This window comes from Nicotiana sylvestris, chromosome 2 (assembly GCF_000393655.2).
Source record: "Nicotiana sylvestris chromosome 2, ASM39365v2, whole genome shotgun sequence".
NCBI classification, from domain to species: domain Eukaryota; kingdom Viridiplantae; phylum Streptophyta; class Magnoliopsida; order Solanales; family Solanaceae; genus Nicotiana; species Nicotiana sylvestris.
This window is the reverse complement of record NC_091058.1, coordinates 161,261,685-161,333,773: the sequence shown is the minus strand read 5'-3', so window position 1 is coordinate 161,333,773 and position 72,089 is coordinate 161,261,685. Positions and strand designations below refer to the sequence as shown.

Sequence of the window (72,089 nt, the reverse complement as noted above, 5' to 3'; positions counted from 1 at the left end):
TCACGTGCATTTGACTTTGGGAACTCAACACAAGGGTTGGGCCCATTTAGGACAGGTGTACCCGAAAATAAAAGACCATCCTGATGCATCCTGCGTGCTACTTGTGCATTTTGTTTGATCTGGTTTGCATGTTGACTAGTTTCTAGAATAAGTATAAAAATTTAAGAAAAAGCAGGAGTGAGAGGTAGGAGAGAGAAATTCATCCGGTTTCCAAAAAATTCAGGTATTTGAAAAATCCCAAAACTCTGACGAATTTTTGGATAAAAAAAGAGAAAGAAAGGTCATTTCAAAATGAGATAAAATTTTCAAGTGTCATGTTTTCCCTGTTCTATCAAAATTGACCAAACTATGCAGTTCTGATTCTCACCGAATGTGAGATACGTAGGCAAACCTTATCGATTCCGGCTAGCAATTTTTAAAAATTCAAAAATATTTTTCTTTAATTCCTTCTTTAGAAGTCTTTTCTTAGAATATCCCATATAAAAAAGGATTTTAAACCAAAAAATATTTTTTTCCTTTTTTAGAAGTTTTTCATTCGAAAAAAACAAATCAAATCAAAATCCAAAATATATTTTTTTGCTTCTTTAGAAGTCTATCCCCAAAATTTAAAAATAATCGAAGTCCAAAATATTTTCCTTGTTAGGAGCATTTTGTGGTATGATTTTAAAAAAAAAGAATAAAAGATTGATGAATAAATTAAAAAAAGAGTTAGTTTATTTACTTTGTTTCTGGTATTCCTGAACTACGTAATGATCTGATTCATGCAACGTCATGATACATAGAAAATCCCTATCAGATTCCATCTTAGTCATAAACAAATTGAATGAAAAATAAACCCAAAAAAAGAGAAAGAGAAAAATTGAGTGAAAAAAAAGAAAAGAAGAAAGAATATAAAGAGTGACAAAAACAAAAAGAGAAAAAGATAGAGTGACAAAAATAAAAGAGCGACAAAAACAAAACGAGAAAATCAAGAGTGATTAAAGAGAGGCAGAAATAAAATAAAAAAAGAGGTACATAGTGAAAAATAGTTAGTTAAAGCCGGGATGAAACACACAACCGTTCAAACACATGGTAAAAGTGTTTAACTGTCTAGGTGCATTGCATCCTAACGTGCGATTCCCTATCTGTTAAATGTCTCAAAACTAACAAGATTGTTGTGTGTGCAAATTAGCTAGGTTCTGTTCAGGTGGTTGGTTTTGTTGGTAATATGGCTTCCCATCCTTACTTCATAAGATCCAAAGGCACGGTTCATATGGCCTCCGAAAGTTATCTACCAATTATCAATCCTGAGGATAGCCCGGCACCGGCTATTCCCCAAGCAGAATCAGCAACAGCTGAAGAGAATAGGATTATGCTTCTCCGCATGTTGTATATGTGGGACACCTGGTCTAATGGTAGGGAACCGCCGTGTGCAATCCCTAGGTTCCTTGAGTTGATCCCAAGGTCAGGTAAGGCTACCAATGTCCCTGTGTCCAATTCGTTCATCTCGTGCGGGTACCCTCCAATGCCATTTAACGGTCTTAGCATACCTTCTGTGGTTTTCCCCCAGAGGCTGGTTTCCAGGGCACCTCCAGCATTGTTCTCCACAGCACAAGTTTTCACCATGGCGCAACCAACCATGCCCAGGTTGTGTTTTGAATCTCCAATTTTTACATTTTAGGGCCCTCAATTTCAGCAAGATATGACCCATGTCACTTCGGACTCGTACACTCAACCTCCACAGTATGAGTTTCTGGCTAAACCGGAAAGAATAGTCAAAAATTCTGAGCAAGAAGAAATGGCTCGAAAAATAAAAAGCCTGGAGTAGAGTTTAAAGAACATGCAGGGCTTAAGTGGCCAAAAGAATGTCTCCTACTCCGACTTGTGCATGTTTCCCCATGTCCATTTTCCGGCTGGTTTCAAAATGCCAAAATTTGAAAAGTACGACGAGCACGAAGACCCGATTGCTTATTTGAAAAGGTATTGTAACTAGCTGAGGGGTGCTGGTGGAAAAGAGGAGATGTTAATAGACTATTTTGGAGAAAGCCTCACCGGAATCGCTTCTGAGTGGTACATGGATCAAGATATTACCCATTGGCATGTGTGGGATGATCTGTCCCGAGATTTTATCCGCTAGTTCCAGTATAATGTGGACATTGCTCCCGATAGAAATTCTATGTCCAATTTGAAAAATAAAACCGCGGAAAGTTTCCGTGAATATGATGTCAAATGGCATGAGCAAGCCGTCAGGGTAAATCCTTCAATGGACGAAGCAGAAATGGTTACGGTCTTCCTACAAAACTAAGAGGCAGATTACTTCCAGAACATGATGTACGCTATGGGTAAGCCGTTCGCTAAGGCTATCAAAAGTGGGGAGATGGTCAAAAATAGTTTTAAAACAGGATGAATCTTAAGTCAAGCTGCCTTCAAGGCAAAATCATAGGACGTTCAGAATGGCTCAGGGGGTTCGGTGAACACAAACATGAGAGAAGAAAAATCCATCAAGGCTTCGAGCTCAAGGGGGACCCGCAGGCCATTCAACCAATCATATATGCCACCTGGAACCCTGCAATATTATTACCCTTACCTTGATGCTGCATACGCCAAGGCACCACCTCACTATGAGGTGATGAATGTGTAATCTTACCCAAGGCCACAACATTATTCACTAAATCTAGCTCCATCTCCCAGAAATACCCGTCCCTACCAAGCTTCATATAATCCCCAACAAAATATTTTCCAATACAATCCTCACCTAAGAGAGCCTCCCAAAGGACTGTTGACCCTCAAGGGGGCTGTTGAAGACTTGATTGAAGCTAAAAGAATTGTTCTTAGGGATGAAGAGAGCCCAATGTGACCAACAATCCTTTGCCTAATCACAACAACGGGCCAGTCGTTGGAATCATCTATGACAATTCGGGAATTTGATCCATCATTGAAAGTCATAGTAGCCATTGCCGTGGCAGAAGAGACACTAAAAACGACGCCAAACCTGAAAAATTCTCTGTTAGACGGGAATATCGGTAGCTGGTCTTGCCTTCTTTTCTGCTTTCGGATATTTTCAGGGTATAATCCGAATGTTTTGCTTTATTGTCTTAATTTCTAATGTAAACCCTTCTATCTTAAATTTTTTTTAAAAAAATCAAATGAAATTAATATTTCATTGTCCAGGAATGTCTATTTTCTTAATCTTGTCACTTCTCTTATTCTCTTTTCAGTTCTATTAATGCAGATTTTAATGACATGATATGACTTGCTTGCGGACTTCATGCCTAGATCCTAAAACGTTGTCAGACTTCGAAATAATGAATCAAGAATCAGAATAGAATGAAGATAAGTTTAAGGAAATAAAACAAAGAATCGGAACAGCTAAAGGAAAATTGGCTCCAGATTGGAAAGGTCCATACATTATAACGAGAGTACTGCCAAAGGAGAGCGTTGTACCTGGGAAACATCAAAGGACATATCCTTGAAATAATTGTCAATGCAGGTGCAGTCAAAAGGTACTATGTTTGATCCTCTATATAGCATTAATGTTCTTCGATTGGGATGAAGAAGGCCTTCATTCTCGCTACTCAAATACCATTTTAACCCTTTTGCGAACCCTTTGAGTTGGTTCCCTTTCCTTGATTATCCTCTTTGGAATCCCATATGATTAGAAATAAAGAAGGTAAGAAAGTAAGTAAGAAAGAAAAAGATAAAGAAAAAAAAGAGACAAACAAAAAGAAAAAGAAGAAAAACAAATAAAGAAAGAAAAAAAATGTAAGAAGAAAGAAAAAAACAAAAAAATCAAAAAAAAACAAAAAAATCAAAAACAAACTTTATTGAACTATGTTCGACTTGATTCCGAAAAGGCTACATAGGAGGTCTCACTATAGGGTTCAGTCACGCGAAAACAAAAATCCACGTTCCCCCAAAAGTGAAAACTGAGGCAGATGTTATAATGGTTCGGTGATGGTTTCACCTGAAATGTTCCAAAGTTGAAATTCAATCCAAGTTCTTTTTGCCCATATCCTTTTCAAGTCCTTCCGATCAATCGGCGAGAATGTTCAAAAATTGGAGGATACAGTCACTTGGATATGATACAACCAAATGAGAGCAATAAAATGAGAGAGTCTTGTTAGTGAGAACTCGTAAAGAAGAGAAATGAGAGAGGTCAACTTGTGAAAACCCTTAAAAGGCACCACAGATCGAAAAGAGGAGCCTCACAACTATTGACATCGACACAATCTTGGGTAAGGTTTCTCAGTTTTGAGGCAGAAGTTGTAATGAAATTTTGAGAGTCGAACGGTTCACAAATATCATGAATCCAGTCCAAAAGGCATGTCAAATTCATTGAAGTATGCATGTACTCCAGATAAGTCCTTCTTTTCTTTCTCTGAAAGGGATACCTCTTGTTTTAAAATCATTTTATAATGACCCTACTAGTCGTTTAAGCATTTGCATTTCCCTCGATGGTTTGAGAGCATGAGTAGCTTCGTATTATGTATTATGACTTGTGAGAATTGTCGGTTTTAGTTTTCAGATTATTCAGAATTAGTTTGGAAGAATGATTCTCAACTAGGAAACTTTAAGTTGAAAGTATTAGCAAAGTTTTACTTTTGAGTATTTGACCTCGGATCGGAGTTTTGATAGTTCTGTTAGGTATGGATGGTGATTTGGACTTGGGCATATGCCCGGATTTGCAATTAGATATTCCTAGAAGGTTTCGGCACTCATTGACGAAAGTTGGAAATTTGAAGGTTTGAAATATTTATAAGTTTGACCGTGAGTTGAATTCGATGTTATTGGGCTTGGATTGTTGTTTCGGGAGTTAGAATAGGTTCGATTTATCATTTGGAAGTTGTACGCAAAATTTGGGTTCATTCTGGATTAGTTAGGCTTGAATCGAACGCTTGGTTCGAAGTTTAAAGTTTATGAGCTTATGAGAATGATCTTGATCGATGATTCATGATTTTGGTGTTGTTATACGTGATTTGAGGCCTCAAGTAGGTCTGTATTATGTTATAGGACTTGTTGGTATATTCGGACGGAGTCCCGAGGGGCTGGGGTGAGTTTCGGGGTGGTTTTGGACTATTTCTAGGCCATTTTTAGTTGCTGGCTTATGCTACAGGGGTCTACATTGCGATCGCGTGGATTTGGTCGCGATGGAGAAGAGCAAAATAGGAAAAATGGAGTTGTGAATTGCGATCGCGGAAGCTTTCTCGTGATCGCATAGAAACAAAACTCTGTTGCACTAATCCAACTTTGAAATCTTATAACTTGCAATCTATAAGGAATTTAGAGATGATCCAATAAATAAAAGTTGTTGCCCTTTGTGTCTAGTTTTCAAAAAAATCAAACAGTTTGTCATTTGGAGTTTTGTACAAAAAGGTATGGCTAATAAACTACAAGCTGTCTGAGAAGGGTTGGGAAGGGTTAAAAGGAAGTTTGTTCATCGCGATCGCGGGGAAATGGTCGCAATCACATTGGGTAAAATTGTCTTGCAAAAATTTTATAATCGCGATCGCAAAGCTTACCCCTGGAACAGTGTATAAAGTAATCTATTTTGAAGGTTTCGGACATTTTTGCATATGTATAGTTATGGAGCTCGGATAGAGACGATATTTTGAAGCGACTTTTACCATATGGATTGGGGTAAGTGTTCTCCACTTATTTTTTATTATATTTCATGAATATACCTTTATTTTTGGCATTTGATTGAGGATTTCAAGAGAGAAATGGGGGGGGTTGTCTAAAGTTTCATAGAGCAAATTCTTTGGTTTTGAACATCGATTCGAAGTCGGATTTGAGTGAAACTAGTATGGTTGGACTCGTAATTGAATGGGTTGTCTGATTTTGTAAGTTTTCATCGGGTTTCGAGGCGCGGGTCCATATTTGACTTTTTGGTTAACTTTGGGATTTTGATCAAAGATTCAACCTTTATCATTTGGAATTATTTTCTTGGGTTTTATTTGATATATTTGATATGCTTTTGGCTAGTTTCGAGTCGTTCAGAGGTCGGTACGCGTGAGATGGTATTTTTGGAGCATTGTTTGGCTTGCTCGGTATTGGATTTAGCTTGTTCGAGGTAAATAACACTTCTAAACTTGGAGTTGTGTGTATGAACCCTGATTATACGTGTTATGTGATTTGTTTGGAGGTGACGCACATGCTAGGTGATGGGCGTGTAGGCGTGCACCGTAGTAATCGTGACTCAATCGATTCTGTTGAGTTGTGTAGTCAATTAACTTGTATTTTCCATGTGTTAGAGAAACTGAGCATTGACCCATGCTAGAAATCATGCTTAGGCATATGTTGGTATTATTGGGACCCACTGAGGTCATTTTTGTTGTTGAATTATATATTTAAATTGAATTTTCGTACTCAATCATATTTATTCATTTCATATTATATCTTAGTCTCTGTTGCTATTTATCGATACATCATATCATCATTTTTGGGCTAATTTCATGACATTGTGAGTCCGAGAGATTGGAGAGATTGATGGCTGAATGAGGCCGAGGGCCTGATTATGAGTGATATTTATGGGATCAGGCTGCACGCCGCAACATGTTTTATTGATTTATGCCTGGATCGTTCTTATTATAGAGCTTGGGTTATAGGAGCCCATCCGGAGTCTGTACACCCCCAACAAGTACAGTTGGCATTTATATTGAGGGATGGATCTTTCCTGGTCACAGATCTTGCCCGAATCATTTATGTTGGGGATGGATTTTCTTTGGGTTGGATCGGCCTTATACAATACTGAGTGACTGGCTTTCAGTTGATATATATATTTGGGATGGATCTTCCCTAGTCTGGATTGGCCATATACAGTACTGAGCATGAGGTTTTATTTATGTTTGGTGTGGTTGGATCTGCCATGTACAATGCTGAGCATCGAGCGTGATGAGTGAGAGAGTGAGACCATGAGATTGAGTACTCTGAGAGGGTGAGTACATGATTTCATCACTGAGATGCATTACATTTGGCACGTGTATTTTAGATACGGGCAGAGAGATGTATTTCCTCACACTACCCGATTTTGGTGACATTCATGATTTCACCTGCATAGTGACATGTAGGCATAGAGATGTATTTTTCCCAGGCAATCTGAAAAATAAAACATCTTATTTATTGTTGAAAACTTTGGGAAAATCACAGTTTTACAAACTTACTTATATTTTTGTGATTTCGGTAAAAGATTTAGGTTTTCACTGATATACTTGAAAAGCATGCCCATTATCCGGAACTGTGAAAGAGTTGAGCATTTTATCTCTGAGTTACTTCTTTTAGCATTGTTATTATGCTATGAACTGTTGTTGGCTATTGGTGTTGGACTCCGACCTATGTTTCAGCTCGTCACTACTTTCAATCTAATGTTAGGTTTGTTACTTATTGAGTACATGGGGTCGGTTTTACTCATACTACACTTCTGCACCTTGCATGCATATTTTGGATATTGATGTTGTTGTGTATGATGGAAGCTAGCATTGAAGAGGCACCAAGCTAGTATTCAAGAATGATTTACAGGACTTTTGTTTGCCACAAGCTGGTATTCAAGAGGCACCCAGCCTCCCGACTGGCCATAGTGGCTGATGTTTTGAAGTCGAAAACTCTCGAGAAAGAAAATCAAATTGAAGTGCCTACAAGGGCAAAATGAAGTTCAAAAGGTTAGGTCCCACGCAACTAACCATCTTGCGAAGTTTGAAAAACCAAAGTTTCCCCAATGCTCCGAAGTTAAAATTAGACAAAAAAAGTCAAATGCCCATAAAGGACAAAATAAAGTTGAAAAGGTTAAGCCCCACGCGACCAACCATCATGGTAGAGTTTCGGAAAAGCCAAAGGTTCTCTGGGGCCAGAAATGCAATCGATATCCAGGAAACAACCAGTTGTTATTGAAATCATCATCAAAGAAGTCGTCTACGATCAAGTGACTGAAACACTCAAGACCGCAGAACAAACCACCATTTCTAACTGACAAATTGTTCTTTGTTTGAAAAAATAAGAAACAGGTGCAATCAGAAGAAAACTTGAAAGAAGTAGGTGCAACCAAAAGGAAATCGCGCGGAGACTAGAATAGCTCTACAGTAGCAACAACTCCAAAAGGGAAGTCTTCTCCAAATTATTTCTCGTATTTTACTCATTATCTTAATAAAAAGAAAAAAGAAAATAAAGAAAGTTCAAAACCATGGTAGTATAGGTTACACCAATCCCTAGCTACATTTTCCAACATAGGTTCTCCACTCCCTAGTTGACATTTATTTTAGACATAGGGTTTATACTCCCTAGTCTCCTTTTCTCCAACATAGGGTCTCGACTCCCTAGTTGATGTTATTTTAGACATATAGTCTTCACTCCCTAGTATACTTTCCAACATAGGGTCTTCACTCCCTAATTGATGTTATTTTAGACATAGGGTCACCACTCCCTATTCTCCTTTCCAACGTAGGGTCTCCACTTCTTAGTTGATGTTATTTTAGACATAGGGTCTTCACTCCCTAGTTGATATTATTTGACATTGGGTCTTCACTCCCTAGTCTCCTTTTCCAACATAGCGTCTCCACTCCCTAGTTGATATTATTTTAGACAAAGGGTCTCCATTCCCTAATTTTCTTTTCCAACATAGGATCGCAACTCCCCAGTTGATGTTATTTTAGACATAGAGTCTCCACTCCTTAGTCTTCTTTTCCAACATAGGATCTTCACTCCCTAGTTGATATTATTTTAGACATGGAGTTTCCACTCCTTAGTCTTCTTTTCTAACATAGGGTCTCCACTCCCTAGTTGCTTTTATTTTACACATAGGGTCACCACTCCCTAGTCTCTTTTCCAATATAGGGTCTCCACTTCCTAGTTAATGTTATTTTAGACATATGGTCACCACTCCCTAGTTTCCTTACCAGTATAAGGTACACCAATCCCTAGCTGCATTTTCCAATATAGGGTCACCACTCCATAGTTGGTCAAATCTTAAATGTGAGGTACACAATTCCATCATATCATTGCTAATATAGGGAACACCATTCCCTAGCCGCACTCTCCCAACATAAGGTACATGATCCTTAGTTGAGCCACCATTTAGGCAATCAAGGTACACCAATCCCGACCTTTTATTGCTTGCAATAATGAAGTAGTATAGAGTGTTGTTACAAATAACTCACAAAATTTTTCTAGTGAAAACTGGTGCAGAAAATTCCGTTCATTTGTTTGGTTTGATATCTGAGAAGGTTTTATCTTAAGGCACTAGGTTCGAGATGATCAAAAAAAGTAGTCTCAACCAGAATAAAGAAAAGTGTGGGAAAAGAAGTGAGTCTAAAATGAAGAAGTGTTTGAAAAGATGTGAAACTGCTCACGACATGATTGAAGTCACGAACATTTGCAGTTCTTGTTCTTATCAGAAGAAGCCATAGAAGAATGGACTAGCACCTGCAGCTAGCAAGCATCAAGATTCAGATTAAAGTTTGCGTGAAGAACCAGCCAAGATTCAAGATCAAGCTTCCAAAGACTTATAGATAGGAATCTTGTAATTCATAGCTGATAAGCTTGTTTAGTTTCTTTTGATTTTGATGTAATAATAGGATCACATACCGGAGCCTCGACGGAATCTCACTCGACTCTGCAACTCACCATTCCTTTACTCTCTTTGAACTACACGCAACTTGATTCCTTTATAATCCGGGATATATAGACCGTCCAAAATCAGGACTCGGTTGTACTCTTTTCTCTTTTCTTTATTTCTTCTTCCTTTTGAATAATGATTTGGTCAAAAATCAGTCACATAGCTCACCTTCTTTGCCTGAAAACTCTTCATGTTTCCCAGCAAAGAGGGGCATGATGTGAGCACTTAATTTTTTACCATTTTTCGTATTTAAATAATTTTTAAGTTTAATCTCGATATTTTTTGTTTCACCTTTTTATAGGTTTTACTTAAGAAAAATGAAAATGATTAAAAAGAGTCACGTTTTTAGATATTAGTTGTGTTTCATTTGCAAAAACAAAATCACAAAAATATATTTTCGTGATTTTGTTTTTGCAAATGAAACACAACTAATATCTAAAAACGTGACTCTTTTTAATCATTTTCATTTTTCTTAAGTAAAACCTATAAAAAGGTGAAACAAAAAATATCGAGATTAAACTTAAAAATTATTTAAATACGAAAAATGGTAAAAAATTAAGTGCTCACATAGCTCACCTTCTTTGCCTGAAAACTCTTCATGTTTCCCAGCAAAGAGGGGCATGATGTGAGCACTTAATTTTTTACCATTTTTCGTATTTAAATAATTTTTAAGTTTAATCTCGATATTTTTTGTTTCACCTTTTTATAGGTTTTACTTAAGAAAAATGAAAATGATTAAAAAGAGTCACGTTTTTAGATATTAGTTGTGTTTCATTTGCAAAAACAAAATCACAAAAATATATTTTCGTTCTAATTTTAGTAAGGAGTGGTATTTTTATCTTTATCTATTCTTCATACACTTGAAAAAAAAAAGATGAAATAACAAAAATTATGAAGGGTAGACAAGCAAATCCACGTCACCTCACCACAAAGGAATAAAGCTTGTTACCAAACTTTAATTCAAAAGCTTCTTCCACCATTTTTGTAGCCACAGTACTAGTTTTACTATTCATCCATTCACACTTTTTTCTCTTTGGTCTTTATTCCAAAAATAAAAGTTGTACTCAAATATTTTCACTTACTCACATATATTAAGAAAGGCCACACATTCTTCTTGGATTCTCCCACGTCACAGTAAAATTTTAATCTCTATCCAATTTCACACACTCCTCACATGATCAAGCATTACTTGCTCCCTAATTTACCTCATCACCTAATATATAACACATATCAGAAGCCTAGAAACAAAGAAAAAAGAGAAAACGATCTGTAAAAGAGTACTAGGAGAGTCAATAAAAGAATAGAAGCTGCGCAACAGTCCCTTTTTTCCCCAAAAAAATTATAGTAGATGTCACCATTTTTATAGCCATGCAAAGCTCCCATTTCTTCACCAAAAACCCAGCTGCAAAAATCACCTAAAACCATCACTGTCCAGCCCTCAAACCCGGCAAATAATAGCCCAAAAACCAGCTCAAATCCCTCACCAAAACACAGCAAAGAAGTTTGAAAAATCAATTTCTAACATCACTAAAAGAGGTACAACTTAAGCTCCATTTTCAACCCATTAACGCCAAGTTTTAACCACTAAAAACGAGCAGAAATAACCCTGAAATCTAGCTCGAAAACAACCCCCAAAATACCCCAAAACGTCAACCAAACCAGCCCCAAAAACCTTTCGCAAGACAACTCCAAAGAGCAGCAAAACCAGCTACGAAAATTGCTGAAAACCAGTCCGAAAACCCCCAAAAAATCCCTCAAAAACAGCTCTATTTCCCAGCGAAAATCAGAGACAAAACCGGCTACAAAACAGCCCCAAACATTGGTTAAAATCTCCAGCAAAAATAGTCATGTAAAGCACCATGTTCTTCACCCAAAACCAGATCTAAAACACCTCTAGATCACCAAAATATGCAGCTAAAAACCAGCCCTGAAACCAGCTAAAAAATAGTCATGAAATCACTCTAAACCTCCATTTTTCCTCCGTTAAACCACCACGAAAGTTGTCGTCCTTCATCCAAAACCAGTAACTCGTTCCTACTCCGTCAATCATTGTAAAAGAGCCGAGTTAGAGTCAGGTTAGTCGAGATTCATTGAGGTTTCCCGGCAAGGTTCGTTGTTTCATGTCGAGCTCTCCATTTTGTCATTTGATTTCCTGAACTTTGGTTTGGAGTTTTCTTCAAATATAAGGTCCCTTTACCTTCTTAATATACTTCTTAGTTCCATGGTATTTTCTGCAATTTTATTTGCCTTTATGAAAGTTAGATGATACTCTGGTTAATACGTGATTACTTGCCTAAATCATGAATCCGCTTGAGAATATCTATATGGTTGATGTATATTTTAGCTTTATGAATTTGGAATCCATGTGTAACCAACTGAAATGTGTTAAGGAGAAAATGAATAACGTTTGCTAAGAGAGATTGGAAAGTAAGGTTTGGAACCACGGAAAAGGATTTGGGACTTTGGATTGATGATTGGAAGGGGGTCTTCGCATTTGCTATCATTTTGTCGCATTTGCGATCATTTTGTCGCATTTGCGACTTCTGTGGCTCTAAGGCAGGGTTCACAATTGTAATTCTTGTCTTGCATTTGTGGCATTCGCAATTGTGAACATGACTTCGCAATTGCGACACCTGCAGCTGGGTAAAAGAGGGGGGAAATAGGACTTAGCTCATTTCACACCATTTCTCAACCCCTAAACACCCTAGAGGCAATTTTTCAAGAGGCTTTTCTTCCCAAATTCATTGTTAAGTGACTTTATTCATTTTCTTTCAATTACCCGTTACATTTTATGAGATTTCAACATCAAATTTAGGATTTTCATAGTAGAAATTAGAAATTTGGGTAAATTTTAGGATTTTTGTAAAATTGAAATTTAGACCTCGCATTGAGGTCGAATTTCGAAACAAATCACATAACCAGGATCGGGGGTAAATGAGTGATTGGGTTTGGGTCCGAATCTCGGGTTTTGACCAAGCAAGCCCGGAGTTGACTTTTATTGATTTTTTAAAAAATAATCAAAATTGAACTTCTTTTATTTGTGGGTAGTTTCTAAAGCTTATTTGAATAATTTGGTCCATAATTTGCTATATTTGGTTGGTTTAGAGACTTGTTCAAAAGGCAAGGTTGTGGTTGATTGATTACTGAGTTGCAGAGTGAGATAAGTATTGGGTTTAACCTTGATTTCAGATAAATAGGAACCCTTGAACTACATGTTATGTGAATTACATGGAAAACGACGTATATGTATGGTGATGAATATATATACGCCATTATTATACTTTCTTCCATGTTTTCGTTACTTCATGATATATCTTGTTTCATACCTTAATTGCTACTTGCTTTATTGATTTCTATGTCATAATTGTTACATGTCATTTAGCTATTCTTGTATTAAACTGTCTATTCCTTCCATGATTCCATGCTTATTTGCTAATTGTTTTACTTGCATATTTAATTGTCATGTCTTACTTGCCTTATAGTTTTGTTGTTTTTGATGTCTTTTATATATGGTTTCACTTGTATGAGTTGTCTAACTGATAGATACCGATGAGTTGGTAAGGTCAAGTCATTCGAGTTGTTAAAGATTCTTTGATTATTATGTGATTCTTCATTGCTTCGTACATTTACTCTCTTGATGTATAAATTCATATAAATTTTGGTTATTGAATTACTATTATTGATTAAGATTGCTTGGGGAGCTGGTTACACGCCGCAACGGAAATTGAAAGGAAATGAATTGACATGGAACAATAAGGACGAATTTTGATAATGATAAATGATGACATGGTGGGATAGGGTTGCGCCACAATGGATTGTATATGTGGTATTTGGTATTGATAAATAATGATATGGTGGGATCGGGTTGCATGCCATAACGGTTTGTATATGTTGTACTTGTTGTTATTGTTGAGTTGGTCTCGCCATTTTTATATGAGATATGTTATTCTAGGCTTTCTAATAATGAGGTTGAGTTCAATTTCATGAGTTAATTGCTTTACTTCCACTTCCTGCTTCTTTTCTTGTATATTTATTATTACTGTGTACGGGTTATTGTAAGTGGCCCGCTTAGCCTCGTCACTACTTCGTCAAGGTTAGGCTCGGTTCATATAGAGTACATGGAGTCAGTTGTACTCATAATATACTCTGCGCTTCTTGTGCAGATATCGGAGATGGTCCTAGCGGCGCTCAATAGCTTTTGGCTCGGATTTAGTCGCTGATGGAGACTTGAGGTATAGCTGCACAGCGTCCGCAACCCTGAAGTCCCCTTCCCTACTATCTTTACTATTTTATTGAGTTTCAAAATAATGTATTTTATTCGGATCTTATATATAGCACTCTAGATGTTCATGACTCGTGACTCCAGGTTCTAGGTTACGTTTAGACTTTGTTGATCGGCATTATTTTACTTTATTTCAGACATATATCGTTATCATTGTTAATATTTTATTTTCAATTGTTAAAATCAATTAATTTTCTATTTCACGTTGGCTTGCCTAGCAAGTATATATTAGGTGTCATCATGACCCCGAGGTTGGGATTCCGAGTCGTGATATTTTTACGCGAAAAACACCCGACTCAAAAGGTGAAAAATTATGACCTACTATCTAGTAAGATTTTCCCAAACACTTAACTATACTCTGAGCCAAAATATAGTTTACAAAACTCTTTCAAACCAAAGAATTAAACTCAAGCCCTTGTGGCAACAAAACTGGAGGATATTGCGACTACTTAAAGTTAACTCTAACTTGAACAAATAACTCAAGTACCTAATAAAATTTCTTCTAAATAAAGCTGAAAAGTACAACTTAAAATACCTACTACGCTTTGAACTAGAAATAAAGATAGACTCATAAAATTCTTTATGGAACTAGTTCGTGTAGTTTTAGGTTCACACACTCAAGTCTCTCAGGAATTGTTCACAAAATATCTTTCTATTTTACTCTCAATTATTGCTTTTACTTCTGCATGTGTGTGTCACCTTTAAAAGAGAACAATATTGATATTTATAGAGTTAATAGAATAAAAAGTAAATAGTAGTCTAATACTTTACTCCTCCTTGGTGGAAGAGTTCTAGTTAACTTCAACCTCCAATACTTTTTTTTATATCTTGGATTGAGTTCTCTTCAAGTAAGGAGACCTACTACTTATCATACATGCAATCTTTTCGTTCAAGGTTTATCATAAATAACCATTTATACTTACCATTTGCACGTGCATGCTTTTTGCTTGTTTTCATCTGTGACATGTGTATAGTATCCATGAACATGATTCATGTATGTGTTCCTTTGTCAAATAATCAAAACCTATAATGCTCAAGTCAATAATTTCTCCCTTTTTTATGATGACAAATTGTGTACTTTTCAAAAGCATAGAAACTGTTTCAACTTAGATCAACATCAAATAAAATTCACAAATCATCAAGGACCAGGTTTATTAAGTTATAAATATTATAGTCCGAAGTAAACGCACAACATATCTTCCCTCTTTTGGCATCATCGAAAAATTTCATAATTAAGTTAAGTAACCAGATTTCAATAGATATTACTCATGGTAACTAGGCTACTTCAAATGCAACCATGGATTCGAATTTCTCTTTCTTTAATCTAAAGATATTAGCCATATAAGAAATATTAATATCAAATACTTAGAGAAAAATAGTAACTTTCAGTGATAGATAATATCCTACCATAAAGAATAAGAAAAAATAAGCAACAAAGAACCATGAGCAAAAAATAAAAGAAAAATTCCACTTGGGTCTAAGAAAAAGACCGGTTACAACTGGGCTAGGAAGGGTTTAAGACTGGGAAGCACCAAGTTCTTAACATGAAGCATCTTCACTATATCTTGGAGTATGACATCATTTTTCTTCTTCTCTTTTACCAACTCAGATGTGAGAGAATCTCTCTTAGCTTCCACTTCAACCAACATTTTCTGCAGCCTCTCAATCTCAGCATCTTTCACTCTACTTTCCTGTCCAATGCCCTAACTCTGTTGTTCTTAGGTACCATCTTGGATGAACCAGGTTCTTTTGCAATAGTTTGGATTTGATAGTCACAATTAGTTAAAGTTTCGGCCCAAAGTAGTGCTTGCTATTACAAACATCCAATTTCCTAGAGGGGCCTTGAAAGGTGCAAGAACAATAGTTAGGATGAAATCATAGGGAATGGTGTGAGTCCTGGTGCCATAGAAAATTCCATGAAGGAGGCTGATCATAAATCTTGGCCAATTAATCTACTTCCCACTGTCCAGACATTCCATAAGGACAAGGTCCAAGAAGGTAGCTTGATGTCCCCTTTCCTTCCTATGAAGAACCACCTTATTCATAAATTCAAAAAACACTTAGTAAAAGGGCTTCATCTCACTTTTATACACAACTCTAGGCTGTTCTTCCAAATTATGGTTTGCAAACTTCCTTATGATAGCCAAAGAAGTGGGAAGATCATCTACACTAAGTGATTTAAGCTTTATATAATCATTATACCACCATAGCAGGTATACACAAAATCTGCCCAAACTTTTTATCATCAAAGGTTATCTTAGCCCCCTTGATTTCATTGGTGACCCTTCCTTCGTTCACCTCACAAGTCACAAAGAACTCAAAAATTTCAATCCTAGCCAATCTACCCTCAATATGAAGGACCATTTCCTTCCAGCCTTGCAACTCCAACTTCTCCAGTAGTTGAACCATCCCTTCTTCCTCTATATCATGAAGAAGTCTCCCCTTCAAAATGGTTCTCTTCTAAAACGTTACACTCTTGTCCTCCTCCTCGTCAGTCTCTTCTTCGTTATCTTCTTCCATAACTTGAACTTTCTTGCCCTTTCTAGCAGACCTGGTTCTTTTGGACATAGCTGAGCCTTCTTCATCGGCCTCCTTTTCTTGAGACTTTTTCTGAGAAATCTTTTCTCGAGACTTGGCACTAGGTGTGGGTACCTCCATATCCTCAACCTCATCTTTGTCCTGAAGAACCAGGTTCATCTCCTCAATTTGAACAGCTTCACTCGGCTCACCAACTTTCTTCTTTGCTCTTGTACTAGCCTTCTTGGCACCTTCAGCTAAGGCATTATTCAAATTTGCCTCACTTTGCTTCTTCTGGCTCCTTATAGTTTTTCCTTTTGTAGGAGAAATTGCTACAAGGATAAAAGAAGCAATCTTTCTCTTAGTGCCACCCGTACCCTTCCCAGGGGTTTTTTCCCTGGCAATCTTCTTCTTTTTGGGATTGAAACTGTCAGACACCTCCTGTAGCTGATTATGAAGGGGCTCTTGTCTAGAAGGAACAGGTTCATGGAACCATTTCTTCAACCTAACCAGCCCTTCTGTTGCAATTGTATTGTCTTATCCACCGCCTCTCTCCTATGTCTTCATCCCTAAATTTCCTTCTTCATCTACACATTCTTCACTCTGTAGTACCACTGCACATGTTTTCTCATCTAACCTAATATGAATGGGTGAATTAGATCCAGCCACTTGTGCTTCTTCCCTTCCTCCTCACAACAGTCTCAACAACCTTACTCTTTTTTCCATTTTTTCCTTCTTTTGAACACAAATATCAACATTCTCACCAACATTTTCTATTTTAACACCACCAACAGGCCCAACCAGCAAAAGCGAGTTTTATAATTTTCTGTAATTTCAGAGCCAAAAGTAGAAGAAGGAAACTCGGAAGTTACCAGTTCAGTTTCAGATGAAAATTGTTCATCCCCCTCAGTCACAAACTGAAAGGAATTTTCAGATATTTGGGGTTCATCTTCTTGAATGGCTTGTAATTTTTCATTTACTATCTTAGATTATTCTTTGTTCGTTACTGTTTTACACGCGAGCACTTTGACATAAAATTTATTGGGGGTTTGAGTAGTTGAAGGTATGAGTGAAAGTGGAGATGACTGATTTTCCATCGGGAAGAAGGGTTTGTGAGGGTTTTGGGATTTTCAGAGATGTTGACCATTCGATCAATTCAAGAACTTAAGAGATGTTTGATAGTATTTTAAGGTGTTGCACTTTATTCTTTCGAATTTGGTAAAGAAATATGGTAAGGATCAGATTAATTTAAAGAGGGAATTTGATAGAGTTTGAGTGTCCAACGGCATTTTTTGAACTTAAAAGTCTTCTGTCATTGGGAGTGTCAATCTAAAAAGACGTTAGACTCTTCCCAAAAATCTAGCAATTATGGCATGTGGCAATTAGGTTGGTGGGAACTGGTTCATTTGTAAATTCTGAGTTTTAAAGAGTTTTAGGTAAAGTGGGATACATTTCTTAGACCATGATTCTTTAGCAGTAATTTTAAATTATGCGGAGAATTGGATACATACATTCTAAGATGGATGAACCAGGTTCTTCACTTAAAGTTGTCTTATGTAGGACTGAATTTTCTGAGAAAATAAGAGTAATATCATTAGACATCAGTGAGATATTTTAAAATACGGCACGTGAGTATACTACTAAAAGTATGAGACCTAGCAATATCTAATCTAATTATTTGTAAAATTTATGAATCATCTAACCAGTCATTGAGGTAGATACGGTTTCTTTTAGGTGATCTTAATCATCACTAATTCTGCCATGTTCTTTTTAAATTATTTATTACTTAGTGCTTTAGTGAAGATGTCAGCAATTTGCTTATTAGTAGCACAAAATTTTACATTGATCAAGCCTTTCTCAAATTTATCCCTTAAAAAATACCTAACATCTATATACTTAGTTATTTTATGATGAACCGGGTTCTTGGTCATGTTGATTGCAATTGTATTATCACAAAATATAGTAATACAACCTACATCAATTTTAAAGTCCGTTAATTGTTTCTTATTCCACAATAATTGAGCACAACATAAGGCAGCAACCACATACTTAGCTTCAACAGTAGATAAATCCATAGAATTTTACTTTTTAGTGTCCCAAGATACAAGACATGAGCAAAGAAAATATTTCATACCCAAAAAAATATCCACAAGAAAACCTGCATAATCAGCATTAGCATATCCTACTAGATCAAAAGTACTATCTTTTGGATACTGTAGGCAAAGATCATGTGTGTCTTTTTAGTATCTCAAGATCCTTTTGACTGCATTCAAGCAAGACTCTTTTGAATTTTCCTGGAACCTAGCACAAAGTCCTGCACTGAAATAATGCCAGATCTACTAGCAGTGAGATATAAAGAGAATCAGTCATTCCCCTATACATTTTCTTATCAACCGATAAACCAGGTTCATCGTGATCCAATTTTATAGTTGTTGCAATAGGAGGGTCAATTTCTTGGAAATCTTCCATTTTAAATATTTTGGGCAACTCTTTGACATACTTTTGTTGATGGATCATAGTTCTATTTGAAGTTTGTTTAATTTATAAGCCTAAAAAGAAATTAAGCTCATCCACCATACCCATTTCAAATTCATTTCCGATTAGCTTAGCAAATTCCTTACTTAACCTATATTTGTTGCTCCAAAGATTATGTCATCAGCATATACTAAACAACCAAAAGATATTTACCTTTTTCTTTCAGGAATAAAATATTATCAATATTAACTCTTTTATAGTCATGCTCAAGAAAGAATTTTGATAATCTTTTATACCATACTCTTGGAGCCTACTTAAGCCCACAAAGTACCTTATCAAGATTGTACATATGCTCAAGACATTCCTTGTTTTCAAAACCAGGAGGTTGCTTGACAAACACTTCTTCCTTTGAATATCCACTGAGTGAAGGCACTCTTGACATACATCTGATGGAGAATGAATTCCATGGAAGCAATAAAGGCTATAAGGAATCTAATTATTTCCAATTTTACAACTGAAGCAAAAGTCTCATTATAGTCTATTCCCTTCTCTTGACCTTATCCTTGAACTACAATCTTGCCTTGTTCCTTGTAACCATTTCTTCTTCATCAAGTTTGTTTCTGAAGACTCATTTTGTACCAATCATTGTTTGTCCTTAGATCTTGGTATCAGATGTCAAACTCGACTTCTTTCAAATTGGTTGAGTTTATTTTGCATTGCATTCACCCAGTCTGCATCATACTAAGTCTCAAAAATATTTTTAGGTTCAATTAGTAATAGGAAAGCATCAAAAGAATAGAGATTCTTTAAAGAGGATCTGGTCTTAATTCCAAAGGTTGGATAAGTGATTATGTTCCCAATGGGATGAGAACTTTGATACTTCTATGATTTCACAATCAATTGGTTTTCTTTGGATATTCCTTCCTTGTTTTGTTGCCGAGGAACAGGTTCATGGACAGGTTCCTTCGAGGTTTGAAGATCATTTCCTCTCATATCATTTCTCCATGTCAGGTTGTCCTAGGTGGAAGAACATGGTTCATCACCTGTTCCTTCACGTGATACAGCTTCTGGATGGATTGTTATTTCAGCATTTAAATATCTTGTCAGCCTAATCTCTTCACCATCTCGTTCCTGCCTTTCAAAGAGAATCTTGGATTCATCAAAGACAAAATGCACACTCTTTTCTACACACATAGTTCTTTTATTGTATATTTATGGGCTTTACTATGTGAAGCATATCCCAAGAACACTCCCTCTTCACTTCTGGGATCAAACTTTCCTTGGACATTCTTTTCATTATAATGAACTTGGAAAGGTTGATCGGATGTTGACTTATGTGTAAACGATCTTAAATTTGAATTCCTATGATTTCGTTAGCTCTGTTAGGTGATTTTGAACTTTGGAGCACGTCAGGAATATGAATTGGAGGTCCGTGGTAGAATTAGGCTTGAATTAGCAAACGTTGGAATTTTGGTGATTTTGGCCGGTAGTGAAAATTTTGATATCGTGATCGGAATGGAATTCCAAAAGTTGTAGTAGGTTCTTGGTGTCATTTTTGACTTGTGTGCAAAATTTGAGGTCATTCAGACGTGGTTTGGCGGGTTTTGGCATCCGAATCCGAATGTGATTTACTGTTTTGATGTTGTTTTGAGTGATTCAAATATTCAACTAAGTTCGTATGATGTTATAGGACGTGTTGGTATGTTTGGTTGGGGTCCCGAGGGCCTCAGGTTAGTTTCGGGTAGTTAACGGAGCATTTTGGTCTTGAAGAGATTGCTAATAGCTACTGGTATTTTTCTTCTGGTTTCCTTATACACGATCACATGAGTATATCCGCTACGCATAAGCTTATTTGGGGTAGAGGTGAGTTTGTTCTACATGATCGCAGAGCTAGGGACACGATCGCATATGTGTGTGAGGATGTGCTTCGGGAATGTGTGGTCAGTGCCGCGTTCGCGTAGGAGTAATTGACCTGAAGATGAGCTAAGGTAATTGCTCTACGCAATTGCGTGATGTAGGATGTGATCGGGTAGGTTTGTGTGGCAGTGATTCGCGAACCCGGGGAGTATTCCGTGTTCGCATAGAGTAAAAATGTAGGGCAGCCTGTTTGTGCTTCGAAATCGCGAGGCTATTTTCGCAATCGCGATGAAGGATATCTGGGCAGTAGTATTAAATTTCAAAATCGAGGGTTTGAACCTATTTTTCATATTTTGGTCTAGAGACCATGGAATTGGGCGATTTTTGTAGGGGGTTTTCAGAGAGGTAATTGGGGTAAGTGTTTCTCACTTGGTTTTGGTTAAATTCCATGATTGTATCTTGATTTTTATCATATAAATTGGGAATTGGGGTCAAATATTGGGGGGGAAATGGAAGAGTTCTTGATATGGGAATTTGGGGATTTGAGGGTGATCGCTACCAACTCCACACTACTAAAAGGTAGGAAGAGAGGGTCGCAATAGCTTTTACCCGATTTGAGGGTGGGGATCGATTTCCACAGGGAGATAGGAATGGAGTCGAGTATCTATCTACACTAGAGTTGTGTATTTGTTCCTAATGTCACTTTCATACATTTTTGGGTTTTCGATTATAAACTACTATTATCAAACTATTAATTGAAACTAGATTATGCTACGAGATAATTGCTAAGTTGTATCTAATGGGAAGAAAGGCACTAGGGTCGTGACATTACCTAGGTGGCTAATTGACGGGTGGATGTTACTAAGATTCGATTGACATAATTGGGAATTATGATATAACCATTGCACAATTTTACCCACTCTCACACCTCTCGGTAGAGAGAGTGATTTTGCCCAATTGACTCTCTCGAGACCAAATGGGTAGGCAAATTAGCTCAAGCAACTAGGGTTCAAGTTGGGTAATTACTCTCTCGAGGTTTAACCCTTTAATTGGGACTATCAATTCTCTTGAGTCCATCCCAATTCCTTGTTGGGTTAATTTTGGAGACTTAGGCTCTCTTTCTCAAGAAGAGCCAAGTCAACTTAGCACAAAATCAGTGTTTGCAATCATCAATTCATAGATTAAACCATAAAATTGACCCAAATAACAAACACCCATAGTAAATCTAACAATATATGGCAACACCCATCAACTATCCACACTAGGGGCTGAGCCACAGCCATAGCTAATGGGTTTAGCTACTCATGCTTGAAGGAGAAAATAGAGAAATGGATGAAGAACAAGGCATATTAATTAAATGCTAAATTAAAATACAAGAATCTATCGTTAATTTGAAGCTAAGATGCCAAAAATGGCTACAGATGAAGTTCCCACGAGCGCAGCTAAGTTCTGGATATATCTGATGACCTAAAAATGTTAAAATGTTCTATTTATACTAGGCTGGAAAAACTAGACAAAAATACCCTTGCGGGATCAGCACGGGCCGCATAAAATGGACTGCGGCCGCGCTAGGCTCTTGGACTTCAATTCTAGGCTCTCTGACTTGGGCTCCGCGAACCGCGTAGAATGGACCGCGACTGCGGAGGCAGCTGTCGCAATCCGCACAACCATGACCGCGGACCGTATTGGCATTTTCCATCTCTCTGAATATCTCTTCCCGCGGACCGCACAAAAAGGTAGTGCGGTCGCGGAACCTTTACCGCGGACCGCATAATGTGTACCGTGGCCGCATTTCCTGAAGCCTGGTTTTTTGTCATCTTTCTGAATCTCTTTTCCGCGGACCGCACAAAAAAGCAATGCGGCCGCGGAACCTTCACCGTGGATCGCGTAATGTGGATTGCGGCCACGTTGCCTGAAGTCTGGTTTTGCCATCTCTCTGAATCACCTAGTGCGGCTGCATTCGACTTTGTGTGGTTCGCACTAGGCCTGTTTTCCCTCAGTTTACTTTGTCTTTGATACTTGAGCAGGTTTCACTCCTTTTGAGTCGATCTTTGACATTTCGTCACTTTGTCGATCAAACCTGCAATCAAGCACAACTTATGAGCCTTTTGGGACCTTTTTTGTAATGATTTATAATCAAAGCATAGGCAAGAAGGAGTATGAAACTCGTTAAAATCCCTACTTATCAACTCCCCCAAACATAAGCCTTTGCTTGTCCTCAAGCAAACAAAATAAGACCCACCCCTTAACGGAAAATACAAGTATTTCCAACTATCCTAAAGTAATCTCAACAAGCATCAATTGGGACTAACAATTGCCATCAATACGAATGAACCATTCACAACATTTAAACTTTGAAAAATACTATGGATCAAGTGTGACACAAGAGCATCAAGAGTTGACTCATTACATCAAAGAACTCTCTCAATTACTTTGGTCATTGTGGAACCCAAACTCACACATCCTCAACTCTCCCTAAGCAAACCTCACCTTTTAGAGTATTAGCACACAAACCGAGGTTAATGGGATTTCACTCATCTCTCTCAAGGAAAGGCCACAAATCCGGCTCTAAGTACCATATACTTTCCCCTTATGTAAGTATCCACTAATGTAAGCGTCATTCAACTCTAGATCATATAGGGCTTTTGAGGAGTCAATGTGAAGACTTTTGGTTTAGGGTAGGAAACGTTTTTGGTCTAAATGGGTTCCATCTTCCCTTAAGCACTTCTTTTGATTCATTTGGCATAATTCTCTTGACTATTTGAGTATCTCACTTCTTTTTAAGGGGTTAGAGAGACATAATGTCACTCTTTCTTATGCACTTCAAAATGTTTCTCCTTTTTTCAAATTTTTCCACACCTTTTTTTTCTCTTTTGTTTTTTTCTTGAATCCCTTTTTATTCTTTTTCACACTGGGCTTTCTTTTTGTCTTTTTCTTTTCTTTTCTTTTTCATTGCCTTCTTTTTCTTCGCTTTAGTACCTTTTACCACTTTGTTCCCGCTCTCGACTCTCCCCCCCAAACTTAGACTTTTGCCATTGCTCAAGGGAAGATCGGGTGCCAAAAGAGGGTATATTTTAGAATGGATATAGGCTTATAGTATTGGTTCTTGAAAGAAAAAGGTTTAAGGCTCAAAAGGGTTAACTAGGGATTAGATCATTGATGGGCTATGGAATTGTTCAACTATCATTTGGATCAAGGAGAGCCTATAATTACTTCTCAAGCCAAATTTCACTCAAGATTTCGCCTCAACAGATATTCAGGGAAAGTTCTAGACCATTGGCTCGGGACTTGGACTCACAGTTCGATTTCTCACCACACAAGCTCAAGGATTGCTAAAGACATAGAGTCGGGGGCCCACAACAACCTTAGACATGATTGAGCACTCAATAGTCCCGAAAGACCACATGATGATTGTTTGGTCAACACAAGAGTCTCAAGGTCACGACTTTCACCATCTTAAACACAACAACTTGTCTTTGATCATGGGATCAAAGGCAAATGTGTTAGGCCCAAGTGAAACTTTGCTTGAGGTACCCTTAACTATAAGCTACCAAAAATAAAAACAAAAACGGACTCAAACCCTTAAGAAGGTTGTCACGCCATCCATCATCGGGAAAAGCCACCCGGTTCAAACAATACTCCACATTTGGAAAGAACCGTGGAATTAAGAAAACCAAAGGCTTATTAAAGCGCCAAAAACAAAACAGAAAGTTACGAGCCTATCTAAGAAGCTAAAAACAAGGAATTTTTACAAAAATAGAAGATAGAATGAATATGTACAATAGGGGATTTGAATATACAACGGGGGATGAATATATGCAATAATGAAACTTTATATACAGACCAAAGGGAAGATAAAAATGCGATAAAAGTAGCTAAATGTAAAGTTATATACAGACCAATAGAAGATCAAAAAGACATAAAATGTAACAATATATACAGTCATCCAAAAATGTAGGGCGCACCCCCTCAAATAAAAGTTGGCATTGTCCCCAATGCCAACTAAACAAATAAGCACCAAAAAGTATAAGGAAAGGATATGGGAACTCCCTAAGTCGTGTCTGTCTGCATGGGATCATCAATGGTCCCCGGGTCCTCTGTATGCGCGGGAACCTTAGACTGGTTCTTGGTCTCCTACTGCTCAACTGCTGGGACTGGGGCCTAGATATGGATGGGCTGAATATCAGGAACATCCTATAGCTGACTGGAGGAAGCCTGCGGTGGGTCAGCCAACTGGATGATCATCTCATCTGCACTAGGGAGCTTCCTCTTCTTCTTAGAAAGCCTCTGTGTCTGCTCTTGCTGTGGCTCTGCTGCTGGTACTGCTGCTGGAGCTGGGTCCTCAAATAGCAAATCTAAAGGCACTTGGTCTGCCTTCAGTCTATCCATATCCGCTCTAAGCTCCTTCACAGACTCCTTGGAAGCCCGTGTTTTGCGCAGCTTCTTGTGCTCCCTGGAAAGCTCCTTCAGGGCCTTGCCATGTGAATCCACTGCCTTAGCCAAGGAAGCCTGAGACTTAAGGATCTTTTGCTGGTTGGCAAGAATCTCCTTAAGTGAATCCTTAATAGACTGGGGCACCTGCGCTGGTTGTGGTGCCGACTGAGTTGCAATGGTGGAGGTTAATGTAGACAACTTGGACGAAGCAGTCGCCATCCAGTTATTCAAGCTATGAAGTGCCTGGCTCAGCTGGTGGGCAGTGACAGGATGGGCCCGGGAAGATGGAATCCCTGGGCTAGCTGAAGTAGAGGGGCCAGTAGTAGTGGAAGGTCCGGGAGGCATGTCAGAAACTGTGGAGGCAGGCTTAGTGGAGGGCTCTACCGCAACTGGCTCTTCAAACTGGCCAGTTGGGGAAGAAGTAGGCGGCCTGTAATTCTTGTCCTTCAGGTTGTCTGACCCCTTCAAACTATACCATGAAAACGGAGCCACAGATTTGACCTTGATGTCAAAAGGTCTCTTTTCCACCTCCTGGTCCCGGAAATACATAGTGAGGGTGCTGGGAAAATGGTAGTTCCGGTCATGCTTAACCCCCACTGCAGAAATGACGCGGGACATCACATTTCCCATGTTTATAGGGTATCCCGCCATAATAGATGCAACAAGAACAGCCCGGGCAAGTGGAATAGTCTAATCATGGGTAATGGGGTCGAGCCGACTGCACACAAAAGTCAACCACCCCCTAGCCTCAAAGTTAAAGGTCCTCCAAAGTATTTTAACCCCTGCTTTCAACCACTCCGGAACCGTACCCGGGATTGGCAGGTATGAAGCTAACCACAGACGAACCTCCTCGCCCATTGCCAATTTTTCATTATAAAGGGACTCATCTTCTTCATTGAACCCCAAGTATTCATTTAGTGCCTTCCCGGTAAATACCACATTTTTGTTTCGCACTTTGGTCACTTTAGTGCCCTTCAAGATGTGGGCCACATTGCTATAAAACTCCTTGACCATGTTCTCATTCACCTTCACACAATTATCTTTAAAGTGCTCCCAACCCACTCGAGCTCGAAATTGTCTATGTACATTGGGGTGTAGAGGTAGAAGGTCTCTGTCAATGAAGCTCCTCTCAAGAATCAATTTTCGTGCCGGCCACCATTCCCTAAACTTGTGGAACGCCACCTGGATGACAAATCTATCTTCCCAAACAACGGGATTTCTAGTCCGGTCAATACCCCCAACCTGAGGCACACCACCCCAGGTAACTCCCCATCTCCCTCATCACCTCTAGCACCCTCTCCAGATATTGAAGTTGTTGGAGAGGTAGAGTATTCATCCCCACTACCTGCTGCTGAGCCCGCAAACGACCCAAAAGAAATGTTGATTGAAGCTTGAGCATCGGGGGACAAGGGAGGAGTGTCTCTATGTATGGCCCTCTTCGGATACGGGATGTATAGTGGGACTGAATCTGAAGAGATCTCCCGGGAGGGCTCGTACTCACTCCCCGAGTTGTCAATGGCTCTATCAGCCGCTTTTATGGCCTTCCTCATGTCTTTGATGTTTTTTCTAGCCTGGGGAGTGGGTTTTACCATCCTTTGCTTTCCTCCCCAGGAAGAATCACCTCGGCCGGGTTGTTTCGAGCCTTTGCCTCGTTGTTTAACCATTTTCTACAAGAACAAACACCTAGGTTTGTTAGTATCAGCACAGGCAGTGAATCAGTTGTGGAAAATGAATTGCAGAACAAAATACCCAAAAGTTGTAGAATATGTTCCAGATACAGTGCACCGCAGACCGCACAAAAAGGAGTGCGGCCACACTGAAGGCATCGTGGAGCACATAAAAGCAACTGTGGTCTGCATTGGGGATAAGTGCTAAAAACTCATCCTCTAAATCTCACCACCGCGGTTCGCACAAAGTGGTATCGCGGGCGCGATGGGCTAGCGCGGACCGCACAAAATGTAGTGCGGCCGCGCTGGGCAACAAGTCAAGCTTTCAGAACATAAGCACTGCGGTCCGCACAAAGTGGTACCACGGACCGCATCAGAGCACTGCGAACCACACAAAAGGGACCGTCGTCCGCGGAGGGTGCTAGCCAAGGCACTAAGTTAGGGTTCATGGGTTTTGCCTTTATGTTCAAGTTTTCACCTAACTTTGTCCCTACTCAATTTATCCAGTTAATAATACTCCTCAAGCATACAAAATTTAACAGTTAAACTAAACTATCATCAAAATTGAAGAATTACGGGGGTAAAAAAGTCTACACAGTTAATAAAAAAGGGAATAAAATAAAATTAAATAATTAAAATAACAAGAAATGGTTGAATTGTTACTAGATATTTGAGAAGAACTAAAGAAACACAATGCAAACAAGCTATTATGAAGAAGAGGGAAGATGAACAGTAATTTTTTTGGTCTATGAGAATCAAATTTTCGAAAAGGGTAACCGGTGACCCCTGAGGTTTATTTATAGAAAAACTTGTGGGGCCCGGTCGTACCTACCAGCGCGGCCGCACAAAACGGACCGCGGACCGCACTAGTTTAGTTCAGAAGAAGCTTGAGAAGACAACCTTTGTAGACCGCACAAAATAGACCGTGGTCACGGAGGTCCATCGCGGTCCACGCTAAATGGAATGCAGCCTCGGTGGCAATCTTCAGAGAGTACCTCATTTGGCCTTCACTAGTGCGGACCGCATAAAGTGCAATGCGGCCACACTAGCAACTTCAAAGACTGTTCAATTTTTCCAGAATGTTTTGCATTGTATCAACACAATCCCTGCAACATCTCACAACCAATTAGCTCAAAAATCAATCCTACACTACAAAGAAAATCAAAGAAAACAAGAAGAAAAAGACATGGGTTGCCTCCCAAGAAGCGTCTGATTTAACGTCGCGGCACGACGTATGTTACCATCATATCACTTTAGATGAAGAAGTGCCACCACGTGGCTATCATCAAATTTTCCAAGATAATGCTTGACTCGGTGCCATTAACTCTGAAAACTTCACCATTTTTGTTCCTTAGATCAAGAGCACCAAATGGGGTCACAAACACAACTTCAAATGGCCCACTCCACCTTGACTTGAGCTTACCCGGAAACAGATGTAATCGGGAATTGAACAAGAGAACCATATCTCCAACCTTGAACTCCTTACCCCGAGCATATTTGTCGTGAAGGTACTTCATTTTGTCCTTATACAAGGATGAACTTGAGTAGGCATGGAATCTAAACTCATCGAGCTCATTGAGTTGTTCAACACGAAGATTTGCAATAACATCCCATTCCAAATTCAACTTCCTCAAAGCCCACATGGCCTTGTGCTCTAACTCAACCGGAAGATGACAAGCTTTTCCAAACACCAACCGATACGTAGACATACCAATCGGAGTTTTGTAAGCCGTCTGATAAGCCCATAGAGCGTCATCCAACTTTTTCTACCAATCGGTCTTATTAGCATTGACAGCTTTTGACAAGATGTTCTTAATTTCTCTATTGAAGACTTCCACTTGACCACTAGCTTGAGGATGATAAGGGGTAGAAACCTTATGATTGACACCATACTTGGAAAGCAACGTGTTGAAAGCCTTGTTGCAAAAGTGAGACCCCTCATCACTAATAATCGCACGAGGAGTGCCAAACCTTGTGAAGATGCTCTTTTTAAGAAATGCTACAACACTCCGGGCTTCATTATTAGGCAAAGCCATGGCTTCAACCCATTTTGAGACATAGTCAACCGCCACGAGAATGTAAGTATTCCCACAATAGCTAACAAATGGACCCATGAAATCGATGCCCCAAACATCAAAGATATCCACTTCTAGAATCGTATTGAGAGGCATTTCATCCCTTTTTAAAATTCTGCCTGCTCTTTGGAACTCATCACACCTCTTCACCACATTGCCCGCATTTTTTAACACGGTGGGCCAATAGAATCCACAACTAAGAACTTTCGAGGCGGTCCTCACCCCACCATGATGGCCACCATAGGGTGAAGAATGGCAAGCCTCTAAGATACTCAATTGTTCTTCCTCCGGGACACATCTACGAATCACACCATCCGTGCAAATCTTGAACAAGTATGGCTCATCCCAATAGAAATCCAAACTATCCCGCTTGAGCTTCTTCCTTTGGTTAGAAGAGAGCTCACATGGGATTATACCGGTCACAAGGTAATTGGCAACATCGGCAAACCATGGCATATCCTTCATTGACACCACAAGGAGTTGTTCGTTGGGAAATAAATCATTGATCTCAAGGCCTCTCATCCTCCTCCAAACGGGACAAGTGGTCCGCCACTTGATTCTCACTACCCTTCTGGTCAACAATTTCTAGATCAAACTCTTGAAGAAGTAACACCCATCTCATCAATCTCACCTTGGAGTCTTCTTGGTCATCAAATACCTAAGGGCAGCATGATCGGTGTGCACTATAACTTTGGCTCCCATAAGGTAAGGTCGAAACTTTTCCATAGCAAACACAATAGCCAACAACTCTTTCTCGGTGACTGTATAGTTCCTTTGAGCCTCATTCATGGTCTTGCTTGTGTAGTACACCGAATGAAACATTTTGTTGATTCTTTGGCCCAAAACAGCCCCAACCGCAACGTCACTAGCATCACACATAAGCTCGAAAGGCAAGCTCCAATTTGGTGCGGTAATGATGGGGGTAGAAGTCAACTTGAGCTTGAGAAGCTCGAACTTGCATACAACTCTCATCGAACAAGAACTTTGCATCTTCCTCTAGCAACTTGTACAAAGGGTGTACCACTTTGGAAAAATCTTTTATGAACCTCCGGTAAAAACTCGCGTGCCCAAGAAAGCTCCTCACCCCTTTGACAGAAATAGGGGGAGGAAGCCTTGAAATCACCTCTATCTTGGCTTTGTCAACCTCAATTCCTCACTTCGAGATTTTGTAAACCAACACTATACCCTCTTCAACCATGAAATGGCATTTTTCCCAATTGAGTATGAGGTTTGTGTCTTCACACCAGGCCAAGACTCTATCCAAATTTCTCAGCCCCTCTCCAAAAGAATCCCCAACCACGCTGAAATCATCCATGAAAACCTCCAAGATATCTTCCACCATGTCGGTGAAAATAGCCATCATGCAACGTTGGAAGGTTGCCAGAGCATTACACAATTCGAATGGCATTCGAGAGAAAGTGAATGTGTCGTAAGGACATGTAAAGGTTTTCTTCTCTTGGTCCTCTGGGGCAATTAAAATTTGATTGTACCCCGATTAACCATCCAAGAAGCAATAGAAAGCACGCCCCGCAAGACGATCTAGTATTTGGTCAATGAATGGCAATGGGAAATCATCTTTTCGGGTCACTTTGTTTAGCTTCCGGTAATCCATACATACTCTCCACCCGGTGATCGTGCGAGTAGGTATGAGTTCATTGTTGTCATTGGTCACCACAGTCATACCACCCTTCTTCAGCACACAATGCACCGGAGAAGTCCAAAAACTGTCAGAAATAGGATAAACCACACCGGCGTCTAACCACTTGATAACCTCTTTCTTCACCACTTCTTGCATTGCCTCATTTAATATTCTTTGATGCTCCAAGGACGGCTTTGCATCATCCTCCAAGATAATTTTGTGCATGCAAAATGCGGGGCTTATTCCCCAATGTCAGCTAGAGTCTATCCAATTGCCCTTTTTCGCTTTTGAAGCACCGCCAAAGTGGCCTCAACCTGCATGTTAGTAAGGCAAGAAGAAAGAATAACTGGTAAAGTAGCATTTGAACCCAAGAATTCATACTTGAGGTGTGCAGGAAGTGGCTTCAACTCCAACACCGGTGGCTCCTCAATTGATGGCTTTGTTGGTGGAGTTTTCCGATTTTCAAGATCCAAAGATAGCTTCCGCGTCTCATAAGAATAAGAGCTCATCCCATGTAGGGCATTGACACGTTCCACTCTACTAGCATCATCATTGACATTCATGTTCAAGAGCACTGCTTCAAGAGGATCTTCCACGTTGATCATAGCACTGGTATCATCCACAATCACTGTTGTGACAAGGTCTACAAATGAGCACACCTCGGTGCTATTGGGCTGCTTCATAGATTTGCAAACGTGGAAAACGACATTTTCATCTCCCACTCGAAAAGTGAGCTCACCCGCTTCAACATCAACCAATGCCTTCCCCGTTGCAAGGAAAGGTCTGTCCAAGAAAATAGGAACATCATAGTCCACCTCACAATCCAAAATCACAAAGTTTGCTGGCAATATGAATTTGTCCACCCGGACAAGCACATCATCAATAATGCCCAAAGGTCGCTTCATCGATTGATCCGCCATTTGAAGTCTCATTGAAGTTGGCCTAGGTTGCTCGATACCCAAAGTTTTGAAAACCGAGTAGGGCATCAAATTGATACTAGCTCCAAAGTCACAAAGAGCTTTGGCAAAATCTGCACTTCCAATGGTGCAAGGAATGGTGAAAGCACCGGGATCTTCAAGCTTCGGGGCCATTGAATGCACTATAGCACTAACTTGGTGAGTCATCTTTATAGTTTCATAGTCCATAGAATGCTTCTTTGTAACTAAGTCCTCCATGAATTTTGCATAACCCGACATTTGTTCAAGTGCCTCCACCAGAGGCACATTAATAGATAAGCTCTTCATTATGTCAATAAACTTTTTAAACTGATTATCATTCTTCTTCTTTGTGAGCCTTTGAGGATAAGGTGGAGGTGGCCTTGGCAGAGAAGCCTTGGCTTTTGGCACAACCTTCTCGGGCATGTCAATCACGTGTTCCCTAGATGGGTTCACGGCATCTTGGGTTTCTACCTTGGCCTCACCAATATCAATCCTCATATCATTGTTCACATTCTCTTCAACCACATCTTCAACAATCAAAGGTACATCATCATCCCGCAACTCAACATCTTCATCCATAACTTGCTTTTGCTTTGAGGCATTCACAGCACCGCCTCTCCCACTTATTGTTGTAACCGCCATCACATGATTGTTATTTCCACCCTTCGGGTTTACTATCGTATCACTTGGTAGAGCACCCTTCGGGCGAGTATTCAATGACTGAGAGATTTAGCCTAATTGCACCTCCAAGTTTCGGATAGAGGTGTTGTGAGAAGCTAGCTGTGCATTCGAATCCGCATTCCTCTTCATCATCTGCTCAAACATCATTTCAATTCTACCCATATCATTACCAGAGGAACTAGGACCTTGAAAAGGGAAAGGGGTGGATTGTTCGGTTGTTGGTACATTGGGGGCCTTTGAAATCCTTGCCCCCGGTTGCCTTGGTTTTCACTGTTGTTCCACCACCTTGATTGTTGTTGTTGCCCCAGTTTTTGTTATTTCCATTCCAGTTGCCTTGGTTATTGTTCTGATTACCCCAATTGTTGTTTTGGTTGTCGTTCCAATTGCCACCACTTTGTTGTTGATTGCCCCCATTTCTTTGGGGTCACCATTGTTGGTTTGAAGAGTTGCCTCTATTGCCTTGATAGTTGTTGACATATTGTACCTCTTCACTTTGGTCATCATAACCATCATTTTGACACCCATCATATTAATCAACAAATTGCTTAGAATTTCCTTGATTTTGTTGCCTCATTTGCCTTCTCTTGTTGACAAGCATACTAACACCCTCCATGGAATTCACTTGGCGAGGATTCTGAACGTGTTGCAACTGTGCCTTAGCCAATTAATTCATCATAGTGGTAAGTTCAGCTATCGCTTGCCCGTGATCATGTAATTCCTTTTGTAAATGGATAACAGTAGGGTCACCTTGAGGCACATTTGCTCTACTCTGTCATGTTGAAGAAGTGTCTGACATTTCATTAAGTACATCACATGCCTCCTCATAAGAAAGTTTCATAAAATTGCCCCCGGCCAATTGGTTAACAATGCATTGATTTGTAGTATTTATGTGTTAGAAGGTTTGTTGGATCATGGCCTCGGTCATATCATTATTTGGGCACTCCTTGACCATCGTTCTATACCGCTCCCAAATCTCATGCAAAGGTTCCGTTGGCTCTTGCTTAAAGGCTAATATTTCATCTCGAAGTGCCGCCATATTACTAGGAGAGAAGAATTTGGCAATAAACGTATCCTCCAACTCATCCCAAGTTGTGATGGAATGGTTGGGGAGTCTCTCAAGCCAATCCAATGCCTTTCCTCGAAGTGAGAATGGGAAAAATCCCAATCTCAATGCATCCTCGGACACATTCGTCTATTTGCTCCCCCAGCATGTATCTACGAACCCTTTGAGATGTTTGTAGGCATTTTGATTTGCAGCGCCCGTGAAGTACCAACGCTGCTTAAGTAAGGTCAACATTACATTGGTTATCTGAAAGTTGCCCACCCAGATTCGGGGTGGGACAATAGCACTTGCGTAGCCCTGGTTCGGTAATACTCTAGGAGCCACTCTTGGAGGAACCGGGGGAGGGTCTAGAATATTATCATTTGGATTAGCATTGGCATTATGGCCTCTCCGTTGACCTTGAGGTGAAAGAGGCACCTCATCTTGCTCAAGATCATCTACCTCCTCCCCCGCTATCACATTTCCAATAGGATCATTAGCGTTATTTAAAGCCATGTTAGTACCTGAGTAATGACACAAACAAGTAAGTAACAAAGAAGGAAAGAAGAACAATACACAAAACTAACTAAATAGATAGCCAAAATAGTTAGCTCCCCGGCAACGGCACCAAAAAGTGATCGCTACCAACTCCACACTACTAAAAGGTAGGAAGAGAGGGTCGCAATAGCTTTTACCCGATATGAGGGTCGGGATCGATTTCCACAGGGAGCTAGGAATGGAGTCGAGTATCTATCTAGACTAGAGTTGTGTATTTGTTCCTAATGTCACTTCCATACATTTTTGGGTTTTCGATTATAAACTACTATTATCAAACTATTAATTGAAACTAGAGTATGCTACGAGATAATTGCTAAGTTGTATCTAATGGGAAGAAAGGCACTAGGTTCATGACATTACCTAGGTGGCTAATTGACGGGTAGATATTACTAAGGTTCGATTGACATAATTGGGGCTTATGCTATAACCATTGCACAATTTACCCACTCTCACACCTCTCGGTAGAGAGAGTGATTCTGCCCAATTGATTCTCTCGAGACCAAACGGATAGGCAAATTAGCTCAAGCAACTAGGGTTCAAGTTGGGTAATTACTCTCTCGAGGTTTTACCCTTTAATTGGGACTATCAATTCTCTTGAGTCCATCCCAATTCCTTGTTGGGTCAATTTTGGAGACTTACGCTCTCTTTCTCAAGAAGAGCCAAGTCAACTTAGCACAAAATCAGTGTTTGCAACCACCAATTCATATATTAAACCATAAAATTGACCCAAATAACAAACACTCATAGTCAATCTAACAATAGATGGCAACACCCATCAACTACCCACACTAGGGTTGAGCCACAACCCTAGCTAATGGGTTTATCTACTCATGCTTGAAGGAGAAAATAGAGAAATAGATGAAGAACAAGGCATATTAATTAAATGCTAAATTAAAATACAAGAATCTATCATTAATTTGAAGCTAAGATGCCAAAAATGGCTACAGATAAAGTTCCCACGAGCGCAGCTAAGTTCTGGATATATCTGATGACCTAAAAATGGTAAAATGTTCTATTTATAATAGGCTGGAAAACTAGACAAAAATACCTCTGCGGGGTCAGCGCGGGCCGTATAAAATGGACCGCGGCCGCGCTAGGCTCTTGGACTTCAATTCTGGGCTCTCTGTATCGGGCTCTGCGGACCGCGTAGAATGGATCGTGGCCGCAGAGGCAGCTATCGCGGTCCGCACAACCATGACTGCGGACCGCATTGGCATTTTCCATCTCTCTGAATATCTCTTCCGCTGACCGCACAAAAAGGTAGTACGGTCGCAAAACCTTTACCGCGGACCGCGCAATGTGTACCGCGGTCGCATTGCCTGAAGCCTGGTTTTTTGTCATCTCTCTGAATCTCTCTTCCGCAGACTGCACAGAAAAGCAGTGCGGCTATAGAACCTTCACCATGGACCGCGCAATGTGGACTGTGGCCGCGTTGCCTGAAGTCTGGTTTTGCCATCTCTCTGAATCACCTAGTGCGGCCGCATTCAACTTTGTGCGGTCCGCACTAGGCCTGTTTGCCCTCAGTTTACTTTGTCTTTGATACTTGAGCAGGTTTCACTCTTTTTGAGTCGATCTTTGACATTTCGTCACTTTGTTGATCAAACCTACAATCAAGCACAACTTATGAGCTTTTTGGGACTATTTTGTAATGATTTATAATCAAAGCATAGGCAAGAATGAGCATGAAACTTGTTAAAATCCCTACTTATCAAGGGACCAAATGATATCGGATTTTGATGAAAATGGTATGGATAGACTCGTGAGTGAATGGGCTTTTTATCTTTGTGACTTTTGTCGGATTCTGAGACGTAGGCCCGTGGCCGGGTTTGAGTGGATTACAGGATTTGTGTCCAATTAAGTCATTTTTCTTGTGGAATTGGTTCTTTGGCCTATATTGATCGCATTGTATTTCTTGTGATTAGATTTGGGATGTTTGGAGGCCGATTTGGGGTAATTAACACTTCAAAACTTGGTTCTGAGGGTTCGAAACCCCGAACTATATGTTATGTGATTAGTATTGAGGTGACGCACATGCCAAGTGACGAGCGTTCGGGCATGCACCATGAAAATTATGGCCTAGGTTATCCCATGGCACCGTTTAGTGACTCTATCCTATTGATATCCATGCTTTCATCATGTGATAGCGTAGTTGAGCTGTAAATCAAGTTAGATATCATGTTTACGCTTTGTATTTGTATTGTTTGGACCTTTAGCGGTCGTTTCTTGTTGTCATCTCACTAGTTTTTGCTTAATATCCCATACTCGCCATTATCATGCATTTTTATATCAATCTCAGTCTCAGTTAATTATTGATTCATTATATCTTTGTTCCGGGTTATTTTCATAACATTGTGAGCCCATGGTGAGACTGGAGAGTGATGACTGAGTGAGGTCGAGAGCCTGATTTTGAATGACAGTTATGGGCTCAGGCTGCATGCCACAGCAGATATATTAATTATGATAGCGTTTGGGCCTTAGGAGCCCCTCCGGAGTCTGCACACCCATAGTGGGTGCGGATAATTTTATTGAGGGATGGATCTTTCCTGGACATGGATCTTGTCCAAAGTATTGTTAACTGGAAATGGATCTTCTCTACAGGGCTGGAATGGTCTTCCTCGATACTGAGTGACTGTTGTTAGTGATGTGTATATATTCTGGGATGGATCTTCCCTAGGCCGGATGGCCATATACAGTACCAAGTGGTTGAGCACTTGAGAGTGGAAGTACATGGTACATTTTATACATCATGTGCATTGGCACGTAGAGGTTAACTAAACTTTATATCACACACTGTCCAGATTTGTATTTACTTTACTACTTGAGCTGAATACTTGAATTGAAAGCATGTCTACTTTTGTGCACAGTTTACTTCTGTTTACCTGTTGAGGTTAAGTTCGTCACTACCTATCAGTCCATAGTTTAGACTTGTTACTTACTATGTTGGTGTACTCAAGTTATCCCATGCACCTTTTGTGCAGATGCAGGTATCTCTGGCTACAGTAGCGGCTGTTGATATTTTTTGTTGCTGATCATTGGAGTTTCCTGGCGACCGCAACCCTAATTTCTTCTTCTCTATCTTCCCCATAGTTATATTTTGGATTTTTCCCTGACTATGTTAGTCTTATTATTATTAGAACAGTTGTAATAGTTGCTCATGACTCAGTGACACCCTGATGTTTGGGGCTTTACTTTCCGCACTTCTATTTTTGAGTTCAACTCTTGTTTTCTTTTATGAAATTATGCTAAACATGATGTCTTTTGGCATAGCTTTTAATGAATTATGGTAGTATTGTGGAAGTCGGCTCGCCTAGTACTATTAATAGGACTTCATGACAGGTTTGAGTTTAGGGTCGTGACAAGTTGGTATCAGAGACTAGGTTACATAGGTCTCACGAGTCATGAGCGGGTTTAGTAGAGTCTTGCAGATCAGTACAGAGACGTTTGTACTTATCTTCAAGAGGCTGCAGAACCCTTAGGAAACTTCATATTCTTGAATTCTTATGGTACAAATATGTTGATACTAGTAATTAAACTTCTGTTATTCTATTCTCTTATAGATGGTGAGGACACGTGCTACCGGCCAGGATGGAAAACCACCAGTTGGGGCCGCGAGAGGTCGAGGTCCCGGTAGAGGTCGTGGTAGAGGCAGGGGTGTAGCCCGCACAGCAGCAAGGGCAGCACCTACAGATCCACCAGTTGCCCCAGTTCAGGATCAGGTCCTAGTTGTGGATTCACCAGCGGGACCAGTTTAGGCTCCAATTGTGCCCTTCGTAATTCCAGGTCTTCAGGAGACCTTAGCTCAGATTCTGACCTTGTGCACTAGTCTTGCTCAATTGGTTTCTGTTTCAACTATAGCAGCCATTTCCTTGGCTGGGGAGGCACTCAGACTCCACTGTCTACACACCCGAGCAGGTTGTTTCGGGATTTCAGACATCGGGGGCACCGCCAGCCCAGCCGGTTGCAACTTCTCAAGACTATGTGGTTCCTGCCATGCATGAGGATGAGCAGCGTAGATTGGAGAGGTTTGGTAGACTTCAGTCTCTGACTTTCAGTGGTGCAGAGGGAGAGGATGCCCAGGGTTTCTTTGATAAGTGTCAGGGGATCCTCCGTACATTGAGTATTTTGGAGACCAGTGGGGTCTCGTTCACTACTTTTTAGTTCTCTAGAGCTGCCTTCACTTGGTGGGAGGCTTATGAGAGGCGTAAGCCAGTTGGTGCAGCACCCCTTACCTGGAAGCAGTTCTCTGTTATCTTTCCAGAGAAGTATGTACCATAGTCTCACAGAGAGGAACAGCGCAGATAGTTTGAGCAGTTGCGTTAGGATAATATGATTGTGATGCAATATGAGATGAGATTTCTAAGTTGGATCATAATGCTAGTGGCTGGTTCCCACAGATAGGGAGAGGAACAGGAGGTTCATTGATGCCTCACATATCAGCTGTGGATTCTTCTAACTAAAGAGAGTGTGTCTGGTATTTCTTTTGAGGAGGTTTTTGACATTGCTCGGGATATAAAGTCGGTTCGCCACCAGGAGCGAGTAGAGAAGGAGGCCAAGAGGCCTCGTGGATCCGGTAGTTTTGGTGGTGTTCCTTTGGGAGGTCAGTTTTAACACAGCAGGGGTCGTCCATTCAGGCATGCTCAGATGGCTTGTCCAGCTCACCGTGGTGCATTATCTGGTCATTGTTCTCACAGTTCTAAGCAGGTCCACTCATCTCTCAGTGCCCTTTCGGTTCAGAGTTCATATTAGGCACTATCAGCTTAGGGTTCATCTATGCCTAGTCCTTCTAGCGAGTATCCTAGTGCTCAGGGATCCCTTTAGTCCCCACCGCCATTTGCAAGGAGAGGTTGCTTTGAGTGTGGAGATTTGGTTTATACAAGAGTTTATGTCCCCGCCTTATGGGAGGTTCATCCCAGTAGAGGAGTCAGCCTTCAGCTTCAACACCAGTTACTTCACCACCCGTCCAGCCAGCTCGAGGTGGAGGTCAGTCAGCTAGGGGTCGCCTTAGTGTGGGAGGCCGATCAGGTGGTGGTTAGGCCCGTTTCTATGCACTTCCTGCCAGACCAAATGTTATTGCTTCAGATGTTGTGATCATAGGTATTACCTCAGTTTGCTACTGGGATGCCTCTGTATTATTTGATCCTGGTTCAATTTTTTCATATGTGTCGTCATATTTTTCTCATTATTTGGATACACCCTACGAGTCTCTTATTTTATCTGTTCATATATCTACTCTTGTGGGCAATACTATTGTTGTGGACCGAGTATATCGGTTATGTGTAATGACTATTGGGGGACTAGAGAATAGAGTCGATCTGTTGTTACTTAGTATGGGTGACTTTAATGTAATATTAGGCATGGATTGGTTGTCTCTGTGTCATGCTATTCTGGACTGTCACTCTAAGACGGTGACATTGGTTATGCCAGGATAGCCACTAATTGAGTGGTGAGGTTCGTTGGATTGTGTCCCTAGTAGAGTGATTTCGTTCTTGAAAGCCCATCAAATAGTTGGGAAGGGTTGTTTTTCTTATTTGTCTCTTGTCAGGGATGTCAGTGCAGACATTCCTACAATTGATTCAGTTTCGGTGGTGAGAGATTTTCTGGATATGTTTCCTGCAGACCTACCCTGCATGTCGCCGGACAGGGATATTGACTTTGGTATTGATTTGGTGCCATGCACTCAGCCCATTTCTATTCCACTGTATCATAAGGCACTGGCAGAGTTAAAGAAATTGAAGGAGCAGTTTTAGGAACTCTTTGATAAGGAGTTTATTTGGCCTAGTGTGTCACTTTGGGATGCACCTATTCTTTTTATGAAGAAGAATGATGGCACTATGAGAATGTGCATTTATTACAGGCAGTTGAACAAAGGCACAATCAAGAACAAGTATCATTTGCCTCGTATTGATGATTTATTTGACCAGCTTTAGGGAGCGAGGGTGTTCTCCAAGATTGATTTGAGGTCAGGGTATCACCAGTTGAAGATTAGGGACTCGGACATTCTTAAGACAGCTTTCAGGACCCGATATGGTCATTATGAGTTCCTTGTGATGTCTTTTGGGCTGACCAATGCCCTAGAAGTGTTCATGCATTTGATGAACAATGTGTTTCAGCCTTATCTCGACTCGTCTGTTATTGTATTCATTGGTGATATCCTGGTGTACTCTCATAGCCAAGAGGATCATGCCCATTATTTGCAAATTGTGTTGCAGTGGTTGAGGGAGGAGAAGCTTTATGCTAAGTTCTCCAAGTTTGAGTTTTGGCTCAATTTAGTGGCGTTCTTAGGGCACGATGTACAGTGAGGGTATTCAGGTTGATCCTAAGAAGATAGAGGTGGTCTAGAGTTGGCCTAGACCATCCTCAACCACATAGATTTATAGCTTTCTTGGTTTGGCGGGTTATTACCGACGGTTCGTGCAAGGTTTCTTTTCTATTGCATCGCCCTTGACCAGATTGACCCAAAAGGGTGCTCCTTTTAGGTGATCGGATGAGTGTGAGGTGAGCTTTCAGAAGCACAAGACTGACTTGACCGCAGCTCTAGTGTTAGTTCTACCATCATCTTTAGCTTATTATACAGTATATTGTGATGCTTTTTGGGTCAGAATTTCTTGTGTGTCGATGCAAGAGGGTAGAGTGATTGCTTATACTTCATGCCAGTTGAAGCCCCATGAGAAGAACTACCTTGTTCATGATTTAGAGTTGGATGCCATTGTTCACGCGTTGAAGATATGGAGGCACTATCTCTATGGTGTGTCTTGTAAGGTGTTTACTGATCATTGTAGACTCTAGCATTTGTTTAAATAGAAGGATCTCAATTTGAGGCAGCGGAGATGGTTGGAGATGCTAAAGGACTATGATATTACTATTTTGTACCATCCGAAAAAGGTCAATATGGTGGCCGATGCCTTGAGTAGAAAGGCAATGAGTATGGGTAGTCTTGCATTCCTTCATGTTGGTGAGAGACCTCTTGCAGTCGTTGTTCAAGCCTTGGCCAATCTGTTTGTGAGGTTGGATATTTCAGAGCCCAATTGGGTCCAAGCTTGTGTTGTTTCTCGGTCTTCCTTATTCAATCGTATTAAAGAGCGCCAGTATAATGATCCTCCTTTTCTTGTCCTCAAGGACAAGGTTCTGCATGATGATGCCAGAGATGTGACTATTGGTGATGACGGGGTATTGAGGATGCAGGGTCGGATATGTATGCCCAATGTATATGGGCTTTGGGAGTTGATTCTTGAGAAAGCCCGTAATTCATGGTATTCCATCCATCCGGGTGCCGCGAAGATGCATCAGGATTTGAGGCAGCACTATTGGTGGAGGAGGATGAAGAAATACATAGTTGGGTTTGTTACTTGGTCTTTCAACTGTCAACAGGTAAAATATGAGCATTAGAGATTGGGTGGCTTGCTTCAGCAGATAGAGATTCCTAAGTGGAAGTGGGAGCGGATCACCATAGATTTTGTAGTTGGGCTCCCATGGACTTCGAGGAAGTTCGATGCCATTTGGATGATTCTGGATCGGCTGACCAAGTCCTCGAACATCATTCGTGTGTGTACTACTTACTCTTCAGAGCGGTTGGCCGAGATTTACATTAGAGAGATTGTTTGCCTTCTGGGGTGCCCGTCTCTATCATTTTCGATAGAGGTACTCAGCTTACATCACAGTTTTTAAGAGTTGTGCAGTGAGAGTTTGGCACTCGGGTTGAGTTGATCATATTATTTCACCCTTAGATGAACGGACAGTCCGAGCGCACTATTTAGATATTGGAGGACATGTTATGCGCTTGTGTCATTGATTTTGGGGGTTCATGGGAACAGTTTTTGCCATTCGCGGAGTTTGCTTACAACAATAGTTATCAGTTGAGTATTCAGATGTCTCCGTGTGAGGCTTTATATGGGAGGTGGTGTAGATCTCCAGTGGGTTGATTTAATCCGGGTGAGGCTAGGCTTCTGGGTACAAACTTGGTTCAGGATGCATTGGACAAGGTGAAATTGATCCAGGAGAGGGTTCGCACGGCGTAGTCGAGACAAAAGAGTTATGCTAACAGAAAGGTTTGTGATGTGTCTTACATGGTTGGGGAGAAGGTTTTGCTGCAGGTTTCACCCATGAAGGGTGTTATGAGATTTGGGAAGAAGGGCAAGTTGAGCCCTTGATTTATTGGGTCGTTTGAGGTGCTTCGGAGGATAGGGGAAGCGACCTATGAGCTTGCTTTTTCACCCAGCTTATCGAGTGTGCATTTGGTTTTTCATGTTTCTATGTTTCGGAAGTATATCAGCGATCTATCTCATATTTTGGATTTCAGCATGGTTCAGCTGGATGGTGATTTGACTTATGATGTGGAGTTGGTGGGTATTTCGGAGCGTCAGGTTTGTAAGTTGAGGTCAAAGGATATAGCATTAGTGAAAGTGTAGTGGAGAGGTCAGCCCGTGGAGGAGGCTACTTGGGAGACCGAACGGGGGATGCAGAGCAGATATCCACACCTATTTGAGACTTCAAGTATGTTTCAAGACTCGTTCGAGGATGAATGTTTGTTTAAGAGGGGAAGGTTGTAATGACTCGGCTGGTTGTTTCGAGAGTTATAGTCTCGTTCCCCCGTTTCCTGCTTCTTTTGTGTTCTACTAATGTATTATGTCTTCACGGGTGAGTTGGTTCGGGTTCGGAGTTGTTTTGGAGTGAATTGAGACACTTAGTCTCTTAGGAGAAGGTTTAAGTTGGAAAAGTTGACCGAATGTTGACTTATATGTAAACGATCTTGAATTTGAATTCTTATGATTCTGTTAGCTTCGTTAGGTGATTTTGGACTTAAGAGCGCATCCAGAATGTGATTTAAAGGTCCGTGGTAGAATTAGGCTTGAATTGGCAAAAGTTGGAATTTTTGGTGATTTTGGCCGCAATGGAAATGTTTATATCGGGATCGAAATGGAATTCCGGAAGTTGGAGTAGGTTTGTGGTGTCATTTTTGACTTTTTTGCAAAATTTGAGGTCATTCAGACGTGGTTTGGTAGGTTTCAGCATCGCTTGTGGAATTTGGAAGTTTAGAAATTCTTAGGCTTGAATCCGAGTGTAATTTAGTGATTTGATGTTGTTTTGAGTGATTCGAAGGTTCGACTAAGTTCGTATGATGTTATGGGACATGTTGGTATGATTGGTTGGGGTCTCGAGGGCCTCGGGTGAGTTTCGGGTGGTTAACGGAGCATTTTTAGCCTTGAAGAGACTGCTGATAGCTGCTGGTATGTTTCTTCTAATTTCCTTATACGCGATCGCATGAGTATAGCCGCGATCGCGTATGCTTATTTGGGGCATAGGTTAGTTTTTTCTACTTGATACCAGAGTTAGGGACGTGATCACGTATGTGTGTGAGGATGTGCTTCGTGATTGCTTGTAGGAGTAACAGAGCTGAAGAGGAGCTAAGGTGATTATTCTCCTTGACAAGGGGTTTATTCAACCTAGTATGTCACCTTGGGGTGCACTTATTCTATTTGTGAAGAAGAATGATTGCACTATGAGAATGTGCATTGATTACAAGCATTAAACAAAGTGGCAATCAAGAACAAGTATCCTTTGCCTCATATTGATGGTTTATTTGACCAGCTTCAGGGAGCGAGGGTGTTCTCCAAGATTGATTTGAGGTCAGGGTATCACCAGTTGAAGATTAGGGACTCAGACATTCTTAAGACACCTTTCAGGCCTGATATAGTCATTATGAGTTCCTTGTGATATCTTTTGGGCTGACCAACACTCCAGAAGCGTTCATGCATTTGATGAACAACGTATTTCAGCCTTATCTCAACTCGTTTGTTATTGTATTCATTGATGATATCCTGGTGTACTCTCGTATCCAGGAGGAGCATGCCCAGCATTTGCGAATTGTGTTACAACTGTTGAGGGAGGAGAAACTTTATGCTAAGTTCTCCAAGTGTGAGTTTTGGCTCAGTTCAGTGGCGTTCTTGGGGCACGGTATCCAGTGATGGTATTCATGTTGATTCAAAGAAGATAGAGGTGGTCCAGAGTTGGCCTAGATCGCCCTCGGCCACAGAGATTCATAGCTTTCTTGGTTTCGCGGGTTATTGTCGTCGGTTCGTGCTTGGTTTCTTTTCTATTGCATCACCCTTGACTAGATTGACCCAAAAGGGTGCTCCTTTCAGGTGATCGGTTGAGTGTGAGGCGATCTTTCAAAAGCTCAAGACTGCCTTGACCGCAGCTCCAGTGTTAGTTCTGCCATCAGCTTCAGCTTCTTATACAGTATATTGTGATACTTCTCAGGCTGGCATTGGTTGTGTGTTGATGCAGGAAGGTAGAGTGATTGCTTATGCTTCGTGCCACTTGAAGCCCCATGAAAAGAACTACTTTGTTCATGATTTGAAGTTGGCTGCCATTTTTCACGCATTGAAGATTTGGAGGCACTATCTCTATAGTGTGTGTTGTGAGGTGTTTACTGATCATCGTAGCCTCCAACATTTGTTCAAATAGAAGGATCTCAATTTGAGGAAGCGGAGATGGTTAGAGCTACAAAAGGACTATGATATTACTATTTTGTACCATCCGAAAAAGGCCAATGTGGTGGTCGATACCTTGAGTAGAAAGGCAGTGAGTATGGGTAGTCTTGCATTCCTTCTTGTTGGTGAGAGACCTCTTGTAGTCAATGTTTAGGCCTTGGCCAATCAGTTTGTGAGATTGGATATTTCGGAGCCCAGTTAGGTCCAAGCTTGTGTGGTTTCTTTGTCTTCCTTATTCGATCGCATTAGAGAGCGTCAGTATGATGATCCTTATTTGTTATTCCTCAAGGACAAGGTTCTGCATGAAGATGCTAGAGATGTGACTATTGGTGATGACGGGGTATTGAGGATACAGGGCCGGATATGTGTGCCCAATGTAGATGGGCTTCAAGAGTTGATTCTTGAGGAGGCCCATAGTTTGTGGTATTCCATCCATTCGGGTGCTGCGAAGATGTATAATAATTTGAGGCAGCACTATTGGTTGAGGAGGATGAAGAAAGACATAGTTGGGTTTGTAGCTCGGTGTCTCAAGTGTCAGCAGGTGAATATGAGCATCAGAGACCGGGTGGCTTGCTTCAGCAAATAGAGATTCCAGAGTAGAAGTGGGAGCAGATCACCATGGATTTCATAGTTGGGCTCCCATGGACTTCGAGGAAGTTTGATGTCATTTGGGTGATTGTGGATCGGCTGACCAAGTCCGCGCACTTCATTCCTATGTGTACTACTTACTCTTCAAAGCGGTTGGCTTAGATTTACATCAGAGAGATTTTTTGCCTTTATGGGGTGCCCGTCTCTATCATTTCAGATAGAGGCACTCAGTTTACATTGCAATTTTGGAGGGCCGTGCAGCGAGAGTTGGGAACTCAGGTTGACTTGAGCAAAACATTTCACCCTTAGACGGGCGTACAGTCCGAGCACACTATTCAGATATTGGAGGACATGCTACGCGCTTGTGTCATTGATTTTGGGGGTTCATGGGACCAGTTTCTGCCACTCGCAAAATTTGCTTACAATAACAATTATTAGTCGAGTATTTAGATGGCTTTGTATGAGGCTTTATATGGGAGGCTATGTAGATCCGGTAGGTTGGTTTGAGCCGGGTAAGGCTAGGCTTCTTGATACAAACTTGGTTCAGGATGCATTAGACAAGGTGAAATTGATCCAGGAGCAGCTTCGCACGGTGTAGTCGAGACAAAAGAGTTATGCTGACAGAAAGGTCTGTGATATGTCTTACATGATTGGGGAAAAGTTCTTGCTGCAGGTTTCACTCATGAAGGGTGTTATGAGATTTGGGAAGAAGGGCAAGTTGAGCCCTCAGTTTATTGGGCCATTTGAGGTGCTTCGGAGGATTAGGGAGGTGACCTATAAGATTGCTTTGCCACCCAGCTTATCGAGTGTGCATCCGGTATTTTATGTTTTTATGCTTCGTAAGTATATTTGCGATCCATCTCATGTTCTGGATCTCAGCAAGGTTCAGTTGGATGGTGATTTGACTTATGATGTGGAGCTGGTGGCTATTTTGGAGTGTGAGGTTCGCAAGTTGAGGTCAAAGGATATAGCATCAGTGAAGGTGTAGTGGAGAGGTCAGCCCATGGAGGAGGCTAATTGGGACACCGAGCGGGAGATGCAGAACAGATATCCACACCTATTTGATACTTCAAGTATGTTTCAAGACTTGTTCGAGGACGAACGTTTGTTTAAGAGGGGGAGGATGTAATGACCCGGCCGGTCGTTTTGAGAGTTATAGTCTCATTTCCCCATTTCCTGCTTCTTTTGTGTTCTATAGTTGTATTATGTCTTACCGGGTCAGTTGGTTCGGGTTCGAAGTGGTTTTGGAGTAAATTAAGACACTTAGTCTCTTAGGAGAAGGTTTAAGTTGGAAAAGTTGACCGGATGTTGACTTACATGTAAACCATCTTTAAATTGAATTCTTTGATTTCGTTAGCTCTGTTAGGTGATTTTGGACTTAGGAGCGCATCCAGAATGTGATTTGAAGGTCCGTGGTAGAATTAGGCTTGAATTGGCGAAAGTTAGAATTTTGGCGATTTTGGCCGTCAGTGGAAATTTTAATATCGGGGTCAGAATGGAATTTCGGAAGTTGGGGTAGGTTTGTGGTGTTAGTTTTAACTTTTGTACAAAATTTGAGGTCATTCGGATGTGGTTTGGCGGGTTTCGGAATTGCTTGTGGAATTTAGAAGTTTAGAAATCCTTATGCTTGAATCCGAGTGCAATTTAGTATTTTGAAGTTGTTTTGAGTGATTCGAAGGTTCGACTAAGTTCGTATGATATTATGGGACGTGTTGGTATGTTTGGTTGGGGTCCCGATGGCCTCGGATGAGTTTCGGGTGGTTAACGGAGCATTTTTGGCCTGGAAGAGACTGTTGATAGCTGGTGGTATTTTTCTTCTTGTTTCCTTATACGCGATCGCATGAGTATATCCGCGATCGTGTATGCTTATTTGGGGCAGAGGTGAGTTTTTTCTAGGAGAACGCAGAGCTAGGGACGCGATCGCGTATGTGTGTGAGGATGTGCTTCGCGAACGCGTGGTCAGTGACGTGTTCGCGTAAGAGTAATTGAGTTGAAGAGGAGCTAAGGTGATTGCTCTACGCGATCGCGTGATGTAGGATGCGATTGAGTAGGTTTGTGTGGCAGTGATTCGCGAACGCGTGGAGAATTAGGCATTCGCATAGAGTAAATATGGGGCCGCCTGTTTGTGCTTCGCCATCGTGAGGCTATTTCCACGATCGCGATGAAGGATATCTGGGCAGCATTGTTAAATTTCAAAATCGAGGGTTTGAAACCATTTTTCATATTTTGGGCTAGAGACCACAGAATTGAGAAATTTTTGAAGGGGTTTTCAGAGAGGTGATTGGGCTAAGTGTTTTTCACTTGCTTTTGTTTAAATTTCGTGACTGTATCTTGATTTTTATCATATAAATTGGGAATTGGGGTGAAAAATGAGGGGGGATGGAAGAGTTCTTGAGATGAAATTTTGGGGATTTGAGGGACCAAATGATGTCGGATTTTGATGAAAATGGTATGGGTAGACTCATGAGTGAATGAGCTTCCTAGTTTTGTGTCTTTTGTCAGATTTCGAGACGTGGGCCCGGGGGCCGGGTTTAAGTCAATTTCGGGATTTATGTCCAATTAAGTAGTTTTTCTTATGGATTTGGTTCTTTGGCCTATATTGATCGCATTGTATTGCTTGTGATTAGATTCGGGACGTTTGGAGGCCGATTTGAGAGGCAAAGGCATCACAGAGTAGGAGTTTAGCTTGGCTTGAGGTAAGTAACGCTTCCAAACTTGGTTCTGAGAGTTCGAAACCCTGAACTATATGTTATGTGATTAGTATTGAGGTGGCGCACATGCCAAGTGACGGGCGTGCGGGGGTGCACCGTGAGAATTGTGGCCTGGGTGATCCCATGGCACCGTTTAGTGACTCTATCTTGTTGATATCCATGTTTTCATCATGTGATAACGTAGTTGAGCTATAAATCATGCTAGATATCATGTTTAGGATTTATGTTGGTATTGTTTGGACCCTTAGCGGTCATTTCTTGTTGTCATCTCACTAGTTGTCGCTTAATATCCCATACTCGGTCATGATTATACATTTTTATATCATATCTCAATCTCAGTTAATTATTGATTCATTATATCCTTGTTCCAGGTTGTTTTCATGACATTGTGAGCTCGTGGTGAGATTGGAAAGTGATGATTGAGTGAGGCTGAGATCCTGATTTTGAATGATAGTTACGGGGTCGGGCTTCATATCACAACAGATATATTGATTATGATAGCACTTGGGCTGTAGAAGCCCCTCCGGAGTCTACACACATATAGTGGGCACGGATGATTTTATTGAGGGATGGATCTTCCCTGGACATGGATCTTGTTCGAAGTATTGTTACCTGCAGATGGATCTTCTCCATAGGGATGGAAAGGTCTTCCTTGGTACTGAGTGACTGTTTTCAGTGATGTGTATATCTTCCGGGATGGATCTTTCCTGGGCCGGATGGCCATATACAGTACCGAGTGGTTGAGCACTTGAGAGTGGAAAAACATGGTGCATTTCATACATCCTGTGCATTGGCACATTGAGGTTAACTGAACTTTATATCTCACATTGTCCATATCTGTATTTACTTTACTGCTTGAGCTGAATACTTGAATTAAAAGCATGTCTACTTTTCTGCACGGTTTACTTCTGTTTACCTGTTGAGGCTAAGTTTGTCACTACCTATCAGTTCATAGTTTGGACTTGTTACTTACTGAGTTGGTGTACTCATGTTACATGCACCTTGTGTGCAGATCCAGGTATCTCTGGGCACGGTAGCGGCTGTTGATATTTACTGTTGCTGATCATTGGAGTTAGTAAGGTAGTTGTCTGGCGACCGCAACCCTGCTTTTTTCTTCTCTATCTTCCCCGTAGTTATATTTTGGATTTTTCCCAGACTATATTACTCTTGTTATTATTAGAACAGATGTAGTAGTTGCTCATGACTCAATGACACCCCGATGTTTGGGGCTTTACTTTCCGCACTTCTATTTTTGAGTTCAACTCTTATTTTCTTTTATGAAACTCTGCTAAACATGATGTCTTTTGGCATAACTTTTAATGAATTATAGTAGTATTGTGGAAGTCGACTGGCTAGTACTATTGATAGGTGTCATCACGATAGGTTTGAGTTTAGGATCGTGACATAAGGTTTTCTCTTTTTAAGTAACTCATAAGGAGTGTTTTTAATAAGAGGTCTGGTCATGCACCTATTGATGATGTAGCATGCAGTATTTACAGCTTCTGCCCAAAATATATGAGGCAATCTACTAGCAATTAACATGGTTCTAGCCATTTCATTCAAAGTCCTATTCTTTCTTTCAACTACTCCATTCTGTTATGGAGTTCTAAGGGCAGAAAAATTATAATCTATTTCATGCTCATCACAAAATTCAGAAAACTTTGCATTCTCAAATTCAGTACCATGATCAGACTTGACTGATGTAAGTTGATTACCTAGTCATTTTTCAATTGAGTTTTTCTAATAAACTAAATGAACATGTCAAATGTTTCAACTTTTGATGTTCAAAAGAAAGTTCAAGTAAATCTAGAGTAATCATCAATAAGTACCATAACATATCTCTTACCACCGTTGCTTATTGTCCTTATTGGTCTAGACAGATCTATATGGACCAGTTCCATTGATTACTAATCATTTTCTTACTTTTAAAAGAAGATTTTACCAGCTTCCCCTTGAACATGCCTCACAAACTTTGTCTTCTTTGAATTTGATATTAGGTAGCCCTATCACCAAGTTCTTAGAGACTAATTTGTTGAGCTAGCTTAGACTAGCATGCCCAAGCCTCTTGTGCCAAAGGAGGGGATCATTATCCATGACACTCAAATAAGTGAGTTCATTATCTGATGGGATGGATAGATCCACCACATATATATTGTTTACTCTTCTTCCTTACAAAACTATCTTATCAGTAGTAAGGTTAGTGACAAAATATTTTGTAGAGGTAAAAGCTACCATGTTTTCTCTATCACATAGTTATGAGATGCTTAACAAGTTGTATTTCAATCCATCTATCAAATAGGCATTTTCAATCAGGTGAGAATCAGATTTACTTATTTTTTTCAACTCCAATGATTTCACCTTTTCTTTCCATTTTCAAAGGAGATATTACCTCTTTAAAGGTCACAGGTGAAAGGAACTGTTTCTTGTTTCCTGTCATGTACTTTGAGCAACCACTATCCATGTACCATATTTGGGTGACATCCTTCTTTTGGACCTTAGAATCTTCATTAGTTTTATCTTCAAATTCTCCGATAGCCATAAGAGACCGCTCATCATCATCATCATCATCGTTAGATTCCTCATCTGTACTGTCTTCCCAAGAAGCAACAATTGCTTTGGATGACCCTTTGTTGTAGCTCTTCTTGGCATAAACTTGTTCCTTTTTTCTGGTCCTTTTTACAAATCTCTCTTTTTTCTACTCGATTTCCCACGTGGGATAATTTTTTATCATACAATCCTGTTTGCCACATATTGAAGCATCTATCAGTCACCTATTTTTTTGCTAACTTGGCTTTGTTGTAGCTTTCATTTCTTGAAGGACTCTTTCCTCTCCTAAGATACTTCTTGAAGTCTTTAATGATCATTAATATTTCATCATATTCCAAATCAGAACCACTAGTGATTCTAAGTATCAAGCCTCTTTCTTTCTTAGGCTCACCCATCTTCATAGTTTGTCTCCTTAACTCATAAGTTTATTTCCAATTAACTCATCCAAAGATAGAGCGGCAATATCTTTTGATTCCTGAATAGCAATGATCTTGCTATTCCAAGTGACTGGTAGGAACCTAATCAAGATCTTTTCAACTCTTTCTTCTTCAGAAAGGATCCTTCCCAGTGAACTTAACTCATTTGTCGGTAGTGAATCTAGTATACATTTCCTGAATAAATTCACCATCCTTCATAGAGAAGTTTTCATATTGTGAAAATAGCAAAGTACTTCTTGATCTTTTCACTTGACTTGTTCCTTCATGGGCTACTTGCAATGTGTCCCCAATTTGTTTGGCCCCAATTTGTTTGGCAGTGGTACAATCTTAGATCCTGTTGTACTCATCAGGACCATTCCACATATAAGCCACTTCTTGGTTTTAGCATTTTTCTCCCACTGTTTTAAATTTTCAGTATTACAATCAGCTCTTGCTTTTGGGGCATCCTCACCGTTATCATTCTTGTAGAGTGTTGGTAAGGAATCATCAGTGACTAATGTCCACTTCTTGGTTTTAGCATTCTTCCTAAGGTGTTAGCCTCTTCAAGGATAACCTGCTCTGATACCAATTGATATTTTATACTTTAATACCACACAAGAGGGAGGGTGATTTGGGTGATATCTAATTTTCGCATACACTGATATATTGAAGGACATGATTCTTTTACTTGTTCCTTACACTACTGTTGCAGAATAAAGTAATGCAGAAAGTAAAGAAAATCATTTCAAAATAAAGGATTAAACTCTATTGTGGTAACAAAATTGGAGGTTGTTGCGATTACTTAAAGTTAACTCTAACTTGAACAAACAAATTAAGTACCTAATATAACTGCTTCTAAAGATAGCTGAAAGATACAACTCAAAACACCTACTACACCCTGAACTAGAAATAAAGACAGACTCATAAAACTCTTTATGGAACTGGTTCTTCAATCAGGTTCGTGTAGCTTCAGGTTCACACTCTCAAGTCTCACATGAATTGTTCACAAAATGTCTTGCTATTTTGCTCTCAATTCTTGCTTTTACTTTTGTAATATGTCACCTGTATAAGAGAACAACACTGATATTTATAGAGTTAGTATAATAAAGAGTGACTAAAAGTCTAATGCTTTACTCTTCCTTGGTGGAATAGTTCTAGTGAACTTCAATCTCCAACTCTTTCCTTATCTTGGATTGAGTTCTCTTCAAGTAAGGAATCCTGCTCCTTATCACACATGAAATCTTTTCATTAGGGTTTATCAGAAATAACCATTTATACATATCCCTTGCACGGGCATGCCTTTTGCTTGTTTCCGACTATAACCTGCGTACAGTATCTTTGAACCTGGTTCATGCATGAGTTCCTTTGTCAAATCAGCAAAACTTATAATGCTTAAGTCAACACACAGACTCCTGATAAATCATAGACGAAGAAGTTCATGGAATAATGAAACTCGAACGCAAAATGCAAAATTCCCAAAGGCAAAATGGCTAGGCCAATTTTTTTCTGTATGTTAAAAGTTCTTTCTTTGTTTCAATTTATACAACAATGCTTAACTGGATATGGAATTTAAGATATTCATTTTGGCTCATGTATTATTAGCGTTAGTAGACTAGAATAGTAAAGTAATGGTAAATAAAGAATCAGTTTGATAGAGAACAACATAGTAGTATCAAAGTAAAGTTTGAATAATTTAATCCGTTTGAAAGTTGTGAAAGTTAGAATAGAAATGAAATTGTGTCAAACATTTTGAGTCTCAAATAGAAAGAGCATATATAAATTGGAATAGAGGAAATAATATAATGTTATTCTACTACATCGTGCCCGCCTAAGCACGATGTACATCAATACATGAATAAAGCAGAATGAGTACATTAGATTCACAAAAGCAATCCGAACCAGATAATTCTACAGGAAAAAGCATGCAGTTGGAGATCCTCAACTTCTTTGTCTGGAAAAAAAAAGACCTAAAACTGATACGGAATCAGTTATTTCAAGGATTACTCGACAAAGTTGAACTAGAATAACAAGCTTAACACTTCGGAGATTCTTAGTTTAGATCACGGTCTGATTTTGAGCCGTACAGTGAATAATATTAACTCGTACAACAGCATTGCAGTGAAGGCTACACCATACAAATGGGAGATGACTTAACTTCCTACTACAGCAAGATTGAAAGGAAAAATTCAACATACAAATGGGTGATGGACCGATTACTTGAAAAGTTAAAGAAAGCCAAAAGATAAAGAGGGATGAAACTAGATATCTGACTCCTTGGAAAGAAGAGAATCAGAACCAGTCATTCTTCTTTTAGAGCATGACAACAATCAGTACTCGAGCGATCCTAAAGATGGCATTCCAGAAACAAGATCTCGATCACCAGCACTAGTGCTGCTGCTCATCCTTTCAACTGCCCCACGGTTCAGGGATTCAGCCTCTTCCTTTCCCAGCTTCTGCACATCTTCAGGTGAAAGGATTTTTATATACCAGACGTTATTGACAAACGCCCTGGAAAATACCATGCCAGGAAAACAAGAAAGAAGATTACAATGTTATAATAGGACTTAAGAAAAAGCCACTTCCTAAAATTTACTACATATTTAAGTCTTCCCACAATTGAGTACTTACTCCCATGGGTCGTCTCCAAGGAGAAGGATATCATTCTCCCTGTCAACAAATACAAGCTGCCAGCCTGATCTTTGAGGATCTTCAAGGAACCCCTCGATCCCGAACATCTGACCCAGTTCCCTTCGCAGCTCATGATAGCTGTGGAACTGGGTGATATCCAGTGACCTCCCAACACACCCCGATTTGTAAACCTGCATTGACCAAAAAACTTTTTTACTCGCATGATTGTCACGTGCATTAAATGCCAATGAAATGAGAGCAGAAGTAACACCTTCACAAACGTATGGGATGCATTTGGTGGATCATTTTGTCCTGCATTGTGCAACAACTCAGATGAGTCTTGCACATAACCATACAGAGAATTCTGATATCCAGAATTCATCCCAAGTGGCATTGAGGAAATATCAGCACATGTAGTAGTAACATTAGAGACTGTGGTCGGAAGTAGAAGCCCTGAAGAATCAATACTAGCACCAAAAAGAGCTTGATTTTGGGTATCCAAGCTACAATTTTCCCGAGGATTCAAAGTATCTTTCCCATACGTTGGAAGTGGTGATGAGTTGGAGCAAGTATTTAGTTGTGACTGCGTAAATTTTGATATCCAGGATTGTTGGGACGGCTGCTCAATGACCACAGACTGACCAGTTCTGTTGATATTCAACGAATTACTACTTCCTTCAGAACAAAAAGAACCTAGCATATTTTGCACACCTGAAGGAGCAACAGATGCTGAAAATTTTGAGTTCAAATATGCAAAATCTTCTTTTGAAAATGGAGAGGGAATGTTTGGTGGTTGTTGCCTCTGCTGGAGCTGGTCATGTGGGATTTGGAATGCTTCTTGGTAAGCGTGTTGATGAGCCTGTTCCTCCGACTGGTTGTTGGATTGTTGCTTTTGTTGCCTTTGCAGGTTCTCTGACAGCATTTGGGTTTGAGCAGGCAGCATATGCTGATGAACTGCTTGCTGCATTACTTGCTGCTGCTGCTGCTGCAAAATGGAATTATCAGTACTTGCATGTTGAAGATATTGGACAGGCTGCTGAAACTGCATTAACTGCTGTTTCAGCAAATCTCCACTCCCATAACTTTGCAAGCCGGTAGCCAGCATAGCTTGATAGTGCTGATTAAGATCATTTGGGAGAATTGGCGAATCGACTCTCTGTTGCATCCACGGAAGCATGCCAAAAGACTGAAGATTCACCGAATGAGGTCCTAGCTCACCACTATTCCCTCTCAACCATGACATTCGATTAATAGCTTCATTGTTACTATCTGCAAAAGCAAAGGATAAAAATTACTAGCATAGGCTTCTAGATAATTTGGTGGGGAATGGAGATGAAGGTCCTTTGGGGGTTAGAAGAGACATCAAAATTAAGTTGGCCAATTCCTTTTTCTTTTTTTCCCGATAAGTTACATTGCAGATTTTACAATTTTACTAAAAACATAGACTTAAAGATCAGGATTTACAGCTTCAGTTCTATAACCGCATGACCTTTAAGTGTACCATACCTTGATAAGATGAAGTTCCTGGATACAAAGGCCGTTTTAGCCTAAGAGGGAACAGAGAAGGATACATTGGAAAAGTAGTCAAAGGCTCAATTTCCCATAAGGAAACCCTTGGTTGCCTCTCGCCTGCTGTTGACTCATCCCAACCAACCTATAATTTCATGAAATTTATTGTGTAAATATGAAGTATTAGCAACAAAAGTGACTGTTTGGACCATACAAGATAATATGATTGTAGATCTGTAATTTCCTTACTGTAGATTTATAGTTTTCATACAACTGGTTGAAAGACTAAATTTAGAAGGAACAGAAATAATATCTGATTTCTGCATAAACTACGTTAAGTGTGAGTAGAGTAAGTTGAATGCGGTAATGCACGAAACAGTACCCAAACCTGGGGAAACACCAAAGATAATCTAACCTGGATAAGCAAAGCTGCAAAGGCATCATATATCACAGGACCAGTTTAGGGGTGCGAAGTGATTTGGCAGCAGAAAACTAGAGGCAGACCACAGATAACAATTGAAGAAAAGATATAAACGGCATGTATTTAACAATGACTTGGCGGTGGTTTCTGTTTGCAAGCAAATGAATGAGAGGGAGAGAGAGAGAGGGAAGTTCAATTTAGTTTTATAGAAATGTTGTAAGCAATACATTCAAAATGAATCTGGCTCTGAGCACAAGAAGATGAAGATGTCAGTCTTCACAAAAACAAAAACAAGCATCACAAATACAATAGACATAGCTTGCTCACTCACTATTACATAAAAGCTACTGGCTTATGCAACATAAATAGATAAAGACTGAAAGTTGGGCAAAGAATACAACTTCACAACATGAAAGTTGGAAAGGGGGAATGAAAAACCAATGGAAAAGATTTTCTATTATAAAGATTCTGAATCTTTAGAAAGATGGAGATCAAAGTAAAACCTTCAAGCCAACCAGCATTCAACTCAATTACATGAGCAGGAGTCGACCCACAAGACCCCCACCCCCCACCCCAAAACAAACGAAACAAAAGAGAAAAAGAGTAAAACCTTCAAGCATTGAGATATGGACGGGAAAACCACGTTAACTGATATAGTTACAAAAGAACAAGAATAGCAAATAGAGAACTGGATCTTACGAAGAAGAAAAAAATAGACCATTTACCTTGACAGATCTCCAGTGAGAGTTTCTCCAGCGAACTGGATCCAAGTCACCAATCCCAGTAATTGTGCCCATGTATCTGAAAATGACAGAACCACCAAGAGGAAAAGAGAGTTTATCTAACAAATATACAGACTTGATTTCAATGATAGCCATATAGGTAGGACACCCAACTTACTAGCAATTAGCAAATAGCAATGAATTTTTCAATTTATTTGCCAGAATTAACCACTGATTTCATTAATCAAACACCCCTAATGCAAGAATGCAACTATGTTTTCGCAAGTACAAGACAAGAATGAACTCTATGTGGCAAAGGAAAAACACGGGGGTAATAATCCCGCACCTTCATCCCAATTCATCATTTCTACATTATTAGACTTAGTTCTCCAACTATAAATTGTCATTAACTGAAACATAGGAGAAGGTACATATTCGAGAGCCACTCATCTGCAGTTAAACATAAAACAGGTGCTCAATGATACATCAATAAGAAACTGCACAGCCCAGTTTTTGATTGTTAAGAAACTACACAGTCTACTTATATAGAACTTTTTCAAATGGCATATTTGACGCCAAGAAGAAAAAAGGAAATCTTTCACCTAAGATCAAACAACTTACATACCTCCGAACACTTGATTCTTCAGTTTCAAATAGCATCCGGAAACGCATTCCAACAGAAACACGAGTGTGATATACAGCTTTGATGTACTTTGAAAGAGGTATAACAAACTCGGATGGGCTAGCCCTAATACAATAAGCATGTGAGTAGAGAAAAGCAGAAAAAGGATATAAATATGAATGAAAATACAAGGAGAGAGTATATTTAAGGACTACCTTGGGTTAAAAAAAACAGTGAAACAGCTATTAGTAGCAGCAGCATGAGCAGCAGCAGCAAGTAGCCCAATGTGCATGCTATCACTAGATAGAACTGATGATGGCATCACAGTTTGGGGTCGAATTGCACGACGAATCCCCAGAAGGAGCTGATTTTTCTCATTCCTGCAGAACCGACTACTTCAAGAAAAAACCTGGAGGAAAATGCCATACTAGATGCAATACATATATGGAATAATTTGAAGTTGACTCAACAAAGGTGGCTAAACAGTACCAAATGAAAAGAACAGAATCTCCCGCAACAAGTCTTTTGGCACTAACAAACACACTCCAGCCAGTAGTAAGAAGATGCCGCTTAGGCTGTCCTGCATGCAAAAGGAGAAAAAAATAAACAGATGACAGAATACATGGTACACATTTATCAGTTTCACAACGCATTATATCTTCCTTCCAAATCCAACTAGCAATCATCCTTTTATCCAATATCAAACCAAGTTTCAGAAAGAATAAACAGTTCCAACTTAAGGTAACAGGAATAGGATGACCAAAAAAATCAACTAAAGCTTTATATCAAATGCCTTGTGAAAGTCCAAAAAGTTTGAAATGGTTCAGTTACATGTACCGAGAGTAAAATAATTAAATACTTAAACTTTAGGCAGAAATGAGCTTCTTCCAAACTTATCTTCTTAACTGTAATTTTCTTTTTACATAAAGTATATTCAGAACTGCAGTATTCTTTTGCCACCAATATAACATGGAAGTTGAACTCCATAACCTTACAAAACTGAAATGTGTAAACAAAAAGGTTAGGGATAGAGGAACTAAAAAATTACTTATCCTGGTTCCATGCTCTACCACCAAACTTATATCCTTAACTGTGATTTTCTTTTTATATAACCTATATTCAGAACTGTAGTATTCGTTTGCCACCAATATAACATGGAAGTTGAACTCCATAACCTTCTTACAAAACTGAAATGTGTAAACAAAAAGGTTAGGGATAGAGGGACTAATTAAAATTACTTATCCTGCTTCCATGCTCTATCCACCAACACCCTTAGCCATCCATGCACCTTTTTATTTTTTAGTTCAGCTTTAGGCTAAATTTTAGTTTTTGTCGCTTAATTTTCTTTTTAATAGGCAGTACTGCTAAAATTATACTACTAACATCTAAAAACCTTAAGTCCAACTTCAGTTCACTTTTAAACCAAACATAGGATAACAACTTGTAAAACCTATCCACGATCCCCTAGAAAATACTTCCTTCGTCCCATTAAACAATGTTTTGCTGGAAATGAAATTTAAGATGTTAATATGACTTATTTATTATGTCATACATATTTGATTGAAGAAACACTGGATCGAAGTTTAAAATGTGAAGTTAATGAACTTGAATTTTCAGAAGTTCTGAAGGTAATATAAGATAATGCCATCAGCGAATCGTATTAAATTTAAACATTTTGGCACATCCTGAAATAGAGAGAGAATCATATAACAGGATGGAGGAAGTATTATCCCATCCTAATCCTCCATCACATCACTAATACAGCAAAACTATGGCGTTGTATTATTTTGGCAACCATACTTTAATTTTTAGGAATCTTGAAAGTAAAATTGGGCAAGTACTACCGGATTATTGATAGGCTGATTATTTAGTGCTACAGTAGTACCTCAAAAGGAGGATCAACTTATCTTATGCATCAAAACTAAAGAATGTTAGCAATTAAAGAGAAGACCATAAGTTTGATATCATGTGTGGAAGCTTATCTCAAGAGCAACTAAGTTAGCAAATGGATGCCTAATAGAAATCAATCCATTGAGTTTGAGACTCGTGTTGCAGAGGATGCATAGACAAGCATATATGAGAATGAATGCACAACCTCAACGCTAAACTTTTAGCCCAACGACTCTGATCCAACTTGTGGGCTGGATCACTTGTGGTTTACATGTCCATTGTCTCCCAACTTTCAACACTATGCACTCAATCATAATTAGTTGGGGTTGGCTAGATGAATTTTGTTCATCCATTATGCTCTTATCATGTTCATTTTATTCCAATATTAAGTAACATGCTTTCCGTTTAAGACAAATTAGGGGTTCTCCAAATCTCATATTTATTCTTATAGCACTATTCAAGTTCCTAACAAGAATAAAAAAGAGTCTTGACAGGCGTCGAACATAATGTAAGTGTAACAATAACTAAGACTTAATCTCAACTAGTTGGTATCATCTCCTTTACTTCCAATTATTGGATAAGTCCGCACTGATTCAGATATTGTAAGCATTTTGAGACAACTTATCTCCGTGTGATTCTAGGTCTCCTCGTCCCTTTTATCACTTTCAATCATCGTACTGTTACACATACAAAGCAATGCATATGGAGGTCTACATAGGATATGGTAAAACCATCTCAGATGAGCTTCTCTGATTATCTCTACACGTGTTACTTGCACCTTTTAACGGATGTGATCATAATCTTGTTCAATCTTGTACGACCATACATCCACTTAACGATCGCATTTCAAGTTTGAACACTATCATTTTTTCTCAAAAGATCATCATATGACTCATAAATTTTAATACCATGATAGTTTGCACAACTTTGAACATGTCCATGGTTCTTACATATTGGAACCAATACTATCACGCAACTCATTGTACAGAAGAGTGCAAAATGTGTCCACACAAAACTTATCTCCCCCCAAAAAAAAAGAGAGAGTGTATGTCCACTCAAAAAGAGTTAAATAACATAAGAAGAAGAAGAGTTGCAAAAGATTGTTGACCCACTCTATTACAATACATGCATAATAGAGTTCTCTCATTGTCCATAGGTTTCTTCAACAGAAAAGCAGTGCCGCTCAGACACAGAGAGATTATCTTAAGGTCCTTCATTTTCCATTTCTTGCATCTCCATCAAGATATAGAGCCCAAAAGGTTTGATAAGCCAAAGCTTATTTATGTTTCACTTTTTCCAGTTTCTCGTCTTTATCCTTAACAAAGTCTATAATGTGGTCCATCCTTCAAAAGAATCAAAAGGTTTGTCATCTTCCACTTCCAACAAAACTTATAGTAGTATATTTATGCACTTTGTTTGAAGATCTCATGACATACTATGAGCAAAAGAAGGAAGCTATAAGTTCTCTTCATTTATATTCCAACAATTCGTTGAAAAATGAAAAAAGAGAAAACCTTAGAGCAATGAAATCTGGAAACTTCTGTATGGATGAACAGAGTACTTTACACGCCCAAATGGCTTCAAAATACTTAATTAGTTTTACCAAGGTTATGAGTTTACAGCCCATTTACATCAGTGGTTAAAAATTACCTTAGCTACACAATACTTCTCTGATACTCCTTTTTCTCGGTATTGTTGCACACTCAAACGAATAAAAAGATACACACACATGGACATATGACAATGACATATTACTTTTTAAAATAATATAACAGGGTAGAGATGCATGAACTGGGAAACAACAGTACAATCCTACACAAAGGAACATACGGGATAATTTCATTGGAAATTGCAACAGAGACAGAGATGAAGACATGACCAGTTCATGTCAGTGTCTAGCTTTTGCTCCAAGAGTTAAAACACACACCAGATAATAGATTACAGCTGAAGAAACTCTAAACAATGTAAAGCTGCGGAGTGCAACAAAGAAAACAACATCAAGAGCTTGCCTCGGAAAATATGCCTGAACTTCCATTCAACATCATGCAGATCCCTTGCAATTAGTTCTTGGGCCGGAGGTGTCTGCGAGAAATCCTGAGATGCCAGTAAAAATGAGAATAATATCAGTCTTAGCTTCAGAACCAAGTCAAAATTGACAGAACCATGGGATCAATAATCACCAGAGGAGGAAAAACTTTCTCTGCAGCACGACGAGGGACAGAAAAGCCACCATGCGTGCTGGTATCACTTGCAGTCAGCGTCTTACAGAAATAGTTAGTAGGCTGCTTGCTAGGGATTCCAAACTCAACAGGAAGATATGTATCTTTTTGTTCTTCCTGAAATCCAACACAAAATATTTGTCACCCAATTCCCAAGAAGTTCTGCAAAAAGGCATTCTTTATAAGAAATTAACATTCCAGATTACCGGCGTCAAGGGCTGCAAAGTCATTTGAGCATATACTTCGTCCGTTTCAACATCTGCCTGAAATTTCCACAAATTATCAATTCTTTATGGGCCTATACAACTGACATAATAATAAATAATTCACAAGAAATATACGAAAACACAGAATGTAATTGAAGAAACCCACATGCATTGTAACATTGTGGAGTTGACAGATCAACTGCGGTGGCAAATTTGGATAATTGGGTATATGAGCATCAACTTCTTTATTAGTTGTTGCAGCTACCTGACACTCAATTCCAGTAAGGGACCATCAGTTATCTGACTAATAATGGCTGCATCACTACTACTCTGTGTGTGTGTGTGTGTGTCTGTCTGTTTGATAAAGACAGAGAGGAAAAAATGTGGTACCTGCTCACTATGACCCTGAGGAAAGTAAACAACACGACTTCCCACTGTTGGTAGGCACACCAGAGGACCAGCACAAGCATGCCATAGCTCTGAGTTCAAACACTTTTTCTCTCCTTTCAGCAAATCCACGTCCAAATAAAAAATATCAGCAATAATTTAATTCCACTTAATTACAGATAAACTTATGACTATCCCAGTGGTTAACCAACAAAAATGGAAACTAAGATTCCTTTATCTTATTAACACAAACAAAGAAAATATGTAGTAACACAAAACACACTGATAGTGATATATAAAAAGCCAAAACCCCTAAAAAGAAGACAGCAATTGAAGAAAAAAAGTATAAAGAAGTTAGAATTAGAAGATACCTTCATGAGCCTGCTGACCCATTCCTGATGTTGAAAGCTTCATTCTTTCTACTTTTTAAAACTCACTTCTCTTAAAAATATACACTACAATAACACCCTTTTCTCGTAAATTATCCACTTAATTAAACAAAACCCTCAATTCCAACTCTTAAAACCAACTCAAACCCTAAATACTCCCACCAATTCATCACCTTTATCCTCAATATACCCCATCTCTTCCCCATTTTAACCCCAACAATCTTCACATGCATTTAACCAAAAAAGAAACCCCCTTTTCAACACAGCTCAAAACTCTTCTTTTTCTCCAATACTTCCATTAAAAAAAATCAAGAAAACAGTGAAAAAGCAAAAAAGATCAAAATTTGACGATACCCTTTTGTTCAAATGAGTTGAGTTGAGTTGAGTTGAGTTGATAGAATCTAAGCTAAGTTAAGCTGAGCTCAACTTTCAGCTTTTTTAACATGGGATATCACTATCACTGATTAAGGCTTTTTTTGGAAGAGAAACAAAGGGGTCTGGTTGTCCCTTTATACCCCACCCGACCAAGGTCGACCTGATAACAGTAGAGAGGGAGAGAGAGAGTGTGTGTGTAGAGAGAGAGAGAGAGAGTTAATAGTAATGGCTCTCATTTTCTTGAAGTGTATGTGTACTGTTAGTTATCAGAGAGTGTGAGGAAGGTTTGGGGGGAAAAGGGAATCAGAGCCGTTGAGAGAACCGTACGGAGGATCATGGCCGTAGAATGGAGTTTGTGATTTGACAGGAGGGCATGTGCTACCCATCCTTCAGTGGTCATTGTCAGAGTACGGAGCTTCAAATATAATATTGCACATGATCAAGAAGAAGAAGAACCAAATCTAAGAAAAAGACCACGTCAATATATTGTGCTAATAACTACTCCTATTTCTTTTTTCACAATTAAAAGTCGTTCCGTTGTTGTTTTTGTTCTTACTACTTTTTTATTAGCTAATTACAAAAAAATAATATATTTTTATATTTAAAAATTACTATATCCTTTACAAGGAGTTTTTATAACAACTCGAATATTGTGGCATGTTTACTACAAGTTTCAAAAAATTTATATAATGACATATTTAAGATTATAATTTTAAAAGTTTTTAATTTTTTTTAAAACTTCATATTGATTCAACTGTCACATAAACTAAAATATAAAAAATAATGTTAGCTGAAAAATTAATTGTTGCATAATCAATCTGAATTACTTACTGAAAATAATTCGACTAAATTACTTACTGAAAGTAATTCGACTAAATTACTTACTGAAAGTACCAGTAACTTAATTAATTAAAGTACGTAGGAGTAATAAATACTCCATTTGGTAAGAGCGCTTTTCGACCATGCTGGAACTGTACTTTTACCTGAAATAAATTAATTCATCAGACTTCAAGGCCAGGGCCCAAGGGTAGGGAATCGGGGGTGGGTGGTTAAATTAAATAGTGGAAACATGAATATAAAAAGTGGACCTTGGTCAGAGTAGGTTTTTTTTTTTTAATAGATTTTCCCAAACTTAGGTGGGGTTATTGAGGCTTGGTGAAATGGTCCATTACCTTACTCCTTGCTATAGTCCTTTTGACTAGGTCTAGGAGGGGACCGAATTCTACTTTGGTTAATATTTTTGAGCGAATTTTTTGGTACAAATTTAAATTTAATTATATTTTACTGAAAATATCGAATATCAGGTAAAGAAAATAATCCATGCCCTTACTCCTTGCTAGTCGTTTTGACTAGGAGGGGACCGAATTCTACTTTGGTTAATATTTATGTGCGAATTTTTCTATACAAATTCAAATTTAATTATCTTTTACTGAAAATATCGAACACCTGATAAAGAAAATAATTCATGCCCTGCTAGTCGGTTTGACTAGGAGGGGACCAAATTCTACTTTGGTCAATAAATACCAATAGTATACATATTTTCTAGTCTGAAATCCATGATAGATACTATGATGTTTTGAATAGGATTTTGGCATGATTAAGCGTATGAGTATGTCCTTTTGAGGATGTCAAAGCATATGAGTGTTGATGGAATGCTATTTAAACGTTAATTAATTAGCTTGTTAGTACCTTTGTTGTTCTTTTTGTCGCATTAAGTGGTCTCCTTCTCTACCAAACATGAACAAATGGGCGGGAGGATGCCAATTAAGCTATTAAGGGCTGTTTGGTTCGTGGATAAGTTATCACGACGATTGTAATATAAAATATTAGTTTTTATAGTATTTAGTGTATATATATTTTTTAGGACGTTTGTCTCGTGATATTTAAAATGAGATATATGGTGTATAATATAAATTTACATGTGTTTGCTTTTAAAATTGAATTATTTATTAATTTAGTAATTTTTAACATATATACATACAGAGGTGGACCTACATGGTCACTAGAGGGGTCACCGGAACCCGTTAATTTCGACAAAAACCGTGTATATATACTTATATATACATCAAGGACCCCCTAAATAATTTTGATGTGCCCCCTCAAACACAAAAGTTTGATTGCTGGGTTGGTTTAACATGCGGCATTTGCTCCTCTCTCTCAAGATGACCTAGGTTCAAGACCTAGCGGCAGCAGGAATGCATGCTCTTTTTCATTTTATTTTTTTTCTCTTTGAATTCAAGGTAGTTTAGTATTCTGTATTTAAAGCTCAATTTGGTTTTCTCTCTCTCTTTTTTTAATCTTTTCTAAGTTTAAAAATATTTTAGCACTAGTACATTTAGTGAATTTAGTTTAGTTTTGCTCCCTTCAAATCTCTCTCTCAAAAGCCTCAAATCAAGCTTCTCTCCACGATTAGTTCTTTAGAGCTTCTATATAAAATAGTCAAAAACTTTTTTGAGAAATGTCTTTCTAGAATTTGAAAAAGGTAACAGAGAGAGACATAAAAAGTTTAAAGAAAATTGGAGAGGAATAAAATATTTCATTAGCAAGAAGCCAATTTATATTCTTTATCATGATAACTAACAACTTGTTTGGAGGGTTGTTACTCATTGTATCATATCGTATTGTTACTTTAAATACAATGTTTGTTTTGATTGTTACTTAAATTTTATTGTATCGTATCGTTAAATCCGTCGTTACATAACGACGAAATGTGTCACTTTATGTAACGACCGATTTGGTGTGGTCGTGTCGTTACCTTGTCTTTTTCTCTCAATCTCACCATTTATTATTATTAAATTATTTTATTTTATCATTTACCCTACCTTTTTATATAGTAATTTTACCCTGTATCATAATTTTTCTTTATAATATTGCAAGTTTATTCTTCGTATTGCTGGTGCATGATATCATAAAACGATGACAAACGACACAATCTATCCAAACATTGTATTTACCAAATGATACAGTACAATACAATACAATACGATACGATACATTATGAAACGATGCGTAACAACCATCCAAACAAGGTGTAAGTTTATAAGCATCATCATTTTCTTGACTTGTATTAAAATAAGTAATTCAACAAAATTCCCCCTAAAAAGAGCGATAGAAAAACTCCAAAATGCTTGTGCCTTCAAAAATCACTTCGGCAAAGTAGCATACCTCCATTGATTTAGCGATGGCGATTGTGACTCTGCTTGAACTACTTAACGAATATTTAATCTTGATTTTATTTGAGTAAGTTTTTGATATTTTAAAAGATATTTTTTATCACTAACTCATAATCATTAAATTTTCAAGGAGTTAGTACGCTAAATTTTATCGCTACTAGCTTATATATCTATGTTAAAGATAGTGGTGCCCCCGCTGTGCTCAAATCCTGGGTCTGCCTCTGTATACATATACTCCATATCAAAAATGTTGAGATCATTGAACCATACTACATTATCTATTGTTATTAGCTTTAATTATATAAAATTTTGCGATGCCAAAGGGAGATTAAGGATTTCAATGCGTTAAATTTTGGGATTTTAAATAAATAAACTAAATTAAAACAAATACTTAATTAAAATACAAGAAGGGACACTAGATATGCCTACAAACTGAGAATTGAACCTCTAACTTCACTTGTAAAAGTTCACCCGATAATCATTGAACGATATGGGTCTTTGAGCTTAGGTGCGCAAATATATATTTAAGCAATTTTAAAGAAATATTGACATTATTATACATGATATACAAAAAGGGCATGAGCTTGCATGCCCCATGCTCCAACACTTATCCGGTCCACTTTTATTAATTCTTTAATTGTTTTCACACATATTATGAAATCTACCTTTTAGCATTAATTAATAATGAAATTGATCATATTAATCTTAATTTGTTCATTAAAAATATAACATATACTCCCAGGCTCTTTGTTCCAAGGGCAACTGAAAAAAATAAGTTAATTCCTTTTTGATATCTGAAAAAATTAAATATTATGAAAAAAAATACCAAAATCAACTAAAGTGGATCGGAAGAAGTATTAGATAGCGGTAATCATTTATTGTTATCCCACGTTGGAATATGGATGAAATAATACAATGGTTCATATATGAAAACAATACTTGTATAATTATACTAATTTGAGATGGTAATGAAACAAAGTAATTAAAATGATACAACCTTTTATACCGGGATTATTTTTCCTAACAAGGGTAACCAAATGTACCCAAAGACAGTTCCTCTTCCCCACTAACAATTCCAAATAATCTCAAATCTTGCTTAAATCTTTCTCTCTATAATATATAGATAATTCGACAAAAAAAGACATCTGATTTTACCATACTAGTATAATTCTCTTAATCTCGTCAATTGATGAAACAATATCAAGCCGTTACTTGGGAGCCAAGTGTTACAATGGTATATTTTTCATAAGCGGTGTCACTTTTTCTAGCAATAAGCCTGTAACAGTCAAAAAAAATTGTGGAGCCAAGGGAGTTCGAAGAGTCCGGAACCTAATTGTGGTCTTTTTGGACAAGTATGACATAAATTTGTGTAAAAAAAGAGTGATCATTCTATATATAACGCGGTTTTACACCGCGCTATACTTTAACGGTCAAAATATTTAACCGTTAAAGTATAGCACGATAAATAACCGCGCTATACCCGGTGTTTATATTTTAACGCATAGCGCCTTAAAGAACAATGTTATACATGTGTACTGTCAAACTGGTCATTTTCATTATTCCTTTTCAATTTTCTTCAATCCTTCTTTTTCTTTTCAATTCCCTTCTCTATTTTCATTAGTTCTTTTCTCTCTACTTTCAAAATTACATTTTCTAAAAATATTTTTCAAAAAGGCAAATCTAGGTAGCGTAGACTAGTTTCATGGTTGCAGCAAGAACACGTCAAATCATGAAAAGTGGTGAAATAGTACTTAATAAACATGGCTAAGGCTAATAGAAAAATCAACAGAAATCTATAGATAATAGGTACTAGTGTTCCTGCTGCCGCCATTGATTTTTCTAAGTGTATTTTTTTAAAATGATTTTCAAAAATATATTTTTGGGAAGAAGTTATTTTTTTGTGTTTATCAAAAATTCCTTCAGCTCCTACTTAAAAGTATTTTGTTGTTCCTTCTAACAGCTTGTTTGGATGCTTGTTACCTATCATTATAATGCATTGTATTGTATTGTGCTGTTTGATGAATACAATATTTTGATAGGTAGTATCCGTATGCCGTTGTTTCATGATATCACGCACCAACAATATGAAGAATAATTTCAATATTATAAAAAGAAACTATGATACGGGTAAAATTATTATAGAAAAAAAAGGGTATATGATAAAATAGAATTATTTAATAATAATAAAGTGTGAACTAAGAGAAAAGATAAGGTAACAACGCGACTATATCAAATCGATCATTACGTAAATCGGCACATTTCATCATATGTAACAACCATCCAAACAAGCCATTAGACGGAATAAAAAAAAAATTGAATAGAAGCAGAAGGAATTTTTGATAAGCAGAAAAAAGTAGTTTCTTCCCAAAAATATATTTTTTAAAATTATTTTAAAAAATACACTTAGAAATAACTTTTAAAAACTAGGTCAAATACTAATTACTGCTCAAAAGTTATTTTAAATTAATTAGCACAAATTATTTATCATCAAAAGTATTTTTTTAGAAAAATATTTTTAGAAAATGTAATTTTGAAAGTAGAGAGAAAAGAACTAATGAAAATAGAGAAGGAAATTGAAAAGAAAGAGAAGGATAGAAGAAAATTGAAAAGAAATTATGAAAATGAACAGTTTGACAGTACAGATGTATAGCGTTGTTCTTTAGGGCGCTATGCGTTAAAATGCAAACACCAGGTATAGCGCGGTTATTTACTGTGCTATACTTTAACGGTCAAAACATCGTTAAAGTATAGCGTAGTGTAAAACTGCGTTATATATAGAATGATCACTCTTTTTTTTTACACATATTTATGTCACACTTGTCCAAAAAGATCAAAATTAGGTTCCGGACTCGGAGTTCAAACCCAAGACCTCTCTTACCAAATTTAAAGCTATCAACCACTAGACTATTGAGCTATTTTGATGCAAGTGGTGTCACTTTTAATAATTTTATCTTATATTTCTGTTTTATTTATTATTTTTATATACATATGTAGTTTAATTTTTCGATGAAGCGGTATCCCGTGACATCGCTCGGGTCCATGTAAATCTGCCCCTGATTACCATTACCAAAGGCGGATGTAGTGCAATGAATACAGGTTCAATTGAACTCATAACTTTCGATGTGGAGTAAAAATTTATATGTAAAAATTCATTAAAATTGTAAAAATAATATATATGAACCCATAACTTAAAATGAATTCAATACTAAAAATATTAAAATTAAACCTATAAAATTTAAATCATAGATCCGCCTTGATCATTACTTTGCTAAAAGTTAACTTCAATATAATTTGCATGAGAATATTGATCTTAGTAAAACTAGATTTTACTAATAAGTTGTCAAACAAGATTACAGCGCCACATCGAAAATGTAATACTAAACCAAAATTGGTAACCCGAACACGTGATCCTATACAGTAACAGCTTGCTTGGATGGTTGTTACGTATCGTTTCATAATATATCGTTTCATTGTATTGTATTACATCGTTTGATAGATATAATGTTTGGATGAATTGTGTTGTTTGTCATTATTTCATGATACCACACACTAGCAATATAAAGAATAAATTTATAATATTATAAAGAAAAATTATTATACAGGGTAAATATACTATATAAAAAGGTAGGGTAAATAATAAAATAAAATTATTTAATAATAATAGAGGGTGAGATTGAGAGAAAAAAATAAGGTAACGATGCGACCACTTCAAATCGGCCGTTACATAAAGTGCAGGGGCAAATTTATAGGCTTAATTATGGGGCACGTGAACCCATGGCCTCTCCGTAAAATTAGATATTTTATGTACAAATTTTTAAAAATTGATATAATATTAACTGCTGGCACCCATACTCCAAGAAGGTTGAATGGTGCACTTGGTTGAAGGTTGAGTTATTTATCAAGAGATTTAGAGATCAATTTCCACTAGATACATTTTTATCTCTTTTTTTTTTATAGTGCACCCATGTACTAGAAATTGTAGATCCGCCTCTGATAAAGTGACATATTTTATTATTATGTAATGATAAATTTAATAATACGATATAATAAAATTTAATTAACAATCAAAATAAACATTATAATAATTAAAGTAATTATACGATACAAGGTAACAACCGTCCAAACAAGCTGTAAATCTAGGGGCTTGATTGCATTGTTTGAAAATTGTGCATGAAAGAGTTTCTACACTTGGATAAGGACAAATACTGTAGCTACTAATTTATTCACTTTTTTTCTTCTTTTCCTTCGTACTTTTGAGAGGGAGAGGGTCAAAAAGGATTATGATTAAAGCAGTGTTTCGTATCAAGAAAATAATGGACATCGTGACGCACAAAGCATCACGTATTTATATTAAGGTTTGGGAAGAATTACACCTTAAAAATACGATGTAAACAATTTATTCTTATATAAATATTAGTGATTGTTTTCACTGCTCGAACTCATAATATATCGGTTACTCAAAGATAACTTTATCATTGCTCCAAAGCTAATTTCCTTCTTGGTGTCAAGAAAATATCTTTCAATATTTCATGTTTGATTAAACTAAAATTTAAGATAACATTTTTATTTAATTAGTGGAAAATACTTATGATATAAATTTAGTGCAATGACTATTAATTCCCTAAAATCCCATTTAATTTTCTGCATCAAAATTGTTTGAAAGTATTTTTGTCACCATTCAAACACTCAGGAATAAATAAATAAAAAACTCACTTATTTTGTTGAAATTATTTTCTATAAAAAATTATTTTCCTTCATATCTATAAAGAACAGGCTTTAGAATATTGTGTCTATTTCTTGGACCAACCTATGCCCCAATATAATAAAGGTGAGTTTGATACTTTTCTCTTTTTTTCATATACACCGGTAATTACAAAACTAGATTTATCAAACGTATGTCCTTTTATAACATTCATATAATTGATCATTAGATGTTTGTGTCTCATCAGTACGTTCATCATTTTATTGAGAGGCAACAAAGGCTAACAACTCTTTATTTGAAGATAGGAGGAATAAAAAGGAATTAATTCTCGTCTTAGGAATCAGCATGTATAAAAGATTTCTCTTTTTGTCGCTCGAGTACTAAAATCTAGCACTTTTGCTGGACAAACTTGAAGAAAAAAAGAAAAAGGAACCTATGCTATATGTTTTCATGCTTTTACTTTTTTGGTTCCTTAAAACCTACTTGTCCTTCTTAAAAACTACAGAGACTAAGGGTGTGTTTGGTATAACGGAAAATATTTTCCGTGAAAAATGTTTTTCAAGAAAATATTTTTTTGGAAAATAAATAGTAATTTTATTCATTTTTCAGTATTTGGTACGCAAATTAAGAAAAACTAGTATTAGTACTCGCGCGATGCGCGGACATAAATCATGTTAAATTGTGATGTTGGTTATTTGAATCATGTGCAAATAACCTTAAAATATAAACCTCTTAGATAAAAATTATATAACATTAGATATTAATTATGAAGTAGGATATGGAGTTATTGTTCAAATCTCGTAGTGCACAACTTATTTTGTTTTTTATTTGTAGCAACCTAACTACTTGATTTTAGTACTTGCACTTCGTTTTGCTGTCAGTATCAAAGAATACTAAACATATCATGTTACGATCTGTCCTGTTTGAGCATATTAGATCATATTATTTTAACAAACTTCTTACTATCACTTTGTTTTTATCTAAAAATTAAATATGTCTTATTCATCACATTATTTTTACGCAAATTCTTTTTTCTTTTATTTTTTTCTTATAGTTATTGTATTATTTATTATTTAATATTATTTTACTATCATATAATTTTTTATTATCTTAATTAATATCTTGCTTATTATTCTTTTAATAGTCTTTAATAAATATAAATTTTTTATTCTTGAAAATTGGTATATTTTTATGCATTCAAATTTTTTTAATCATTTAAATTTATTGTAATATTTTTAAATATAATTTAATTTTTTAATTTATTTATTTTTAAATTAATTTAATGTATAAGTATCCTCACACTATCTCTATTGTTTTACTACATTCTCTTCCCTACTATAAATTTTAATTATTTTTATATTAATTTTTTACCTTTAACCAGAATAATATCATATTTTATTTTAAATTGTAAAATTGAATTAGTCTAAAATATTAATACATATATTTGATGATTATGTTACAAATATATTGAGTTCTCTTATAATTATTTTTATATTAGATGCAGTTAATTTGTTTTAGCTTTAAGATACAAATTTAATTTTTCATTTTCATTAGTAAATTACCTATATTAGAAAGTTATTTATATTTTTAAAATTTTATTTTAATCATAGAAAAATAATTTCTTGATTGTTTGAACATATTATATATATGTAGTAATATGTTTATTGTCATTTTATTTTTTTACATAATATTTTTTAAAAATAAAAACTTATGAAATAAAAAAATCTCATCTCAAATTCAAATAATTCTTATCATTCTATTTTCTAAATTGGACCGCATTTTTAAAATATTATGCTATATATTCAAACTTAAACTAACTACACTCAATTCAGATATTAATCATAAAAAAATATTTTCTTTGTTGTTTGAACACATTATATGTTAATGTTGTAGTAATATTTTCATTATCATTTTATTTCTTACGTAAATTTTCTTTCTTTTTTAGATTTAATACAAATTTAATCTTTAATTTTTATTAGTAAAGTTACCTATATTAGAAATTTATTTTCTATTTTAAAATATTATTTTCATAAATAAGACTTCAATTTCGTGATATTATCCATGGTTTGGACATTCTAGTCAGAGTTTTAACAAATTTCTAATTTCAAATTCAAATAGCCTTTCCCTTTCATTTCTAATAGTAATTGTTTAATAATTTTGCTAATTTTTAATCTAATATATAGTCTTATTACGTTTTATATGACTTTTCATTAACTTATAATTTTTTTTAATATCATTATAAACTATTATTCTTTAATATAATATAGATAAATATATAATTTTATAATCATAAAATAAATATTTATTTTGTTTTAAAAATATTGCTCGAAAATTTTAAATTATTTA

At 38.1% G+C, this 72,089-nt stretch overlaps 2 protein-coding genes and 1 long non-coding RNA gene across 3 annotated transcripts; 1 reads left to right on the top strand and 2 right to left on the bottom strand.

Annotated features, from left to right (window-relative positions):
* The first annotated feature begins 10,726 nt into the window (after positions 1–10,726).
* LOC138886541 (uncharacterized) lies at positions 10,727–14,039 on the top strand. The gene is made up of 2 exons (XR_011405519.1): positions 10,727–11,691; positions 13,747–14,039. It is a non-coding gene; the product is annotated as an uncharacterized lncRNA (long non-coding RNA).
* Positions 14,040–16,325: 2,286 nt separating this feature from the next.
* On the bottom strand, positions 16,326–18,851 carry LOC104247840 (uncharacterized). The gene is made up of 5 exons (XM_070166878.1): positions 18,714–18,851; positions 18,541–18,595; positions 17,894–17,953; positions 17,255–17,343; positions 16,326–16,829 (listed from the first exon to the last, which is right to left on the bottom strand). The coding sequence occupies exons 1-5, from the start codon at positions 18,849–18,851 to the stop codon at positions 16,326–16,328; spliced, it is 846 nt and encodes a 281-aa protein (XP_070022979.1).
* A 33,662-nt stretch (positions 18,852–52,513) lies between these two features.
* On the bottom strand, positions 52,514–62,136 carry LOC104220374 (auxin response factor 8-like). The gene is made up of 14 exons (XM_009771233.2): positions 61,476–62,136; positions 61,108–61,220; positions 60,884–60,982; positions 60,718–60,774; positions 60,473–60,628; positions 60,302–60,386; positions 56,892–56,982; positions 56,618–56,782; positions 56,406–56,528; positions 55,784–55,859; positions 54,635–54,782; positions 53,400–54,397; positions 53,129–53,319; positions 52,514–53,008 (listed from the first exon to the last, which is right to left on the bottom strand). Exons 1-14 carry the CDS (start codon positions 61,516–61,518, stop codon positions 52,828–52,830), a joined length of 2,526 nt encoding a protein of 841 aa, XP_009769535.1. The 5' UTR covers positions 61,519–62,136; the 3' UTR covers positions 52,514–52,827.
* Between the last annotated feature and the right edge of the window lie 9,953 nt (positions 62,137–72,089).

Coding starts and splice junctions, on each gene's coding strand:
- LOC104247840 (XM_070166878.1), bottom strand. CDS start 18,851: ATGGAAGATTTCCAAGAAATTGACCCTCCTATTGCAACAACTATAAAA. Junction 18,596..18,713: donor TCTCACTGCTAGTAGATCTG/GCATTATTTCAG, acceptor CTTTGCCTACAG/TATCCAAAAGATAGTACTTT. Junction 16,830..17,254: donor TTTCATCTGAAACTGAACTG/GTAACTTCCGAG, acceptor CTTCATAATCAG/CTACAGGAGGTGTCTGACAG.
- LOC104220374 (XM_009771233.2), bottom strand. CDS start 61,518: ATGAAGCTTTCAACATCAGGAATGGGTCAGCAGGCTCATGAAG. Junction 60,775..60,883: donor TCCACAATGTTACAATGCAT/GTGGGTTTCTTC, acceptor TGGAAATTTCAG/GCAGATGTTGAAACGGACGA. Junction 56,983..60,301: donor GTTCAGGCATATTTTCCGAG/GCAAGCTCTTGA, acceptor TTTTGCATGCAG/GACAGCCTAAGCGGCATCTT.